At 45.9% G+C, this 71832-nt stretch overlaps 3 protein-coding genes across 4 annotated transcripts; 2 read left to right on the forward strand and 1 right to left on the reverse strand.

Moving 5' to 3' along the window:
* The first annotated feature begins 9247 nt into the window (after positions 1-9247).
* LOC127313453 (protein argonaute PNH1) lies at positions 9248-24802 on the forward strand. Of its 2 annotated transcripts, none has more exons than XM_051343954.2 (23): positions 9248-9414; positions 18678-19176; positions 19279-19490; positions 19589-19735; positions 19835-19968; positions 20061-20170; positions 20347-20453; positions 20735-20873; positions 20992-21108; positions 21439-21546; positions 21635-21706; positions 21801-21923; positions 22028-22187; positions 22275-22396; positions 22481-22618; positions 22707-22849; positions 22934-22996; positions 23163-23226; positions 23303-23438; positions 23701-23774; positions 24112-24206; positions 24304-24335; positions 24456-24802. In XM_051343954.2, the coding sequence occupies exons 2-23, from the start codon at positions 18742-18744 to the stop codon at positions 24623-24625; spliced, it is 2901 nt and encodes a 966-aa protein (XP_051199914.1). In that variant the 5' UTR covers positions 9248-9414; positions 18678-18741; the 3' UTR covers positions 24626-24802. The 2 variants fall into 2 exon arrangements, with proteins under 2 accessions (XP_051199914.1, XP_051199915.1); XM_051343955.2 differs by lacking the exon at positions 9248-9414 and adding an exon at positions 18076-18417.
* A 2730-nt stretch (positions 24803-27532) lies between these two features.
* On the reverse strand, positions 27533-29179 carry LOC127313454 (pentatricopeptide repeat-containing protein At1g31430-like). The gene has a single exon (XM_051343956.2). It carries the CDS (start codon positions 29177-29179, stop codon positions 27593-27595), a length of 1587 nt encoding a protein of 528 aa, XP_051199916.1. The 3' UTR covers positions 27533-27592.
* A 150-nt stretch (positions 29180-29329) lies between these two features.
* LOC127313455 (uncharacterized) lies at positions 29330-31008 on the forward strand. Its single transcript, XM_051343957.1, has 4 exons — positions 29330-29563; positions 29634-29953; positions 30077-30287; positions 30370-31008. The coding sequence occupies exons 1-4, from the start codon at positions 29330-29332 to the stop codon at positions 30889-30891; spliced, it is 1287 nt and encodes a 428-aa protein (XP_051199917.1). The 3' UTR covers positions 30892-31008.
* Positions 31009-71832: the final 40824 nt, after the last annotated feature.

Here is a 71832-nt window from a genome sequence, read left to right on the forward strand (position 1 = left end):
AAGTTCTTTCTTTATAGCCATTAAGATGGGCTCGGTAGTTTTAATAATCCATTCGCGGGAAATAGTATTTGAAGCAAAAGAGAGCTTCAAGAGGCAAATTCAAAACAAATTTAAGTCTAACATGCTTCCTATGAAGAGGAATCTTGTACACAAATGAATTCATGAAGAACAAAGTGACAAGCATAAGAGGATAAAACACGAGTAACTTCAAGATTCTCAACATAAAGAGGGGAAACTTAATATTATTAAGATGCATATAACCATATTTCCCTCTCTCATAATAACTTTCAGTAGCATCATTGATGAAATCCACAATATACCCATCACTTAAAACATTCTTATCATGGTTCATATGCATAGAAGTATCATTAATTTTGGCATAAGAAGAGTTATTCTCATTATTAGTAATTGGAGCAAGATTATTATCAAGAATTTGAACATGGTAAACAAGTTGCATATTAAAAGAATTGTTTTTGGTAATCCAATCATGACTATGACAAGTTTCATAAGGATAATTATAACCTATATCATAGCATTCTTTATAATAATCATCAAAGATCGGAGGCACAAAGTGTCATCATAAGAAATAGAATAGTTATCTTTCACGGTCGGTTTATCTATAACCATACCATCATTGTTATTAGAAGGAGATGTATCAAACACATAATGATCAGTAGCAAAAGGATTTTCAAACACCTCTTCCCCAAGCTTACAGCTTTCTATATTATTATGGGAGGAAGCATGGATAGCACTGACACTATGGCAATTATTATCATCATTTTCAGAATTAGTTTCCCAGAGATTTGCAATATCAAAAGTAGTGTGTTCATTCAAATCATGATTGCTAATGTATGTAAAGGGCATAGGAAGATCATCGTATTCAGATTCATTATCACAATAATCATTAGGAGCAACATACTTACGGTTACCTAGCGTTATCTCATTCACGCGGGGATACGCCGTTACCTCTTTCTTTTTATTCTCCTTCTTCTTCTTCTTCTTCGTTCCCTTCTTCTTCTTCTTCTTCTCTTCCTTCTCCTCGTTCCCTTCTTTAGGAGGAAGAGGCTTGAAGGGTGGCTCGTCCGCATAACCTGATTTACTTTCAGAAACAATAGAAGAAACTTGGGAGGATCCCTCCTTTTCATTAATTAGTTGAAAACACACAGCGGTCCTATCATATTTTGGCAAGGTGTCATCTTCTAAAATATTTTGTATGTAAGTATTTGTATGGCTATTATCAATGCAATAAGAAAAACACCCATGCAGGACATCATCAATATCAAGATCACTCATATGTAACAAAGAGATTTTTCTCGACAGTTCTTCACACCCCAAAAATAAAGTAAGTTCATCATGCTGATTAGGAGTAATTTCATCATCACAATACAAATTTGCAGCACTCATTGGGTTCAAATTATCATTGGAGGAGCATTGAAAATTAAAATGACCCACTTCATGGCAAACTTCACAAATAAAAGGATAGAGGGCACAAACTTTTTACCAAGATCATCTAGAGCCCTAAACCACTTTCTAGTTTTTTCATTAATATGATGGATGCAATATTCATCTTTGACTTGATTAATTCCGCAAGGCCTATGCATTCCACAAAAATTAACATGCTTATAAGAAATAGCATTTTTAGGAGTTTGAGCATGCTTATTGCAATAATTAACAACAATTTCATTCTTCATGCAAGCCTCTTTAAAAGGTTCATGATACTTATCAAAATTATTTTTAGGCAATTCAAAATGAGAAGCAAAGGCTTTATAAAGATTTGCAGCAACTTGAGAGTCAAGACCATAAGTAGCACTCATATTTCGAAATTTATCGGTATCCATAAAAGCTTCAATGCATTCATAATCATAATTTATACCCGACTCTTTACCTTTGTCGTTCTCCCATCCTTCAGCGTTGTCCTCAATCCGATCAAGAAGATCCCACCTAGCTTCAACCTCTTTGCTTGTGAAAGATCCTTCCGAACACGCGTCCAGATAGTCCTTGTGTTGTCCTGAAAGCCTCGCATAAAAATTATTAACAATAACATTACGGGAGCTCATGAATGGGACATTTGAGCATTAGTGACTTCAATCTCCCCCACGCTTGAGAAATACTCTCTCCATCACGAGGATAAAAGTTATAAATATAATTCCTATCAATATGCACTTCATGAGGAGGATAAAATTTAGAATAAAAGAGAGATGCAATTTCCTCCCAACCAAGAGAATGTCTATTCTCCAACAATTTATACCAATGTGCCGCTTTACCGTACAAATAAACGGAGAATAGCTTCTTCTTCACTTCATCCATAGAGATACCTGCACACTTGAATAACCCGCATAATTCGTGCAAAAACAAGAAATGATCTCTAGGATGGACAGTTCCATCCCCTTTATAGTGGTTGTCCATAACACGTTCAATAATTTTCATAGGTATTTTATACTGAATACTTTCAGCAGGTGGATTCAAAATATCGAAGCATCATTAGAGTTATCGCATATGGGAGATAAAGCATTATCGCAACAAATTTTCTCCCCTAAAGATGGGAAGCTAAAAAGATCACAAAAACTAGCTTCCCCAAGCTTAGACTTCTCCATAGCATTAGCGGTAATTGCATTCATACTAATAACATCACTACTAGCATGCAAATAAGGTTCCATAGGTTTTTTAATTTTTGCATCAAACAATTCTAAATCAGGAAAAAGACTAAAAAGCTCACCAATTTTTTTGTTGTTTTCCATTATGCCTAACTAGTGTAAACAAGAAAAAAAAAGATGCAATTTCATTATATAAAGGAACTAGCTACGAGTACTTACAATGGCGGAAAATAGCTTGGTAGCCGAGGTCCGGAGTGTGAGTACCTTTACCTTTCTTCCCCGCAACGGCGCCGAGAAAAGTGCTTGATGTCTACGTTCCCCCTCCTTTCTGTAGATGTGTTGGGCCTCCAAGAGCGAGAGGTTTGTAGAACAGCAGCAAGTTTTCCCTTAAGTGGATCACCCAAGGTTTATCGAACTCGGGGAGGAAGAGGTCAAAGATATCCCTCTCATGCAACCCCGCAACCACAAAGCAAGAAGTCTCTTGTGTCCCCAACACACCTAATAGGTGCACTAGTTCGAGCGAAGAGATAGTGAAATACGGGTGGTATGAATATATATGAGCAGAGCAACGGTGCCGAGAAAATAGCTTCTTTGGCGTGTAGTTGATGGTGGTAGTATTGCAGCAGAGTAACGCAGTAAAACAAGAAACAAGCAGTAGTAACGCAACAGTATTTAGGAACAAGGCCTAGGGATTACACTTTCACTAGTGGACACTCTCAACATTGATCACATAATGTAATAGATAAATGCATACTCTACACTTTTGTTGGATGATGAACACATTGCGTAGGATTACACGAACCCTCAATGCCGGAGTTAACAAGCTCCACAATAATGCTCATATTTAAGTAACCTTATAGTGTAAGATAGATCAACAGACTAAACCAAGTACTAACATAGCATGCACACTGTCACCTTCATGCATATGTAGGAGGAATAGATCACATCAATATTATCATAGCAATAGTTAACTTCGCAATCTACAAGAGATCATGATCATAGCATAAACCAAGTACTAACACGGTGCACACACTGTCACCTTTACACACGTGCAGGAGGAATAGAACTACTTTAATAACTTTGCTAGAGTAGCACATAGATAAATTGTGATACAAACTCATATGAATCTCAATCATGTAAAGCAGCTCATGAGATTATTGTATTGAGGTACATGGGAGAGAGATGAACCACATAGCTACAGCGGAGCCCTCAGCCCTCGGAGGTGGATTACTCCTCCTCATCATGGAAGCAACGATGGCGGTGAAGATGGCGGTGAAGACGGCGGTGGAGATGGCTCCGGGGGCAATTCCCGTCCGGCAGGTGCCGAACAGAGAGTTCTGTCCCCCCGAATTGGAGTTTCGCGACGGTGGCGGCGCCCCTGGAGTCTTTCTGGAGTTTCGTCAATTGGTACTGCGTTTTTAGGTCGAAAGGGCTTTTATAGGCGAAGAGGCGGCGCAGGGGGGCACCTGGGGGCGCCACACCCTAGGCCGGCGCGGCCCGGCGCAGGGGGGCACCTGGGGGCGCCACACCCTAGGCCGGCGCGGCCGAGGCCTGGCGCGCGCCGCCGTGTGGTGTGGTGGCCCCCGGCCCCTCTCCGACTCTTCTTCGGTGTTACGGACGCTTCGGGAAAAATAGGAGGTTTGGCGTTGATTTCGTCCAGTTGCGAGAATCTGGCCCGAACAGCCTTTCTGGAACCAAAAACAGCAGAAAACAGGAACTGGCACTGTGGCATCTTGTTAATAGGTTAGTTCCGGAAAATGCATGAAAATGATATAAAGTGTGAACAAAACATGTTGGTATTGTCATAAAACAAGCATGGAACATCGGAAATTATAGATACGTTGGAGACGTATCAATGACGGTGACGATGGCGACGATTTCCCCCCTCCGGGAAGGAATCTCCCCAGCAGATTTCTACCTGCTGGAAAGCTTTTCTCTCTCTGTTGTTTTCCGCCCCGTCGAGGCGGCGGTATATTGATACGTCTCAAACGTATCTATAATTTTTGATGCTCCATGCTTGTTTTACACCAATTTATATATGTTTTGTCATACTTCGTTGCACTTTTATAGATTATCCGGCACTAATCTATTAACAAGATGACATAGCGCCAGTTCCCTGTTTTCTCATGTTTTATATTTCAGACTTGGACGAAAAAAAATCCAAAGATCTTATTTTTTCCGTAATGAAGACAAAGTCCAGAGGAGAGACGAAGGGGGGGGGCACAGGGTGGCCAGACCATGCCTAGGGAAGGCCTGGCCCTGACCCGCGCCTAGGGGTGGTGTGGGGCCACCTGGCTTCCACCGACCTCGGCCTTTCGCCTACAAATACCTCCTGACGCGTGAACCCTAAATCAACCAGCCTCTGCCCACGAAAAGCTGCGTAGCTCCGCCGCAGTCGAAGAAAAGATCCAGGGGACAGAAGTCTCTGTTCCGGCACATTGCCGGGAAGGGGAATTGCCCCCGAAGCCATCTCCATCGACTTCACCGCCATCTTCATCGTCATTGCTGACTCCCATGATGAGGAGTGAGTATTTCATCCCTGGACTATGGGTCTATAGCAGTAGCTAGATGGTTGTGTTCTCCAATTTCTACCTCATGTTTAGATCTTGTGAGCTGCCCTACATGATCAAGATCATCTTTATGTAATGCTACATGTTGTGTTGGTTAGGATCCGATGTATATTGTATACTATGTTGAGGTCAATTATATATTCATCTCATATGTTATTTGTGATCTTGCATGTTGTCTGTTGCTAGTAGATACTCTGGCCAAGTAGATGATTGTGACTCCAAGAGGGGGTATTTATGCTCGATAGTAGGTTCATGCCTCTAGTTTTCTGGAAGAGTGACAATAACTTCTAAGATTGTAGATGTGTTGTTGCTACTAGGGAGAAAACAACAATGTTTTATCTGAGGGTAATTCTATTATTTACTTTGCACACATTGCTTAATGCGATAATTTGTTGCTTGCAACTTAATACTGGAAGGGGTTTGAACGATAACCGGAAGGTGGATTATTAGTCATTGACGCAGTTGGATTACGTTCTATGTATTATGTTGTAATGCTCAACGATTCTCATAGTAATCATCTTGTCATGTATGGTGGATATTCTTTCAATTGCTCAGCTGTAATTTGTTTACCCAACATATTATTTATCTTTATGGAGAGACACCTCTAGTGAACTGTGGACCCCGGTCCTTTCCTTTACACTGATAAATTCAACCACTGCAATCTTGTTATGTTTACTTACTGCAAAGCTATGTTCTCTTTTTAATTGCTGCAAACATCTCTTTCCACTCGATACGTCTAATCCTTTGTGTTCAACAAACTGGTGAGATTGACAACCTCACTTTAAGTTGGGGCAAAGTACTTTGGTTGTGTTGTGTGCAGCACGTTATTGCTGACGCCGATAGTGCACCCTGCCACTAGTAAGGTAGCAACACCTTCAGAAGTGACGCCTTTCTCCTACTGGTCGATTAAACCTTGGTTTCTTATTAAGGGAAACTTGCTGCTGTGCTCATCACACCTTCTTCTTGGGGTTTCTTACTGAGGGAAAACTTGCTGATGTGAGCCTTCTCTCAGTCTTAGGATTCTCGGGGGATGAAATACGCGAAGGGATGATGTTAGAGGTGGGCCAGGGCCACCACACCATGCCTAGGCGTGGCCAGGGTTGGCCCGCGCCTAGGGGTGGTGTGGGCCTTCCTGGCCCACCTCAGGCTCCCCTTTTGGCTTCCTCCGACAGCTGGCAAAATAGGAACTTCTGGGTATTTTCCGGGAATTGCTGATCTTCAGAAATATGGTATCTTGACGGATCTTTTTCCTGCAGAATTCCGACTCCAGCATTTAATTCTCCAATAATCATCAAACATGCAAAAATAGATGAAATAATATAAGTAACATCTCTAAATATGAAATATATCAGTGAATAACAGTAAATTATGATATAAAATAGTGATGCAATTTAGACGTATCAATGATCGCCAGAGATAGGGAGCCTGAACGATTAAAGTTTTGTCTTTAAATAGGTCAAAAAAAAAAGATGCACGCTTCCATAGCATGGGTAGTTCAAAATTCTTCATCACCTCTAAATCACCACGTGTACATTCTAGTTCGTGTGTACCCTCTAAATTTGCATGTTTGACAATGATACCCGGTTTAATTAGTATATGTAATAGAAAGGCTCAATTTGTAAGAAGAATACCTAGATATGCCCATTTTGTTATTTTTCTATCCTACAACCGGGTACACACGGCTGAGAGTGAATTGATGCTATTTCCGACGAGACCCTCACTTGTGAGGGACTAATTTGCTGATGTGTGTTGTGCCCCACATGTCAGGCCAATCAAAAATTCAAAATATCATAAGAAAAAAAAAAAACATGTCTCCTTCTTTGATCATGGAGAGCTGCCGCCTCGCCCCATCCTCGCCACCGCTGTAATTCTTCTGAAGTTGCTTATTTTATTTTTGAAACGGGGGCAAAGATGTTTTGCCCCATTCAATTAATTAAGAAGAAATTTTATATGAAGAATTCATGAGGGTCCAAAATTACAAAAGCCTACTTTGTCGACATTATTTCGCTCAACCTTTTTTGCATCCACGGTCACCCAAAGTCTAGCCTCCTTCTTGATGTTGGAGAGTAGCACGAAAGGCGGGACGTGCTTCTTGCGGAATACACGAGTATTCTCTCATTCCAAACCTCTCAAGAGACAAGGAGGGTGATAGACGCCACCGCCTTGCGGTTGTTAGTGGAACCGGACGGCATCTTTAACCACAATTTCTTGAGCGAGATGAACAATATTGTTGGAGGTGAATACTGGACACTCTCTTCTTATTTAATACATGAGGCAAAACTTTTGGATCCGTTTTAAAAAAAGTTCAGCTAGGTTTCTCCCTAGCTGAACTCGTTTATTACATTTAAGAATGGACGCGGGATCAGAAATTAGCTTAATTCCCGGTCAACCTGGTTTCATGTGTAATTCACGTGCAACTGGGGCAAAAGGATATGCAATTGCACATGCATGGCGCAGTTGCACATCCATGTATAATTCTCATATGCAATTGCGTTTAAGAATATCATTTGTTTCTCTTTGGGTGCTCGTTTGAATATGCAAGATTCTACAGAGTGTACTTCACTGTATATATCCTTGAAACTGTATCACTGTAGGTCGAAGCCAAGCCAAATTCCTCAGCCGAAGCTAGCAGCAGCTACCAGTGGTCCAGTTCGTGCCCTACACCCGTAACAGTTTCCTGAGCCTCTTTACCATGAGCCGCCGCTCGCCCGCGCGCGGTCCACTGGAAGGCTATTGCTCCGGTGTCCCCCCCTCTAAACTTTGTTCTATTTAGACGGTTAGAATCTGCTGATACTCCTTCGTGGGTTGACTTAACATGTGTATATGGTTCATGGGCAAACATGTACGGGATGAGATGGGATAAAATATGTTTAATTAACGATTAATAGAAAAATATAAATATGCCATTAACACACCGGTTAATATGTAATTAACGGGTCGTTTTCCCTTTGTGGTGGAGGCCGGACCTAGCGGGCGGCCGCCTACCCGTGCCTAGCAAGGTCACTACCCGCACATACTTAGCGAGGCCGTTTCTTCGACTGGATGTGGCGCAGACGTAGCAAGCTCATTGCTCGCCACGCCATGGAGGCCGCCGCCGCAGAGCTAGGGAGCCACGTTGAAAATCAAGCCCGCCGCTTACCGCGCCCTGGAGGCCGCCGGTGTCGAGCTGGGGAGCCACGCGGAAAAGCAAGCCCACCGCTCGCCGTGACATGGTGGCCGCCGCTGAGCTGGGGAGCCACACATACGACGGTGGCAGGTGTCGGAGTCGCGTCGACGGCCATGGATTCTCAGGCGGCTAGTGTGATTAGTCATGAAATTCACGGATCATATGGTCCAGCCTTTCTCAGAAATATTCGGCTTTTGGGATGGGATCATCCATATTTTCTGGTCACGAACCAAACGCACGTTTACCACCTGAACGTCGTTCGCCAAGGGGGGACACCGGAGCACAGCCCCCACTGGAACAAGAGAAAACACAGAGGCTCGGTGACCGCGCCCGGCCACGTAAACACATGCACAAAGCAAAGCTAGCTCGAACTTTCTTTCTCTCATCAAAGAAAGGAACCAAAGAAGAAAAAAAAGCGACCTCAAAACTGAAAATGGATTTTCCGCTTCTCTTATCGGGCCGCGGCGAGTCGCTTTCTCTCGCTCCGTTGCTTTCCCCTCCGTCTCGCTTGGTCCGATCGACCAACCTTCCTACGACCACACCTCTCGCAGGAAACGATCGAATGAGAACCCAACACCCAGTTCGTCCGCGCGTCAAACAAAAAATCCCAAGTGTGACGTCTTTCCCGAGTTTTCCTTCCACTTAAAGCCACGAGATTAAAAAAAAAGCCGTACGCACACCAAAGGCATCGCCTTAAAGACGAGAGCTAGGGAAAAGAAAAGAGAGGAGAGGCAGCCGGTTAATTACGGGAGTAAAAAAGAAGTGTGCGTAAAAAGACGGCCGCTTTGCGCGTGTGCTCGGGCAGTGGCAATGGACGGAGCTTTAGCTTTGGGTATACTGCATGCATATGGCCCCTGTCTAGCTTAGCTTTGCTTTCGACTTTTCCCGGCTTTATATAAGCTTATCATCCTCTTCCGGCGCCATGCCACTTTGGATGGGATCTTGCTTATCCTCTGCTTAGCCAGTGCTACTTCCATTGCCGCCGAAGAAGCTTCAAGCTTGGATACAGCTGAGAGGAGGTGGTGCACTACGTAGAGCTGTTTGGAGTTTGAGCGCGCTTCCCTCTTCACTCAACAGGCATCAGGTACGCTTCTAGCTTGTATTTTTGCTGTTCCTACCCATTAACAGATAGTAGTATTCAGATTTTTCGTCACTTATTATGCGCATCCCATAAGTTTTCTTCAAGTTAGAATATGGTTACTCCGTCTCTTGGTTACCTTTTGATCCCACTTTGAAGTCCACATTTGCATCCAGAAAGAAATAGTACCCCTTCTTTCGAGATTCCTGTGAAACGCATGGTGGCTGTGACTTGTGAGCAATGCCAGCGAGAGAGTTCTTGGACTAGCCAGCTAGGATAGTGTAGTACTGGCACTGTGCATGGGTACATGCCCTGCTGCTGCATGCACATTCCGAATCTATGCGCGCACATTTCGCTGTAGATTCGCCTGAATTTTCCTATAGAATTTTCTCTCGAGAGTCCCCTCGAGTTTTCTTTCCTTTTGATGCGTTTTTGCCGTCTTGAGTCGTCGGCGCTTTTGAGGAGAGCGCGCGCGCGGCCGCATGCACAGCGAGTGAGGGGAAACCGGCTTTTCGGCCGCCCCCAAATCAAAGCTGCGTACGTAGCCATGGCGCGAAGCCAAGCAAAATCCTCTCTCTCCCCCTCATCCGCGTCTCTCTCTCTCTCTCTGCACTGTGGAGATCCCAGGTCACACATCACGGCCATGTACGCGCGCACGTCTCTTCTGCTTGTTCCCTCTCGCTCTGCCGCTGCCGGCCGGCCGGCCGGCCATTCAATGCATGCGGACGAACCAAGTAGCTCTTCTTCAAACTCCGGCAGAGCAACTCATGATTGCCTCGCTTGTTGCCTTCCGACTCGTCGTCTTCTCTCGACTCCCCTTCTTGCTTCCGCCATAGGGTAGAGGGTACCCTAAACCGGTTCCGAGTCCTTTCCCTTCCATGAAAGCAGCATAGTACCACTAGAGAGCTCGTAATCCACTTGTCCTGCTGCCATGGCGCAGCATGCATCCACGACAATAATTCCTGAACCCTGGCACCATGTTAACATGTGGCTACTGACTACTGAGTGGGTGCATGCCCTACGCTAGACTTGCGGGGTGAAATGCGCTACGAGCAGTAACAAATTGAAAACCACAGTAAACAAACTGAGTACGTAAGCAAGAACAGCATCTCTACTACTGAAAAAAGGCAAATGCCACTGAAGAAAACAAATGTACTCCAGTTCAAAAGCAAGTTCGTCTTCTTTTTTCCTAGCTTTCCTCCAACACAGATGTTTAAAAAACAACCAAGCTTTCATGGGTCCGCGCGTGGCAAAAGCCTCTTTGCGCATAGCTCGCGTTTCCTCCCTCTTTTCTTTTGCTTTTCACCCATCGACGCGCGAGAGTAGCTAGCTAGCATGGAGGCGAGCTGCAGTAGAGTGACTCAGCGAGGGGGAGTGAGTGACCCTATCCTACTGCCACCGGCGTCTGCTGCCTGCCTGGCCTGCACGTCACCCGTCGGCCCATCCATCCGTCCATCATGGAGGCCGGCCGGGCCATCATCTAGCTATGTGCATATTGGCATATTGCGTCCCGTCACCGGCGTGAATCTCTCGATCCGATCGATCACGGTGAGTGACAGACGCGCCTAGCTCCATCGCTCGCCGGCCGCGGCCGCGGTGGCGCCCCGCCGGGCGACCGACGTGACGGCAAGATTTTACGTGCACGAGCGCGCGCGCGCCGTTATGGGTTTCGCCCTTTGCCTGTACGGCCGCGGCAGACCCCACAGCGCGCGTGCGTCAGCCACCGTGCACGGTAACATGCGCATGCCGGCTGGTGCGCTGCAACACGTTACTTTTAGGCGTGCCCGTTTGGTGTACTACGTTTTACCCGAAACGGTGCGTTGCACGTATGTAAAGGTATTCGTAACTCTAGGCAGCAAACATAGAATGCATACAGAACCGTCGGGTTTGCATATTGATCGGTGTCAGACGATGGCATTTTTTTTTTTGCTACGGAGTGACGTTGAAAACCAAGATTTTTAAGCTACGAGTTAATTAATCGAAAAATGTTTCACAAATTACAGAAAATATTTACATAGTAAAAAAGGTTCATGTTTTATAAATTGGGTGGTTGACATCGGTTGACAAAGGATTCATCGAGATCTCAATCGCTCGAGAATTGGCCAAATTTTCACATTTTTCCACTTACACGATTCGGATGTTCTGGTGAACCATCTTGACTCCACGAGCACGCAAGGACTGACGAGATCTCACAAATCTTGACTCCCTCGGTCTAGAAAAAATATGTTGCAGATAAGTCCGAGTAAGATGTATCTACATACGATTTAGTGTATAGTTACATCAATATTTGAACAAACCTAACACATTCTATTGATGTATAGATACATCCGAATTTGAACTAGTAAAAAGTCTAAATTTGAACTACTGTAGTAAAAAGCCCTTGTGCTAGGGTATTGAGCCGAAATCTCCTCGTGTAAACGTAATTTAATCAAAGTACATGAAAAATGAGTATGCTTTACTTAGAGCATGTCTAGCAGGCCCCCTATTTTTCTGCCCCGTAAAACGCGAGTATTTCGTCCTGTATAAAAAATGCTCATAGCTAGATCATTCCGTCTAGCAGACCCCGTATTTCACCCCGTATATTTGAAAATTTTAAAATCCCGGAAAATTTGTTCAAAGTTCATAGTTCATATATAGTTGATCATACATACGGATCAACATACATACATTCAGAATTGCGCGATCCTAAATGGATCGCGACTTCTAGTCGGAGAGGTCGATGATGTAGGCGTTCGCCTTCGCCTCCCACGCCTCCATTTCCTTCACGGCGGCGATGGCCGCCGCCTTCTCTTCTTCCTCCGCCGCCTTCTTCTCGGCATCGTCCTTGAGGGCCGCGGCCAGCGCCTGCAAGAAGAGGGGGTCTTCCCCCTCCTTCGCCTCCTCCGCCTGCTCGCCGGCTGGCGGCGCGAATCCGCCGCTGGTGCTCGCCGCGCACGCCGTCTTTGACCGGCGGTTCCACTCCCAGTCCGCGCGCCACTTCTCGAAGGCGGGGCCGCTCATCGGCTTGAGCGGCGGATCCGCCTTGTACCAGCGGCCGCCCGACATGAACTTGCGGAGCGACGTCGGCATGTGCAGGGAGCCGTCGTACCTGCACGCCGCGCGCCGGCTCCCGGCGGCGGACAGCTTGCACTGCCACCGCCACACGTCCTCGAGGTTGTCCGGCGAGCGGGATCGCTTCGATCCGCTCGCGGGCGACGCATAAATGGAGCGGCCAGAAGACATGGCCTGCGGCGCGGAAAATGCGAAGGCGCGCACGGCAGAATTGCTCGCCGGAGCTAAGCGGGGAGGCGGCGGCGCACAACGGAGCTAGGGTTGCGAGTGAGGGTCGCACCTTCGCCCGGTATAAGTAGGAGGCGGCGGTGCGGATTTCCTGGGCCCCGTATTTCGTCGAAACGGGGCGGCCCGAATACGGGGCCTGCTAGACGGCCCAAACCGCGCATGGCCCGTATCCCGCTGGAATTTTACGGGGTGGGCGGGTTTTAAGGGACCTGTTAGACATGCTCTTACTATATTGGGTAGGTTCGTCTGCATGATTGTGCTTTTAACGTCGAGATGAGGAAGATTAGAAAAGAAATGCGAGTATAGGAAACCAGCAACTAAAATCTAAAGAAACCAAGATGGACATACAACAGAATAAAAAAAAAACATGTGAATGTAGACACGTTGTACTCACTTTAGTTTTTTAGATATATATTTTGTCGACATTTTTTTTTTGACGTGTTTGTTGACATATTTTGATGCTGAGAGCATTGTAAACCTTATGTCGAGCTTCACGGCATTGTAGATCGAATTTTGCATCGACGCTAGGAGATTCTTCACATGATCAGCTGCAATAGTGGAGTAGGTTTTTTTTTTAGTTTGCGCCATGCGTGCGTGGTAGTATCGGTCGCGGATGAAAGGTACCCTTGCTCCACAAAGGAGGGGCAGAAAGATGAAGCAGGACCATTCTCCCGTTCTTCCCCACTCCACGCTCGCGCGCGCGTGGCTCCCTTCTCCGGCGTTCCCGATCGATCGGGACCAGTGTGCGGTGCAGCTAGCTCGCTCCCCAGCGCTCGCGTGCCCGCTGCACTGGTCCGTCGCGTTACGCCCGTACCGAGCGTGCGCGCGTGAACGGGGCACGCCGACTCCGCCTTTCGTCCCCGCTGGGAACGCACCAAGCCGAGCGCATCATGGTAGGGCTGTCTCGTTCGACTTGCTTGCCGCTCGACGCCTGGCATTGGCATCGCAGTCTTGCACGTTGCGTCGCTGTCCGGCTAAAAGACGGGATCGGAGGAGAATAGATCGGGACGCACCGGGCGCGCGATCTGTCTCTGTACACTGGACGCCACACACGGCCCCGGCTTCTCCCTTCCTCGCGTGCGCTCTGCTCCCGATCGAGCTCGTACGTGTCTATTTTCGTGATATCGCTGCTTCCTTCCTGTTACGTACACAGCGCGCGCCCTGCTGCTTCACGTGCTGTTTTTTCCACCGAAAAACCATCTTTCTCCCGGCTGGTCTCTCGGATCGGAAAAGAAAACCAAACATGCATGCATGCATGCATGCGCGCGAGGCTGCTCGGTGCCTGCCAAGGGTCCTTTTCTGGCTTCAACGGCGCCATCATTGCCCTCCGTCACCTTACCCGGCGTGCTGCCTGCACCGTCATCGACGGATCCATATCACCTTCCCTCCTGTTGGTCAACTTCTCTTCCGAGTTCCATCGTCGTCTGATCGTCTCCCAGACACACCGATTGAGTTCCGTCCCTCGATTTCTTTTGCACGTTTCGGTCACGCGGCCACGCCGTGCCCTAGCTAGCGCCGGCGATTCTCTCCGCTGTTGCCGGGGCGAAGCATGCATGGTCCTACGTACGGTACATCGCAACCCCACCCCACGACGCACAATCTGGCAACGCACCATGCGCATCATGGGCGCCTGCGTCCGGCTTGCACCACCACCACCTGCTCAACCTCGCCCATCCCCTCCCTCCCTCCCTCCATAGGACGCCCACAAACAGCTTTATTGACCGGAGCAGACGGTGGTGCAGTACGTACCAGCGAAACGCGCAGGCCTGCCTGTCAAATTTGGGCATCAACACGAACGCAATCTCAGAGTTGGCAAACTTGATTACGATTTAGGGGATGGGGTATGACAAGCTGATGATGGTGTATGATCTAACCGCATCTTCAGCAGACCAACCTTAACGGATCATGCTTGTCTGTTTCGGTCCCCGCGAGCATAACAAAAACAACAACAACAAAAGTCCCAACGGCACCATTCAAACGTACACCAACCTATTCGCCATCTACATTTGGGTTTGAAATGCAGTCGCACGGACGCGCATGTCCGTGCCTACTCCTACTCGTTGTCCACCCCGGACTGGCCGAAGGGGCCAGTCTCGTCAAGGTGCGCCTCCGCCTCCGTCACGCCGACTATTGATCCTCTCCTCCTCTTCCTTCCAGCACTGCAACGCCACCGCCATTGCGGTGTCCCAGCTCACTCTGTCCCTCACTGTCGCCGCATCACGTCGACGTCCGGTTCTCAACATGCCTAACGGGCCACCGCCCCACCTCGCATGCCTAACGGGCCACCGCCTGCAATGACCCACGCAGCGCGTCGCATCTAGCGGCCAAGGCCACCGCCATGATGTCCGCCCTCACGTCCACCATACCTACCGCTCGCCAGACATGAGGCAGACGGTGGAAAAATGTGTAACGGTATGCAATCTCAAACGATGCGAGCATAGCCTGCCGCTCGTCACCAACATGTCTTCAAAGTCTTCGTCGTCCTTCCCCGCCTTGGCCACGAGTTGTTGTGCCATAGCAATTGCCGCATGTGCCCATGTCATCATCATCTGAGTCTCCGCCATCGTCACCTCCTTGACCTTCAGCGCTCATCCCCTCCTGGTACGGCCCAAACTCCGTCACTAATTCCTTTTCCGTCGCATACGCAATGATCTCCCCAGCTCGAACGCCTCCCTCAAGGTATCGCCGACACACCGATGCCTTCCTGGAAGAACTCGCGCACCATCTCGACGATCCTGGCCCAGCTGGCGTTGTTGCAGCGAGGCATGGCTGCTAGATACGGTTTGCTTGTCCACCAAGCAGCGTCGTCCTTCTTGAAGCCACGGCGAGGGTGATAAACGAGCCGCTGGCGAGAGAAGCCCAACCCCAAACTGAACAGAAAAGAAAGGGTTTAGGGTTAGGGTTGGCCTCATTTCATGTGCGGGGGTCGACATAAAGGCATCTCTAGCGGCCGCACAGTTAAAAAATGGGTATTCACCCCACCCAACAAACCGACGAATAATGACAACCCAGTACGCAGACGTGGCGCGGTGTGCGCACCATCCACCGGACGAGACCATCCAGCTTGCCATCCCCCGGAGCGAGCTTGACCAGCTCGCCTAGTGGGATGGTCTTATTGTCCAGCTTCGCGAATCTGCGCTGGTGACTCCAGAGCGCGAGGCACGCGGCCCGTTTGCTGCTCCTCCTGTGGCGTGGGATTCGTGGCCTGAGCTAGCGCCATTGGATCTCCTTCCTCCTCTTTCTTCATCGCCAGTGCTGGGTTGGCCATGGAAGATGCCGGTAACGACTACACGCGCAACATAGATTTTTCTATGTTTTTCCTATATTTTTAGTTTTTCTTACTTTTACCTAACGCCAAGTAATGTATCTCTATCAACTATAATCAATGGATTTTTTTAAAAAGAAATGTGTCCGGACGTTGAGGACACCGGACGGACAATGGCCACAAAGAGCCCAATTCAGCGTTCTTGGCCTGATCGTTTTTGGTGTCCGAAATACGTCGATGGGTAAAAAGAACAAAACGAGATTGGTTGGTGTCCGTAGATGCCCTTAATTGTAACCGATCCTCCCGTACGAACACTGAATAGAATCACGCCGTACGTGTGTCTCCGCCGGCCCGCAGATCCTTGGTGCAGGCGGCCCCGCCCCGTCGTAGATGCCATGATGGCTCCTTTTTTTGGTTTGCAAAGCGTGTAGTGGAGGAGGACCCAGACCGCACCACCAACGCCATGCCGCGGCAGCAGCCGGCACGGGCAGGCGGCCACGCAGCGCGCACCAGCTGCTGCATGCCATGCCAATGCCATGCGCGCGCAGGCAGGGCAGGCCGAACAGCGCGCGGCAGGCTGTTGCGGTGGGTGGGCGTGCAGTGCGGTGCGCAGGCGGGCTGTGCGAGCTGCTTGGCACTCGGCCGGCCCCGCTGCCGCGTGCTGCCGTCGCAGCCGCTGGCCCGTTCCTGTGTAGTGTATGTAGGCCGCTGCGCCTCCGCCTGCGGCGCGGCCGCCTCTGATCGCGCCGCGCGGACGCTCCGTTTTGTCTCCCTCGGCCGCCACCACAGGAACATCGCCTCGCCTCTCGCCTCTCGCCGCCCGCGCACCGAGGCGACGCGCCGGAGCCGCCGTCGCGGGCTCGTATTCTACTGCTCGCCATGTCTTCCTGTTTTGTTCTCGCTCCGCGCGTGGTCCGTGTCCGTGCGCAGTGTTTGGGGCGGCGTGTCAAAGACGGACGAATGAATACAGAATGCGTTTGGGCCATCCATGAGGAGGGGTGAGGCAGGAAGGGGGTTCTATTCTGGAATAGTGGAGCGCCCCTCCTTCCCTGTCGGCCGGCATGGCATGGCACGCTGCCAAAGCTGTACTACTACGCGCGCGCGCGCGCGCGGCCACCGAGGCCGGCTCCCTCCGTCGTAGCTAGCGCTGCTTTGCTTGTTCAGGCCGGGCCAGAAGGTTTACGGGACCACGCCTGCAAACAAGGAGTATGTTTGTACAGGAGGAATGTATGCTTCTTTGGATAGCGCTATTACAAAAACTGAGTAGACTTTTATAGGATTTCGGTCTTGCAAGATGCAAAACAGAGCGTTGTAAAATATAGTACAACTGCAGAAATTGTCATTTGGATGGTGGAACACACCTCCATCCATCCCATGCGAATGAGCTTGAAAAAAAAACAAAAAAAAAACAGGGTAAGAACTCTCTTGATTCATACAATTTGTATACGAATTATGTAGGATTAGGATTTTACTGAAAAAACAAAATGATTACGGAGATTTGTCTAATATGAATGTATCTATGCAATAAATAGTGTCTACATACATCTAAATTTAGACATAAATGTGAAATCCTTTTATACACAGATGTAGTTGTTTCATTCATAGGACATATCCTACATTATTTTTTTTATATAAATCTTCTAGTGCAAATCATATAGGAAAAAATTATTAGGTCATATCTCAAGAAAAATTACTTTACTACAACCAAACACACTTCATCTTCCCACATAATTAAAGCAAGTGGGTGTGACATCTACATGCTATATTGTTCCTATCCCTATAGTTTTACTGTTCTATGAAAATCAAACGAGCCCACTTGTTAACAAATAACTTATAGAATGATGACAGTTAACAAAACGAGAAAAATTAATCATAGATAGATTACTATAAATTTATGTTGCAATCTTTCAAAATCCAAATATTTCGTAAAAGTTGTTTCAACAAAAACGACACCTACAGTCCACTTGTTTTTTCTAGAATGCACGCCACTATACTATCATTAAGCACACATGCTCTTTTCCAAAGATTAAAGAAAACAACCTACCTCCTCTATCCAATTCTATAAGAAACATTCTACTACTTGGTGTCAATAATAGTACCACGCACTACGGGCCAGGCGCACGAACATGCGATACACTTTTCAATAGAAATCCCCATCCTTGCCCCCTTCGATAACACCATCCATCCATCAGAATTCAGAAGCTCGGCTCCCCACTACTCCACCATTCCATTCCATTCACCACGCGCGCGCCCCGATTAATACACCAGCCCATACCCGACTTCCCTTGCGTAGTTCCTACCGTTGCAGCCCCCGTTTCTACGACGCCTGCCACCTTTGGTAAAAAAATTCCGGCAGGAGGCTAGGACGGATTAATTGGAGCCACCGCCGGCCGGCCAGCCGTGCGCCGCCGCAGCGAATGTATTTATCGCCACCACGCCCTGCGGCTTCGTCCTCCCAGCAACAGGTCAAACCTGCTGCTGCATCAGTGCCGTGCCGGTTCTAATGCCTTTCTGTCCCAACCCTCATTAACTCCGGCGAGATCCTACCCCGCCTGCCAGGGAGGGACGCCATTGTTTTTACTTGGCTCTCCTCGTTTTTACTTCCTGCTTGGCTTCTTCCCCTTCGCCACCTTGCTTGCTTCTTGCTTGCTTGCTGCTGATCACGCAGAGAGAGAGATAGGCTGTGCTGTGCTGTGGTGGTAACATTATAAGGCGCGCCGTGCAGGGAGAGGGGCCGGCTCCTGCCAGCGACCGCCTTGTCGGGTAACGAACTGCTCCCGCTCGCTCACATGCTGGAGGTCCTGGAGATGGCGCCGCCCCCGCCGCCGCCGCGCCAGCCGGCGGCGGCGTCCCGGGGACGCGGGAAGGGACACGCGGGCCAGCCGCGGAAGCAGCCGCTGCAGGCCAGTGTCGCGCAGCCCAAGGCGGAGCCGGCTGCCGCGGCGGCGGTCCCGCCGCCGGAGGCAGCCAAGAAGTGCGGCGGCAGGCGGCGCGGCGGGCGCGGGCGCGCCACCAGGCCGGTGGACCCGCGGCCGGCGCCGGGGCCTGCGGCGGTGGCGCCTGCGACGGCGACGACGCGCGCCGTCGTCATTGGGCCGCCCGTGTCCAGCAAGGGGCTGGCGTTCTGCCGGCGGCCCGGGTTCGGGACGGTGGGCGCGCGCTGCGTCGTCAAGGCCAACCACTTCCTCGCCCAGGTTCCCGACAAGGACCTCACCCAGTACGACGTAAGCGCTCCTCCTTCTCGCCGTCGTTCCGCTCGCAATCGAGAAGAAATAAATGTCTGACCTTTCGTTGTGCTCTGCGGCGGCGACTCGGCGCGCGCGCAGGTGAAGATCACGCCGGAGGTGAGCTCCCGGTACGTGAACCGGGCCATCGTCGCGGAGCTGGTGCGCCTCTACCGGGACTCCGACCTCGGGGCGCGCCTCCCGGCCTACGACGGCCGCAGCAGCCTCTACACCGCGGGCGCGCTCCCGTTCGACGCGCGCGAGTTCGTGGTGCGCCTCGCCGACGAGGACACCGGCACCGGCGTGCCCCCACGGTACGCGCCCACCCACCACCCAGCATTCCCCATCCGTCGAGCGGCTTTCAAGCTCATTCTCTCACTGTCGTCTGCCTCGTCGACGTACGCTCCTGCAGCGAGAGGGAGTACAGGGTCGCCATCAAGTTCGCCGCGCGCGCCGACCTGCACCACCTCCGCGAGTTCATCGCCGGCCGGCAGGCCACCGCTCCGCAGGAGGCCGTCCAGGTGCTCGACATCGTCCTCCGGGAGCTCGCCAACCAGAGGTAATCCATCCATCGGCACCTTACTGCTGCATTAAATTGAAATATGGATTGCACGCATTGCCCGTTCTTCCTGCTAAACTTGAACTGATTGTGTACCAGGTACGTGCCGATAGGGCGGTCCTTCTACTCGCCGGACATCAGGAAGCCGCAGCGGCTCGGCGACGGCCTGCAGTCGTGGTGCGGGTTCTACCAGAGCATCCGGCCGACGCAGATGGGCCTCTCGCTTAACATCGGTGAGACGAGATGCTTGATTCCCGGCTGCCCATGCATGTGGTTTCCTGCCCTTGTACTGTGCTTGATGCTTACATGATGGTGTTGATGCCAGATATGTCCTCCACCGCGTTCATCGAGGCGCTGCCGGTGATCGAGTTCGTGGCCCAGATATTAGGGAAGGATGTCATGTCAAGGCCACTGTCGGATGCAAACAGAATTAAGGTAAATTGTGCTGTGGATGGGGAACAAGGAATCTGGCATAGTGCTGCAGTGTGGCATGTCCCAGCTGCTATTTGCTTGTTATTGATTATTGGCTGTTAACTTGTTTATCGCCTACTGATTGCCATGCTTTTCCTAACGAAGGATTGTTTTGCCTGTAATTTGGTAATGTCAAGCAGATCAAGAAAGCGTTGCGGGGTGTGAAAGTTGAAGTTACTCACCGGGAAAATGTAAGGCGGAAGTACCGCATTACCGGGGTGACAGCACAACCAACTCATGAACTTATGTAAGTTTAAATAAATTGCACTTCATTTACCTTGCTCCTATAGTCCTCTGTGCCATCATTTGGCAAATTCCTACGGTAACCTTTTGAGCAAACACAAAGGTCTACTAAGTTCAAGCACTCCACTGATTCATAATCTAAGCAAAATAGACCTCCCAATGCAATACTGTTTACTTTTATATCGATTTAATCAAACCAGTAACTGGAGTGAGCCAACGATCCTACGTTACAAGACATGCGAAACAGTGTGGAATTGCAGTTGATTTCCCTTTTTTTTTTGACAGTTTCCCAATTGATGATCAAATGAATATGAAGTCTGTCGTAGAGTATTTCAAGGAAATGTACGGGTTCACCATTCAGCAGTCACATCTTCCATGCCTTATGGTGGGAAACCAAAAGAAAGCAAACTATCTACCAATGGAGGTAAGCACATCGAAATTTTCTCTTAGCTGGTCATTTTGCATGTTGTGATGTTATATTTGCTGGTAAAAGTTCTTACTGTGTGTATCATTGTTAAATACATTGTGGTTTCTTTTACCAGGCCTGCAAGATTGTAGAGGGTCAGAGATACACAAAGAGGTTGAATGAAAAACAGATCACATCACTACTAAAGGTTACATGCCAAAGGCCTAGAGAAAAGGAGATGGATATTCTACAGGTCCAGAATTTTCTTCTTACCATAGGACTAAATAGATAAATTTACATGCTTGATAGGGCTAGCTGTGCTAGGTTTCTGTTCCAAGGAATCTGACGGTTTTCGTTGAACAAATCTGTGCATTGCATGACATGCATGCAACATGCTCACTAATTGTCCTATCTTCAAGCCTTTGTTTTTATTTGAAGCTTTGTTTTTATTTGCATGTGGTCCAAACATTCCATGCATCTTCAGTAGAGAGGCCCAATTTACCTGCTACTAGGGTTGTCCTTCATGGCAGAATCTTGTTGGTCGATGCTGTTGGCTCAATCGACTAAATGAATTTGTTTTCAGACAGTTCATCAAAACGGATATGACCAAGATCCTTACGCGAAGGAATTTGGGATTAACATCAGTGAGAAGCTAACATCTGTTGAAGCGCGTGTCCTTCCCGCACCTTGGGTAAGATTATGATTGTGTAGTGTTGTTTTATGTCTGTTGTTAGCTCATTGCAGGTTATAATGTGGACATGGAAATTTGTGAATTTCAGCTGAAATATAATGATGCTGGAAAGGAAAAAGAGTGTCTGCCGCAGGTTGGTCAATGGAACATGGTTAACAAGGTTAGACTCTATTTTGCTGCGGTTTGCATGCCTCATGCCCCTTTCATGATGTTAGACATTTAGTTTACCAATAAAATGAACTCAACTTTTGCAGAAAGTAATAAATGGAGGCAAAGTAAGTCACTGGGCATGTATAAACTTCTCAAGGAGTGTTCAAGAAACCACTGCGCGCGGATTCTGCCAAGAGTTGGCACAGATGTGTCAAATTTCAGGCATGGTAGGATGCCTCTCAACTGTGACGCACCTTTTTTGCACCTCAGCGAGGCCTTTGTAAAATTTTCATGCGTAACGTATTTATTAGTTTGTTCTCTGCTATTCCAGGAATTCAACAGTGAACCTGTGCTACCAATATATTCAGCTAGACCAGATCAAGTAGCGAAGGCGCTAAAGCATGTGTATAATGTAGCACTACACAAACTCAAGGGTAAAGAACTTGAGCTTGTTTTGGCTATTCTCCCTGACAACAATGGTGCTTTATATGGTAAGTTCCAATCATGCTGATTACCCTGTGTGTTTTGTCTGCTTCTAAATCTTCTTATATCATTTTCTACCGACTCTATTTCTGCAGGTGACATCAAACGTATCTGTGAAACCGATTTGGGGTTGATAACACAATGTTGCTTAACGAAGCATGTTTTTAAGATCAGCAAGCAGTACTTGGCAAATGTCTCGCTTAAAATTAATGTTAAGGTATTATAGCCTTACCTACCCGCAAAAAATATTACAATCGTCTAATTTATTACATATTGGACTTAATTGTATGATTTGATTCAGATGGGAGGAAGAAACACTGTGCTTGTGGATGCGCTAAGTTGGAGGATTCCATTGGTCAGTGACATACCAACTATCATTTTTGGTGCAGATGTTACACATCCTGAAACCGGGGAGGACTCTAGTCCATCCATTGCTGCAGTAAGTCTTCTGAGCATTCCTATGCTTATTCTACATCTTTATCAGATTATATATGCTCTTTGGCCCTTTTCTAATTTGCTGCTTGCAGGTCGTCGCTTCTCAAGACTGGCCAGAAGTCACAAAATATGCCGGATTGGTATGTGCGCAGGCACATCGGCAAGAGCTTATTCAGGACCTTTACAAGACATGGCATGATCCTCAGAGAGGCACTGTAACAGGAGGCATGGTCAGGTATTTATCTTGGAACTCTTTGAAACAGTTAATAAAATGATGTTTTCTAAATGACACAATTGATGTGTTTATTTTCCTATGCAGGGAACTCTTAATATCCTTCAGGAAGGCCACTGGACAGAAACCTCAGAGAATAATTTTCTACCGGTATGTGTGCAAAACTTGAAGGACAATAGTTCAATCATTTTAATGCCATGTGAATCTTCCTTCAATTACGATGATGGTTATGTTAGGTATCAACTTCAGCGTCCAAAAAAGGCCGCCGTGAAGGGTTTTTTTTATGTCGTTGTACTGACGAATATCTTACTTCCAGGGATGGGGTTAGTGAAGGTCAATTCTACCAAGTTCTCCTATATGAGTTAGATGCTATCCGTAAGGTAGGGCCCCCTTATATTTGTTCTGTAGATCTTATATCCACTTCAGATCTTCTATCTAACACATGCTTTCTTCTAGGCTTGTGCATCCCTAGAACCAAATTACCAACCTCCAGTAACATTTGTGGTGGTTCAAAAGCGTCACCATACAAGACTGTTTGCAAACAATCACAAAGACAGAAGCAGCATGGACAAAAGTGGAAATATTTTGCCTGGTAATCTACTCATGGCCTCTAAATGTTTAAGTTATGGGTTGTATTGCACATAATAGTTCAACTAAAAAACAGTGATTTTTTGCTACAATTATTTTTCTACACTACACATTCATAACTACATTTGCTTGAACTATAGAAACACAACTTGGTTGAGCTAATTGTTTCTTCAGGAAGTCTTGGTGGGCTCATTGTAGGATACTGTATATACTATGTTATCCCCTTGTTTCTGTAATTGCTCACTAATTACCTGACAAAAAAACAGGAACGGTTGTTGATTCAAAGATATGCCATCCAACGGAGTTTGATTTCTACCTCTGTAGTCATGCCGGAATCCAGGTAAGAATATCGTGCTGGTCCTTGTTGAAGGCTGACATATACTGAATTTGTCGTTGCTATGGATGGTCCCATCTCTTGTGGTCAAGTATTTGAGTAGACTCCATATTCTCTTTTCAACAAACCTAGCAGAGGATACATGCTAAACGAATGAACAAACTGATGGCATGCTCAAAATTTCCATATCATGTGACTGTACAAACAGATAAAAATTTGCCACTTCTTTTCGTAAAGGCTGTACTCTGTACCTGTAAAGTGTTGTACTAGAAGTGTGGGAATATTATCCCAGATTCTCCACCCTGTTGCGATTCCTGAAATGACTGATGTGTGAGTTCGCCAGGGAACAAGTAGGCCTGCTCACTACCATGTGCTCTGGGATGAGAACAATTTCTCAGCAGACGAGATGCAGACGTTGACAAACAACCTTTGCTACACGTACGACATCACTGTTTTTCTGGTTATGTTTGTCTTTTGCTCTTCCCGCTTGATTTTCTAAGAATAGTCTGATCTGATGTTTATGCTGATTTTGCAGTTACGCACGGTGCACGCGCTCTGTTTCTGTCGGTACGTTTTTCTGCACGAACTGAAATGTTCCCCAGCTTCTTATTTATAAGTATTTGTAAGTTCTCATACCTGTCTCACAAATCTGAACCCACGACGTCTTTGTCTTTGCTGCCCCAACAGTGCCACCTGCATACTATGCACATCTTGCTGCGTTTCGGGCACGGTTCTATCTGGAGCCGGAGCTGTCCGAGAACCACACGTCGAAGAGCTCCAGCGGGACAAATGGAACCTCCGTGAAGCCCTTGCCTGCCGTGAAAGAGAAGGTGAAGAGAGTGATGTTCTACTGCTGACAAGCGAAATAGTTTTAACTTGCCTAACATTGTACTGTAGAATTTAGTAGTAGAGGCTAGGTTAGCTTTCTCCCGGAAAGGAAGAGAAGAGCATTTCTGCATTTGGACCCTGAACAATATCTTGACTACCTCTGTAAAGTACTCTGAAAGCATGTATAATAGCTCTTGCTTGGGTCAGATGGCATCCAGTCTGCAAGAAGGTGCACTAATATGGTGTTGAAGTCTGATTTAGATCTTCAAGGATAGTTACTGAGCTGTCACGTTTATATCCACCACCCCACCAGCACAACTGGCTTCAACCTTATGATTGGTGCATTCGAAATATTTGTTTTGATGCATACCTAGGATAACAAAAAGAATCATAAAGCATAAGCAAAGAATACAGATGTAAGGGAGCTACTACAGCAGTATACTGCTACACTGCTTGAGTTACAAACGGAGTAGAACAAGGACATATCTAGCGATACCAGCATTAGGTGACTGTGCTACCATCGTTGAAAAAGAAGAGCATCATGAAGAAACCGCCAAAGAGTTTCATTTAATAGCATCCTGCATATATCAGTCTGGAAAATAAGATGCATATAAAATTATAAATACAAACGGAAACAATGAACATCAGCTAGTTGTGCCTTATATTTTTCAGTTATTCCAGATTTCCACTTCAGCAATTATGGGTCGAATTTATATGTAAAATTATATGACACGGTAGAATGATCCTTTTTGTATCAATAATAGTTTTAGAAAGAAAAGTTTATTTGTTCGCTGGAAGCTCGATGTGTCCTAAAGTTCAATACCACAAGACCTAATAGGGCTTTTTGTTGCCGTAATAAGATTTATCTGGAACTGCAATATCTCCGTACAAAATAAGAGTATACAGTACTGGCAGATTACCGCAGTGAAAAAAAAAAAGTTTATATAGCGTGGTTCTGGTTTTCTTCCACCATACATGCAGGAGAACCTATCACGAACAGTATGAAATGAACACTGCAGTTGAAAATGCAAATATTCGCAAAACAAAAAATGCAAACGTAGCTAGAGCCTAGAGAGCTGCTATACTCTCACCAGCTGCGAGTCTCAAATTTTACCTAGTACCAGTAAATTAAACGCTGTTCTAGCTAAATTTACCAAACCCAAACAAGTGGGTAAATCAATGTTTTGTAAACTGTAGCTGAACTTACAAGAGATACTTTTAAGATGATGTGAGGCAGCAGCCTCATGTTATCTCCTGAACAACCATCTAACAATAATAACTTGCACTACAATCAAAGTGAAGTTCTAGTTGGTGGCCAGTTCGAGCAGAAATTCATCAAGTATTGAATGTATAATTAGTTGATAAAACAACCAGCATCATAAAGTTTTACAATAAGATTACAAACGGCCATGTCAGAATTCAGTCCCAGAATTAGCCTATTAGTTACATTCGTCTGAGACAGACATAGGTGAAAGGTACTACTGGCTTGGTGACTAACCTTCATTTCTTCGTTTGAGCAAATGTATGTCATATCGTTGCAGGAACAGTTAGAGAAAAGTCCTGCTGAATATGTTCTGATCATGTACCAATATAGACTATATCAAAGAAAATTAGTAACCTCAAAAATCAATAGGAAGAATTCAGCTGCAGTACATATAAACGTGAAATATGGACCATACATGTGATCACTTCCTGCCACGGAACACCTGAAACTAAGTGATCCTTACTCACTGAGGATCATATTAACTAACTCCAGAAGACTGAACACTTGAATATCTGTATGTTCCGGCAATTTTAGTTCAGGGATCTCTAGGAAGTAAATTTTAAGCACCTTTTTGTACCAAACTCCACAAATAAATTATTATAATGTTTTGTTGAATGGATTTGATCAACTCAGAGGAATGGATCTGTCAGAAAAAAGCCTTAGACCAAATATAGCCAGAAAAAACTATGTTGTCACCAGCTGCCTAGTACCAGACCACCAGAAAACTAAACTCTTTTTTAGCTAAATTTACCAAACCCAAACAGTGGCTTAAATCGATAATCTGTGACATGTACATGAACTTACAAGAGATATTTCGAAGACTATGTGAGGCAGCCAACTTAGGTTATCCCCTGAAGAACTTTCTGACAATAATAATAGTATGACATTACGGTTAAGGTAAAGTTCTGTGTCTTGGTCAGTTAAAGTTGAAAATCATCGGCTATGCAAGCCAAGCATTGGATGCCTAACAAGTTTACAAAACGACCAACATCCTGCAGTATTATCATCTCTCTTAATCTTGTAATTTCTTCTCCACTATTGCAAAGAATATAGCAAATCTCCTGCTGTTATCTAAAAAAATCAGTATCATCATAAGATTAGAAACGGTCACTTAAGAATGTGATCCACTGCTACCAATGTCAAGGTGTATACTAGCCTATTAGGTACATTCACCTGCAACAGAAAAAGACGAATGACTAATGGTTTTATGACTAACCTTCATTTATTTGTTTGGATAAGTGTGCATTTCCTAGCAGGAGTTAAATAAACAGCTATTCTAAAATTCTTGCTGAAAATGTTCTGCATCACGTATCAACGTAGACTGCTTCAAATAAATATTAACGACAAACAGAAAAGGATTCAGTGGCTCGTCAAACAAAACGAAGAGGAAAAAACCACTTCTAGTAAGTAAAACTGTGGGCCATACCTGTGAATAGTTCTTCCAACGGAACCTGAAACTAAGTGGTCTTCATTCATCCAGAATAAAATTAACTAACTGAGGACTGCATACTTAAATATCTGCATTCTCTATGGAGTAAAAATCAGGTAAATATTGTACACTTGTTTAAATTCCTACTGAATTGAGTCACCGCAACTAAATTGATCATGATATTTAAATTAATATTTGATCGAGACTGATGGATTTTCAGAAAAATACTCAGACCAATATGGATGTGTTAACCAATCAAATGGTGAAGCATTCGATGTCTAAGTGCCAACTGGCATGGCATACTCAGTATCCCTTCACCTCAATCAAGCTGCACCCTGCAGTCTTTTTGACAGTAGGATGTGCCATCTCCCTCCTTACTCTTACTACATCCTCCCATCGACTTGCGGTTGCATACACATTAGACATGAGCAAATTCACATCAGGAATTTGGTAACCTTGCTCTCCTATTCGTTTGGTCAGTCTTTCGCTCATCTCGACATTGCCTTGAGCCTTGCACGCAGTGAGGAGTGCACCAAACAGTGGCATAGCGTCCTTGTCGATTGGTATATCCCTGATCAACTTCTCAGCTTCGTCAAGTAGACCAGCACGACCTAGAAGATTGACGAGGCAACTGTAATGTTCAACTCTGGGCTGTATCCGGTAAACCTCCTTCATACTACGAAACTGTTTCCGCCCTTCATCAACCAAGCCACCATGGCAACATGCACTCAGTACCCCGATGAAGGTAACGCTGTCAGGCCTAGCTTTGCTTCTCTCCATGTCCCCAAACAACTCCAGAGCTCTACCTGCCTGACCATTTGTGGCCAGACCGCAGATAATGGCAGTCCATGCCGTGGTGTCTCTGCCTTGCATTCGTTGAAAAACCTCCACCGACTTCTCTGCATGCCCACACTTGGCATACATTTCAACCAACGCCGTACCAAGAACCGCATCAATCTTCATCTTCCTAGCTTCAGCCAACTGGTGTATCCATTCACCTTGATCAAGCGCGCCAAGGTTGGCGCAGCAAGTCAGGAGAGTGACAACCGTGAACCTGTCTGGCTCAACTCTTTGCATCTGCATGTCCCGAAACAACGACAATGCCTCCTCAAAACATCCATGCTGCACACAGGCGTTGATCATCGCAGTCCACATAATCAAATCCTTCTCTGGACACTGGTAGAAGAGTACTCTCGCCTTGTCCAGCTGCCCGGATAAGGCATATCCCGACACAAGTATAGTCCAAGAAATGATGTTCCTCGACGGCATCTGTTCGAACAAATTCACCGCCTCTTCCAAGCAGCCATTCTTCATGTACATGTCCAGCAGCGCATTTGCAACTGGTAGGCTGAACCCGATGACCCCATCCATGTAGGCGTGAATCCTCCTTCCTAAGCTCAGTTCCCCAGCTCTGGAGCACGCGGTCAAAGCAGTCACCAACGTCACCTTGTCAGGCGTGAGACCGCTTCTTTCGAATTCCTCAGCCAGGGAAATCGCCGCGGTGTACCGGCCACACCTGACGTAGCACCTGATCATCATGTTCCACACCACCAGTGGCCTCTGCGGCATTTCGTCGAACAGTTTTCGAGTGAGGTCCGCGCGGCCCAGCGTCGTGTACATGTCCATCAGCGAGCTGGCCGTGTAGGCGTCCCACCGGAATCCGGTCTTCATGGACACCGCGTGCGCCTTGCGCCCCTCGACCGGTAGCTTGAGCGCGCCGACGGCCCTGAGCACGAACGGGTAGGTGAAGCTGTCGGCCACGAGGCCGCGCCCGCGCAGGTCGTGGTACACCGCCATGACGCGGTCGAAGCTGCCGCGCTGAGCGAGGGTCCTGATCAGCAGGTTGCACTCGCGCAGCGGCATGCCGCCGTGGTGGCACGCCGCCGCCATCCTGGGCCGCAGTGTGTGTGGCGGCGACGCGGAACGCGTGGAGGCAAAGATGGAATCTTTTTAGGTGCCGTGTACAGAACTACAGATAGCAGTAGGTGATGATAAGAATCTCGTCGGGTCGAAGAGTTGGGAGAGGAGAAGACTTGTGAGATGGCCGAGAGGGTGGCCGTCGTGGTGGGAGGGAGCGTGGCGGGCCTGGCCTGCGCGCACGCGGCGGCGGGGGCGGGGTGGAAGGCGGTGGTGCTGGAGAAGGCGGCGGGGCCGGCGGCCGGAGGCGGCACGGGCGCCGGGCTGGGACTGGATGCGCAGTCTATGGAGACCCTCGCTCGCTGGATCCCCGGGTGGGGTCTCGACGCGGCCACGCTGCCGCTCGCCGTCGACCTGGTAAGCCCCTCGATTCGACTCCCGACTCGGCCCCCTTCCTTGCCTTATGCGCATGGGGTTGCTGCCGCAGAACAGAGCAACGGACAGCGAGACGAAGGAGGCGCGGACGCTGACGAGGGACGAGGGCTTCAACTTCCGAGCGGCGCACTGGGGCGAGCTGCACCGGCGGCTTCACGCGGCTCTGCCGCCCGCGGTGACCGTGCTCTGGGGCCACCAGTTCCTTTCGTTCGAAGTGCCTGACGGCGACGATGATGACAAACGTGGGGTCGTCGCGACGGCTCGCGTGCTCGCAACTGGCGAAATCGTGGAGGTCGCCGGGGATTTGCTGGTCGCGGCAGATGGCAGCACGTCGTCGATTCGCCGGCGATTCCTCCCTGACCTCAAACTGAGGTGAGTCACAAGCCTGCCGACACTCTTCTGATCTGTTATCAATTGAGGAGGCAGGCAGCAAACAATCTCTGTATCTCACATCTGAACGCGTTGCATACTCGGTTTAATCCGATCAATGTGCAGGTACTCCGGGTACTGCGCATGGCGAGGCGTGTTCGATTTCACCGGAAAGGAGAGCTCCGACATCATCACCGGCATCCGGAGAGAGTACCCGGAGCTCGGCAGCTGCCTCTACTTCGACCTGGCCGACAAGACGCACGCCGTGCTCTACGAGCTGCCCGGGAACAGGCTCAACTGGCTCTGGTACATCAACGGTCCAGAGCCAGAGCTCACGGTAATGGCGAATTGGCCATCCCGCCGATCCCCTGCCAAGCGCTTCTTCTGACGGATGGGTTGTGGTTGTGGCTGATTAACAGGGGAGCTCGGTGACGATGAAGGTGAGCGAGGCCACGCTGGCGGGGATGCAGGACGAGGCCGACCGCGTCTGGTCGCCGGAGCTGGCGCGCCTGGTCCGGGAGACGGCGGAGCCGTTCGTGAACGTGATCTACGACGCGGACCCGCTGCCGCGGCTGTCGTGGGCGGGCGGCCGCGTGGCGCTCGTCGGCGACGCGGCGCACCCGACCACGCCGCACGGGCTGCGCAGCACCAACATGTCCGTCCACGACGCCCGCGTGCTCGGGGAGTGCCTCGGGAGGTGGGGGGACACGGCGGCGCCGCCGCGCGTGCTGGCCGAGTACGAGGCGGCGCGGCTGCCGGTCGTGGCGGCGCAGGTGCTGCACGCCCGTAGGCTCGGGCGGCTCAAGCAGGGCCTGCCGGTGGAGGACGGCGAGGATGGGGGATTCGACGTGAGGGCGGCGACGGAGGAGGAGGCTCTGCAGCTCCGGCAGAGAGGCATGCCGTATTTTTGTGGCGCGCCAACCGTAGCTGATGGTAGCTAGTGTCACCTCCGATCTGTCAGTAAATACCAGTATAGTGTTTCAACTATTACTGCATTACACATTGTTTTCAAATAAATATTTCTTTGCCAATATTATGAATATCTGGTCAGATTTCAACTGAATTCAAATAATATCTCCGGGCATTTGACTGAAAGGAAAATCGAATCACTGAAATTCGATAAAATCAAGTGATTCCGGCTATGGCAACATATTTCTGAAACCAAAATTCAATACCGTAAGTTCATCTGCGTCAGGTGAATGTTGTTGTGTGATGGTGTTGTGGTGGCTTTGTAGTTGGAGTTTGGACATGTAACATTTTGTCAGAATTTTGTATTATTTTTCCGTTGTTTGATCTAGCTAGCTACTCACATAATGACAAGTTTCAGCTAGTGCCAAGATATGAATGGCAAGTTGCGAGGGCATTGTCAAGGTTAATTTCTAGATAAAAAAGGAAATGGTTTCGTTTTTCTGTGAATAGGGCTTTGTATTACTCAGCACTAAGTATTACAATCTCTATGGAGTGTGCTCGACAAACCCTCGGGACCCGAGGCGAGCCACACAGTAGTACAATCGTTTGTTCTAGCATAGTTTGCCAAATAATGACTACTAATATATTGGCATCTTTTAACATTAGTAATACAAACATGACGGACTTTCATCAACGCTTTAATATCCTCAATCACCGTAGTGTAGACAAAATGATCTACCTTCGAGTTCCCAACAGCTTGACAATTTCCAAGCAACCAGTCTTGATTATTAGGCGTTTGTTGCAATATTGTAGGCCTAAAGATAGGCCTTCCTTTAGTGCAAATAATTCAGATTCCAAGGCATCCCTGCAGAAAAGAAGCTGATGGCAAGACGACAGTATTATGTCTCCTCTCTTGGATCCCGGATGATCATGCAGCACCAGCATCACCTGCTGCTCCAAATGATCCATCTATATTCAGCTTGCAAATTTTTAGCGCACATCCTTTTTACCAGAAGGTAGAGTTTTATTCATAAGGCATAGTTTACATGTGCCAAAAGATCAAATATGTAAAGGCCTTGTGATTCATCGAAATGAAGCACATAACACAAACATGAATTAAACGGTAGATATCATTTTCAAGTTTGGATATTTTTTGAATTTTACTGTTTTTATAAATGTTCAATCTATCATCATCGGGATTGTAATAAGAATAACTCATTCATAACCAAACGTGAACATAAAGGGCTTTATTCATAAGAAGGACAATTGACTTGTCTTTGGCTCATATAAATATTTGTCTTGCGAGATGCAAGGTATGCTAATAAGGCTCACACTCATAATGATTACAAATATTTATTCAGTTCCATTTAAGTAAGCCAAATGATAGATGTGGAGGGAGAGTGTCATTGGCCATCAACCATCTTGCTTGTCATTAACATGCATTGTCACCTCATCTCCCCCAAAACAACTCCCAAGCAATTGGTTCTATTTTCATTAAAACTGACCAAGTATCAAATAATTTGTGAACCGCGACAAGCGTTTGTAAGAAAACATTTATAACGTGTACATCATTTATACCTCCTATGTTGATAGACTTCCCCTACTATTGGTTCTACTTTTAGAGTTCTCAACTCAGCCTGGAATTCATGAGAGGTGAACGATTTCTCTCTGACATGATCTTTGTAGCTGGGGGAGCAAACGCAACACCCCCATCTATCGCAAATCGGTATGTCATCCAGCTGTGCAAATCATAGGCGTCCATGAATTCATGCATGTTCGCCAAGTGAATCTCTAAGCAAGTGTTCTCTTCCAACTTAGTTGAAAGAAACTCGTCCAACCACTCATACTTCATTCTTCTGACTAGCGATATAAGCAACGCCTTAAGTTCATCAACTACATCAAATGCGTTGGTGTTCCAAAAGCACACTCGCAACTCAGAATCCAATGAGTAAAGCATGGCGCATGGATAAGTCACGACGAGTAAGATAATCACCATCATCATCCTCACTCGCGGAGTTCTTGAGTTCATCTCCTAGTGGCTGTCGTATCACCTAGAGCATGTCAATTCTAATGAGGATTTCCCTCATGCGTGGGTACCAATTTATGAAGTTAGACCCATCGATTTTAAGTTTCTCATTACGCACAAAGGAACCATAATTGATGTAAACATTGGGGTATGAAAAGTTCTACAAAGATATTTGCAAAGACATTAAGATTTAGTTCATAATATTATGAGTTCAAGTCATAATCAAATTATTAAAGAACTTCACCAAAACTATCATCCCTAAGAATGTCTTAGTGATTACATAACCCATTCACTATACCTCCCTGATCATCATGGCCATTGGTATAGATGCAAGGTAGAGACCAAAGTGTCGATCACATCATCCATGTGACTCATGCTTGATCGTTCGATCACCCGTCACTAGTAGAAAAAAGCTTGCCAGTCGCATGCCATTTTGGTTACCAGTCGCGTGTCCTGGCACACCACTAGTACCTCGCTAGGGGTAAGTCTTACTAGTCGCGTGTGAACCCGACACGTGACTAGTATGGAAGTACTAGTCGCGTGCGGGCTTGGCACACTGCCACTAAAGTATTAGTCGCATGCGCCGGTCAGATCCGCTACTAGTATGATTTTTTCGCAATTTAATTAAATGTTGGGACCATCACCCAACTATCGCCATCGCTGGAGGTGGTGCTCGTCTTTGGGGAGAAGGAGGAGAAGTGGAAAAGGAGGAGATGAGAATGTGGAGAAGTGGAAGAGGAGGAGAGAAGAAGGTGGAGAAGTGGAAGAGTAGGAGGGGAGAAGGTCGAGAAGAGGAAGAGGAGGGGATAAGGTGGAGAAGGGGTAGAGGGAAAAGTTTGAAACTAGAGAGAGGGATTTTTTTGAAATTTTTTAGATTTGAATTTTTTTGCGCCGAAATCTAAAACCTGAAAAAAAAATTGTTTTTCTTTTCGATTATTATGAACTATTGATATTTAATAATAAGTACCCTTTATTATTTTATTATAGGGAACCATGTCCTACAATAAGACTATCATAGAAGATAACAAACTTGAATGCAACCATAAAGAAAATCTTTAACCATAGCCATGAATATGTCACTACTCAAATCTAGACATAGAGATACAATAGATCATGTGAAAACGATAGATTGCACTCAACATCATGTTTGCCAAGATATTACAATGAGGAGATAGAGAGGGTGAAGGTGGTATTATTTTAGATGTTGATGAAGATCACACTAGAGGGGATGGAGCAACTTGAAGGCGATTCCGGCAGTGGTTCCCCCTCCGATCTCCGTCGCTAACGGACTGCAGACTCTCCATTTATGTGTTTTCAATCTCCTCCTTCGTACGTCATGTGAAAAGACCACCAGAGGATATATATAGAGGGTTTTAGATCAAAACACGTCAATACACGAAAGATTGAGGCCAACCAAACAACCGAGAGTGGGGGGGAGGGGGGAGGGAGATCCCCTCCATGGCGTGTGTCGTTGCCTATTCGACGGTACCCCGGAGGAGGGATCCTCACGAGGGGGAGAAGAAGTAGGGGCCATAGGGTGGAGTGCACACGGGACGGTGGTACGCGATTTACCCAGCTTCGGAACACCTGCACGAGGACAGGGCCTACTGCTGCTTGTCTGGAATTATCTGGGCGCTTTCGCGTTGTTACAATGAGTTGTGGTTGTGCCTCTAGGGCTCCCGGGATCCGGCTTATAAAGGCGCACGGATCTAGGGTTTACATGGAGAGTCCTAGCCGGATTACAGATTGCCTAACTACGGTACAATGACTTGCCGTGTACGTCAAGGATCCGCCTCCCATATACGTCGTACTGGATCCGGGTTCCTCATGGGCCTCCACGGATCCGGGTTCCTCCAAAGGTCGGTGCGGATCCGGCTAACTGATCCTGGGCCGGACTTCATCCTTCATGATCAACAACAACTGGGCCGCAGAGTTCTCCGAGTTTCACCTGCAGTTTCCGCCTTGCTAGCACCTTACGGTCTCCGGCATTGTTGGTAACGCGGAGAAATTTGAAGAACTCCAACTTCACATTTTTTTCTTTCCCAACATTTAGTCGGAAAATTCCCCCATCCTGCGGGACTTCATCCATCGACAGCACACAGCATGTCTCCGGGTTACTCCCCTGCAACAGACAAGTTTCCGAGTATCTTTGCGCTGCAACCCGGAACCTTAAAAGGTTCAAACGGTTCCGCCAATTCTAGCGCCATTTTCGCGCGATTTGAGCGGTAACTTATCCTTAGCCATTTTTTACCGTTTAGGGTTTCGACACGTGTCGCGCATCCAACGGCGTGACGCTTGCGTTCCGACCACAGGATGCGGAGCACGAATCTCCTCCCACGGCCTATAAATATCCACCGTTAACCCCTAAACCTCTCATTCACCCCCCTTTCTACCTCTCTGCAAAGCGCCGCCCTTGAGCTCCTCCTCCGCCGTGCCGGAGTCTGCCAGAAAACCCACCGGAGTCTCACCGGAGTTGTTGCGCCACCGCACAGTTCATCGTGTTCTTAACGTCAGCGAGCCACCGCGCAAAATCCTCGCCGCCGGCGACTCCGACCACCGCGGAATCCATTAAGGTGAGTTCTCGAGCTTCAGTCTTTTGCCGCAGTTAGAAGGGATGATCCTTTAGGAAGATGATGTGGATCCGACTAAGTTACATTTTCCGCCACTGCTTTTCTCATCAGATGGCTTCTGCGACTCCGCCTCCAACCTCCGAGCCCATCATGGCAACTCCTATCTCCTCCGCCCCCCCACCCTTTGCCCCGGTCCATCTGGATCCCATCAAGGACTCCGGTAAGGACACCGAAGGAACCTCTGCTAACCCGGAGAAAGCCTCCGGGGAGGAACAGGCAGAACAGAAGGCGGAAGAGATTGCTGCCAAGAAATCCAAGGCTCGTCAGCGAGACTCCGAAGCCAAAGGAAAATGGTGGCCCTGCACCACCACTGAGACGGAACTGAAGAACTTGGAAGCAGAAGGATTTCTGCTTCCCGGAAGCTGGCGAACAGTTCCGGGTTCCCAAGCTCCAGCCCCTCAGGATGGCGAGATGGTCGTAACCAAGGCGCTGGTGGAGCGAGGTTTTTCTTTTCCGCCATCGGATTTCTTCTCGGAAATCCTAAAGGCGTACGGGCTCCAGCCCCACAACATATCGCCAAACAGCGTCCTAGCGATCAGCAACCACGTCACTCTCTGCGAGGGCCACCTCCGGGTAACTCCCGAACTTCCTCTTTTCCAATACTATTTCTCCGTCAAGAAGGAGAAGATCCGCCAAACCTCTGAGTTGGCGACTTGCGGATCCATCACCTTCATGCTCCGCCCCGGCCGCGTCTACCCCCATACGGACCGCCACGAATCCGCGCGGTACTGGTCAGGAGGCTTCTTCTACCTGAAGGACGTCTCCGACCCGGCGAGCGACAGAAAACTTCCATTATTCAAGAACAGCCCCGCCAGCGAAACTCCGGCATGGACGCAGTGCCCTCACCTCTCCGAGTCGCCTCAGCTGACCCGCGCCGTTAGGCGGATCTGCAAGCTCACGGAGGAGGGTCTGTCGGGGAAGGACCTTACCATGTCTTGGTTCACCAAGCGGATCCAGCCACTTCAGCATCGGGACCGCTTGATGTTCCACTACACGGGGCGCGACGATCCAATGCGCGCCACAAAAGATAATCTCTCCGCCGACGCCATCGATAAGAGGACCCGGCTCCTCATCAAGATTCCGCGTGAGCTTCACGTTCACGTGTGTAACAAAGAGATCCACACCAACGGTTCCGGGACCGCGGTACGTTATCCTGACGTGCCTGTCAATTCCTTCATGCCTTTTATTTTGTCTAAGTCTTGGTTTGGTAACAAAGCTCGAAGCCCTCGAGGAAGGCGAGCTCGGAACTCTCCTCCGGGCCCCGCAGACCGGTAATACCGACCCGGAAGCCGCGTCTGAGGCGGAAGCTCCCGAAGCTCCGCGTCTTCCCAAGAGGAAGAGGGCTGCTCCCTCCAGCCCTGCAGCCAAACGTGCCCGCGAAGCACCTAGCATCGCGGCCACCCGTAAGCTGGAGGCGTAGAAGAAACGTCTCAAGATGATTGATACCAGCAACCGCGCTCAACCCAACATCCATCAATTCTTCATACCAACTGGGTAAGCATTTGGTTTCCGTAACAAGATCTTGTTGCTGCTGTGAGTTAACATATACTAACTTGTTTATGCTCCTTATCCTTTTATTGCAGCAAGAGCTCCGGAAGCCAAGCCCCCAAGATCACCAAGAAGAGGGTCAAGCCGTCTCCAGCTTCTATTCCAGTTACCCAAGAGGTGGAGGTTCCGCCCAAGGCCTCATCCGCCGCCAAGTTGGATCCCAAGGATGTCATCAACGTTGATGAACTTCCGGAGGATCCAACTATCGAATCTGATAAGGGCGATTCCGGCAAGGGCGCCTCCTCATCTGCACCTCCGCCTGAGCAGCCCACGGCTACCTACACTGCAGTTCCGACTGACCTAGTCGATCGGAAACTCCGCTTGAGCGGCGCCACCGGAACGCCCCAGACTCATCCTCACTTCTTCCCAGTTCTGCAAAAGGTCCCCCTTTCACAACGCCACACGGAAATTTCCGCTATGATGGAGCAGGTGTGGGGGCCTGCGAACACGGAGGAGCGGGAACTGACTGAGCTAGAGGGTGGCATCAAAGCTTTTTTCGCCAAGCACAAGCATGTGCGTCAGGTAACACCAGCCCCCAGGCATTGGTTTATGCATTTCCGAGTAACATGTATGAGCCAATGTCTTAAACTGTAGATTGTAGCGGAAAATCAAAATTTTCACATGCTAAACACTTTAACTTCCGTCCAGCCCCCACAAGTTTGAATTTCCGTGTAATCCTTAAAACTGCTCTCACAGAACACGCGGAAGCTGCACGAAGATTTGCGCACCCATGTGCTGGAGCAGAGACAAGAAATTGAACTGCTTCAAACCAGGGACGCGGATAATCAGAAGGCCATTGCGCTGCTGGAGACCCGTATCAAGGGTTTTGAAGGTAGTAACTCCGACTAAGCCCCCAGTATTGTCAATGTAACTATATTAACCTTGTTGTTGAAATTCCGAGTTCCAGATGAAATTGCCAAACGGCCCTCAATCGACTCTCTTTCCGCCAAAATCGAAGTTCTTGAGGCGGAGAATGAATCTCTCAAGAAATTCCTAAAGGAATCCTCCGAGGAGGAGACCAAGAAGAAAAAAGAACTCTTGAAGAAGCATGCCCAAGAACTGTCGGATCTCGCTGAGAAGCTCAAAAAGAGTCAGCAGAGAATCCAGACCTTGGCCGCCAAAAACAAGAGCTACGAGGCTGTGGTGACCCAGCATACCACTGCATGGTGTAGTATGCAAGTCTGATATAACACCAATGAAACACCGTTCCACTAGTATTATATCGCTCAGAGTGGTACAACAGAAACATATGCGGGTCCAAGGCATGTCTATAGAATTACAACTCCGACTCTGTTACAGAAGATCTGCACAGCCTCCTATTTTACACTGAGGTAAAACTGCAAATAAACTCCAGAAGAACGACTCGTAGTCTAATCCTATCACGAACTCTATTTGTAGAGTAATTAACTAGCTATAGAGGCTAAGAATAGATTCTAGCTAAATAGGAACTAGGTTTAGGAAGCTAGTTCCTTTCTATTGCTAATCTAGGTTTTCTCCTTGTTGAATGTGGTATCTGACTCTCCTGACATGGTCCTGTCTCTTGAAGTAGCTATTGACTCCTCGGCCTTCGAGTTGCACTGTAGATCCTCCTCCGATGACTCCAGATCTAAGCAGGGGATTTAAGAGTGGGATGAATACGAGCGTGCTCAACAAGTTCATTATAGGAAAGAGGTGTTTAATGCACTAGCTACGGCATTAGACCAGAAAGTCTAATACCAATGCAGGTTTTCATAATCATTTCTTCAAAAGGTTGCTTTTATTCAGAAGAACTATGTCCGTCAGCCTTCACCGGTTTACTAGAACTTCATGGAGTTCCTTTCCTAGCTGTCATAGCCCAAAACCCGGAACAGGGAGTGCCTGGTCACGATTCGTTACACTCTGCAGAGGTGTGTTGCTTTACCCATAAGAGATCTTAACCTTGGTGCCAACCGAGCCGCGAGCTCGTCCACACTTCCTTTGGTGTGAGGCCCGGTATAAGGTCCTAGCCAATCATGTTCCTCCGCTACCTCGAACACCCACCCTTTGTTGCATACCCCGACCCTAGGTCCTCGTCGGTCCCATTATTCCCACTCACGGGTGGACCCCGACCATGACAACAGTTTGGGATCGAACCAAACTCCTTCGCCAGTAGCTGCAACCCATCATAGACCGCAATAACCGTGGGGACTTAAGGCTTCCCCAGCCCACCGCTTGCTCCTCGGGCGACAAGTGTCTACGGTCTCTACCGTGGGGACTTAAGGCTTCCCCAGCCCACCGCTTGCCCCCTTGGAATACAAGTGTCTACGGTAAAGCGCGTCCGTTGATGAACGAGAGGTGGAAACACTTTTGACTACTCCGTCCCACTCCAGATCTTATGGTTAACACGGGTATTACGGCACAAGAATCACTGGACGATATTTGTTGTTTAATCCTAGATGGATATAAGCCCGTGCAATGGAACCTCCACCATATCAACACATACCATGGTTCCATTGCCCACCACATAGTCATATTCATAGTTATGAAAATAGTACTTTTGATTTTTATGCAAGAGTGATAAGTATAGTACTTTGCAAGTAATTTGGTAAAAATACTCAAATGACATGAGCAAGCGATGAACTTGCCTTTCTTGACTGCAAGATTATGCAGGCAAGGTCTTCGATACGCAATAACTCCAAATTCTGAAATATCATCATCGTCCGGTAAGGACAATGTTTAAAAGATTTGCAAGGATGCAATAATGCATAAGTATGAGATGCAATCTCTCTAAGCGTGACCTAACCCCGATGATTTAGGATTAGTGAGTTGTAATGATTAGTTCATGGTGTGTTGCACTTTTAGATGGTTCACAAACAAGGTTCTTATTTAGGTTTGTGTTGTTTTAGAATCATAAGCAAGTGGTAAAATGCATAGTAACAATCATACACATCAAGGAATAGTGGTTGTATAATAAGTAAAGAGCAGTTGTCAATTTTAAGTCCTATAGTGCATGTTGATGACTATTTATTGTATAATTCAAAAGAATAACTTTTGAAGAACATGTTCTTTAATAAAGAACAAGTATGATAATTAGGTTTGTGGGTTCTGTGGTTATCTATGGTTCTAATTGGTTTCTGGAGTAAGAATAAGATGGATCACAATAATGTTGGATTCATCGACACCTAGGTTTTGTAAGGTTGAGTTAAGCCTAGACATCCTAAGCAACTATTTATACAAGGTTGCTATCAAGATTGATTCATCTTGTTGGTGATAGCTAGCTAGGGTTTATAGGTCCTTATAAGCAGGATTGATGATGATTCCTTATTTTCCTCAAAAGAATAACTTTTGAAGAACATACTTCTTAAGTAATAAGAAGTATCTCAATTAGGTTGAGATTGTTTAGGTTTGCTATTGGATCCTTAAGTAAAGAATGGTTGGTTCTTAAGTGGAATGGTTCCTAAGTATCTCACACTAGTAGGGTTTAGTGGATTATGGTATGTAATGCTCAGGATTTGGCATAGTTGCTCCTGAGGTTCATCACATTGGTGTGATGCTAATCATGGATAACTAAGTTTGGTGTTTCCGAAGATAGGAACTAGGTTTTAGGTTTAGAAGAAATTTAGGGTTTACATGTAATAATGGAGCTAGGGTTCCTAATGATATTAGGGTTTTAGTGTTCACATGAAATTATGAAACCATAATGTTATTTATAATGGAACTAGGGTTTCAAAATTACTATTTAGTTCTTAGATTAATAACTTGTTTGCAAAGTTGAAGTTATTAGTAACTCTGAAATAAAAATAATATTGGATTTATCATTTATTATTTTTACAGATTTTAATAATTAAGGGGATTGTTAATCAGGGTTTAAATCTTTTTAATAAGGATTTAACACATTAAATAAATAAAGAGAATTAGTTTTAATGTTTTCTTTATTTAGTTACTGGTTTTCTTTAATTTGGAGAATTTTTCCTAATTATTGAATTTTAATTCAATTAAGAATAAAAGAAAAGGCTTAATTATTAAATAATAAATAATTAAATTTTTATTAAAAATAAAAATTTCATATTATATTTTTATTGGATAGATCTTATTTTTAGGATCATTTTGATATCTCATTTGTATTATTCTGAGTTGTAATGGATTTTATGAATTCATGTAAAGTTGCAGCAATTTATAGAATTTGAATTAAAATTGAAACTACTAAACGTACCCAGGCTACTGCTACCCGCAGGCACAGACAGGTGGGGGCAGTGCCACGTTGGCTGCCACGTGGTGCCGAGGTGGCAACCATGTGCATCACCGGCGGTCAGTGGTGGTCGCCGCCGGCGATTCCGCGTTCCCGCGGGGACGTGTGCGTGCGCGCTGGAAAGAGGACGTCGAGGCGAACCTCGTGGCGGTGGCGCCGCTCCAGTTTGGTCACCGAAGCATGCTCGCCGGCGAGGCCAAGCGGCGGCGCTCGCAGTTGGACGGCGCTACGGCGATGCAGGGGATTAGGGAGAGGGCTATGAAGCTCTAGAGGTTCAGTGGCTCACCAGGAGCACGATGAGCTTGGTGGCGAGGCGAACGGAGGTCTGGTTCGCCGGAATTAATGGATGCCGGCGTCGCAGAAGATGAGGTCATCGGCGACGATTCTGAGCGCGGCGACTCGATTCCTCTTGCAGGATGAACAAGTCGAGGATGGCGGTCCCGATGGTGGTCACGGCGAGGCTCGGGGTGGTCTCTGTTGACGGCGACGGCCGGAGTCCGTGAGGCTAGGGTTTCGACATGGGGAGAAATTGAGCAGAGAGGGGAGGAACTCGGTTCAGTGTTCGTCGCTGGGCTTTATACGGCGTTGGATAGTGCCTTGTCACGCCTTCGGACGAGGAGGGCTCGACAGCGACGATGGAAAGTCGAGCACGCCGTCGTGCTGTCCTCCTCGTGCACAGAAGAGGATGAGGACGACCCTCTCCAGGATATTTAGAACGAAGGGGTATTTTGGGCCAAGCTGGGTTGTGCTGGGCTAGTGCTTGTTGGGCTGCTGGTGGGCTGTAGTGCTGGGCTGCTAAGCCAGGTGAGGTCCAGGTGAGTTTTTCTTCTCTCTTTTCTTTTTCTGTTTTTATTTTCTGTTTTCTATTTTCTATTTTGAATTCAATTTTGAATGCTTTTCTATTTTGAAGATGTTGTATATGTTAATTCCATTTGGATGTTGTGTAATGACTATTACACCCATATTCCATTTGAAACAAGTATTTTATATTGCATTATATTACATACTTGTGTTTTATTCAAAATAGCAAATAAGCATGAATTTATATCCTCATTTTATTTTTATGTTTTTCTTGTAGATCAATCTGTTTGAAGTATTAGAGTTGAGGAATTCTACTCCAAATCATTTAAGGATCATTATGAAGTCTTGGTTTCTTATTTGAGAGTGTTGCTCACTTGCATATTATTTTATGTGATCACCTATTCATTAAAGTTTTGTAAACTCTCTTATAACTCCCTTTCAAGGTTAACACTCTTATTATCTTTGAAAATGTCTAAAGTAGATAGTGTCCCCATAATGGCTTGGTCTTGGTTACAAAGGTAAGTGGTTGATCACCACACATGGTTTAATTAAAGGGTTTAAATTAGGTTTATCTTGTGCTCCATAATTAAGTATAGGTTTTAACTAGAGTGCAATTCTGGGGTTCTAATTATGTTTACCTAATGGCAATTGGTTTGAATCTCATTTATGGCCTGGGTTTATCTTATGATTACCATAGTGATGTAGGGTTGAGATACAATTCTAGCTTATAGAATTGGGATGACATCATATTGCATTTGCTAGGTTTTAATCCCCCCTAACCAAAGTAACAAGGTTTCTTGCTTAATTATTTCTATTCTCCTTGAATTACTAAGGACTTGAGAGTTGAGTCTATCTTATTCCAATAGATTTCTATTATATCCTTAATCTATTGTTAAAGTAACTAAAGTTGTTATAGTTCTTTTTATAGTTAACTTTGGTCATATGAATGGATGGTTTCTCACCATGTTAAGTATGGAGTTTTACTCTAGGGTTTTCTTATGTTTCTTAGGTGAAGAATAAGTGGAATGTAGCTATGGTAGAATTCTACTTATGATCACCAAGTGGTTCACAAGTTAAGGTTGGGATATAAGCCTAGGGTTGCCTACTAGTTACCTCCCTATGATTCCATGTGGTGAATGATATCTACTTATCTAATTAGGGTTTAACTTATCCTCACATACCTCAAGAGCATGATCATGGATTAGGCATAATCAACTTGTTCTTAATCTCTCCACCTCAGGTTTGAAAGTATAGAGATGGTAAACCTAGAGGGGGGGGGGGTGAATAGGTTTCTACAGATTTTAATTCTTTCTTTGCAATATTAGGCTTTGCGGAATATAAAGGTGAGCCTAATGCAAACTAGGTGAGGCAACCTATATGAGGATACAACTAACTCAAGCACGAAGGCTCTCACAGGCAGTTAAATCACAAGTAAGGAGTTCGGTTTAGAGATAACCGATAGCACGCGGAGACGAGGATGTATTCCCGTGTTCCCTTGCTTTGCAACAAGGTACGTCACGTTTGGAGGAGTGGAGGTCCCACGAAGGATTCCCCGCGCCACGAAGGCTCACCCTATTCTCCGGAGCCTATCCCACGAAGGAATAGCTCACTCACTTGTGGTAGACTTTGAGGTAGCCTCCAAACCTTCACAATCTTGCCCGGAGCAAATCCACAGCCCGGATGCTTCCGGACTCCTCTTGCCCACCTAGGGTTTCCAAGGAACCCTAGGAAGCAAGCTTCTCAATGAATACAAGGGGGAATGAGATTTGGCTTGGTAGAACGGTAGATCGGGTCCTCCTCTAACGATTCCCCGGAGGGATTTGAGTTTGGGTGGAGGAGGAGGGAGATCTGAGGCTTTTGGTGTTTCTAGCAATGGAGTAAGAGAGAGAGAGCTCAAGAACAGCTTGTAGTGTAGTGCCTAACTGTTCAGAGGTAGGAGAAGGCCTATTTATAGTGTTCTTCGAAATACGGCCGTTGGTCACTTGCCACATCAGCAGATTCGTCGAGAAACCCGGTCGACTGGATTTGGCGCCGGACAGGCCGGTCCACAGCCCGGTCAGACCGGGCCACGTATCGGGCCGGCCGGTTTCCAACCGGAGCTGGGACCGGTCTTGACCGGGCAAAGGCGTACTGAGGTTACCGGATGGCGCCCGGATGGCACAGCGCAAAGTTCGGTTGCAGACCGGGCCGCTCGGTCTGGTGCCCGTCGACCGGGCCATGGACCGGAGCAGCCGGTCCAAAACCGGGCTGGCGACCGGACGCCGACCGGAGGGCTTGCCCTCTTTACTGGAACCTGCCCGGATGGCACCGGTTCTGGGTCCGGTTGGTGACCGGGCTGTCCGGTGCTAGGGCCGGTTCGACCGGATCTGTGACCGGCCAGGCTCTGAAAAACTTGCTGATTTTTCGTCGAATTGGGGGGGTCTCCCGTTGCCTTTTTGTTCCATTGCTACACCATCATACCTCTTTGGCTAATACCTGAAAGTCATCTTGTAGACATGTATTAGTCCAAATACTCTAGCACGGTGTCATGGATACCAAAATAATGGATAAGGGTAAAATACCCTTACAATCTCCCCCTTTTTGGTATACGATGACAAACCGAGCTAGAGTTACATATAGATATTATGATAAGCTCTAAACCTTGATTCCATATAAGATATTACGACAGCTCCCCCATAATGTGTGCACTTGGAGAATTTGCGTTTGAATGCAAAGTGCACCATTTGTGGAATATGAGAAGCTCCCCCAATATCTTTAGGAAACAAGCATGGTATGGACAAGTATATCAAGATATATAAGCATAAAGCATGATTATCCATAAAGCATGATTATCCTAACATAGAGTAGCACACATAATAGTCGTCCATACATATCCATACATGAATTATTCAAAGTAGCAAATGGTTCTTAAGAAATCAAAGCAAATACGCACAAGCCATATAAAATCCAAATAAAGCAACTCCCATGGCTTGTGACAATCAAAGAACCCCGTAATTCTAGACTCTACTCTCTTCTCCCCCTTTGGCATCGGAACACCAAAAAGGTGAAGAAAAGAGGAGAGATGCTAGCGTCCCATCAATAGAACTCGTGCCCCACGGATGGAGAGCTGCCATCACCATCCTCATCGTCATCCTCTTCATCATCATCCTCGCCATTGTCATCCTCATCACCTTCATCCTCTTCATCATCAGCATCAGCAGGAGGTGCACGAGCAGATCTAGGAGGAGGACCACCAAAGTACAGGGAAGGATCAAAGTTCTGGAACATCTCATCAGAAAGAAGAGGCATCTCCCAGTTTGGTGCGTGGACAGGCTCCAACTCAGGGCCAGGAGGAGGGACAGGTACATTCCTAGTAGCCATGAACTCATTTTGGCGCCTCCTTGTCTCTTGGTTCAAAGAAAGACTTTGATGTGCAACATCATTGGTATTTTTGCACATCTGCCATAAGCTAGAGAAGAACCGTGAGACACCATGCTGTGGGCGCCTAGAGGAGCTGGAGCTAGCATGGTCATGGCGTTCCTTGGACCGGCGCTCAGAAGGCATCAGTTCAGGAACATCCGGTCTATCACCTTGGGCAGGTACCTTGAAAGCTTCCATCCTGACCCGCTCACCTTGAGTACTGAGAGGTGCGGGCACAACCTTGTTGATGAGCAGCTGAACGTACTGGGCAAGATTAGGAGTCAACCGCTCGCGAACACAGCGCCGTAACTCACAGTAGATGAGATCACAGCCATCAATAAGTTTTCGGTGCTCAGGGTGACAGTAGTACATCAAGTTCAGATGATATGCACGGCATTCACTTGTATCGCCGGACTTGCTGATGAGAGTCTCACATAATAGCTTGGCAAGTATAAGGTAGGAGTAGTACATGCCAGAGATGGTGGGAGGTCCAGGTGTGGGTTCCGGAGGATAGCAACAGGCAATGTCCCCTCTGTTGAACTTCTGCTGAGAATATATCTTGAAACCAGAAGCACTCCCTCCACCAAACCCCAAAGCTTCACAGAAATCAAGATAGTTGCAAGTGTATTTCTGTTTGCCAGTCATCCAAGTCATAGTCCGAGCTGCATCATCATGGAAAAAGACTGTGCAGTGAAACTGTCTCACCAAGGTTGGACAATAGCACCCATCAGTAGGTGTCAAGCACATAAGATCATACAACCCCATCCGCCTCAAGGTCGCAACCACAAAGCGAAACTTGGTGGCTTCATACATTCCAATGACATCCTTGATGGCCTTGGGCATAACAATGGTGCCTTTCTTCATGTGCTCGTGGGAGTCATAGTAGTCATCCCACATGACTTGCTGTGTCTTGGTCCAGAAAAACTGATCTCCCCCTGTGTAAGTGGGTTCCTCAAAGCGATAGGGTTGGACTCTCTCGAGTCTTCTCCATGCACCAATATGTACATCACCAACATGGAACTCGCGCACCTCATCACCATCCTGTGCTGCATGTTTATCTTTCCTCTTACTGGCAGATGTCTTGGTTCGGCCCCTAGATGAGCTGCCACCAGTGGGCTGAGATGCACGACCACTAGTACGGCGTGGTGGGTGTCCTGCATGCCTCCCTCTCTTGGCAGTGGTGTCACGGTCCTCACCGCTCCAGTCTCCTGTGAATAAGCAATATAGGGCGAGGAGAGCAATGAGGTAAGTGTACATGTCATCAGCATATATGAGGAAGCCAAAAGCATAGCCTATATTCAAGTGTTTCGACGAGATCATGCGAAAAAGCTGGGCGAGCCGGCGCAGGGGCCGGTCCGACCGGACGACAGACCGGACGAGCCGGTTGGCCATCCGGTTGACCGGGCGGTGCGCCGGACCAGCCGGTTGAGAGGCCTGGTCGACCGGGTCAGAACCGGGTCGTGCTGAGTTGTGATGTTTGCCCAGAAATTCGACACAAAATCATGCAAAAACTCACAAACTTGAACATAGATTATACCAGGAGAGTGAACAATGTGCATAGGAGGGGTGTGACACTCTAGGTGGCATGAGGACTTACTAACCCTAACCCTAACTTTTCTCAATTTTCCTCAACATGTGGCAATGGGAGAGGGAAATCAAGAAGGAGAGGGAATAGAAGGGAAATTTACCCGATGACATTGTCCTTGTTGCCCAAGTGAGCAAGAAGAACACGTGAAGAAGGCTTGAGGGCCAAATCCCCAAGATCTCCCAAAATAGCTTGAGAGGGACCAAATCCTTTGGTGAAGAGGCTTGAGAGATCCCGATCTATGGTTGTGTGAAGTTTGGGGAGAAACTAGTGGTGGGAAGTGCCTAGGGCGTGGTGGAGATGGTGGAGGCGGCGGCCATGGAGGTTTGAGAGGTGGGGGATAATGAGGAAGAAGATCCCCAAGGGGTATCCTCTCCCAAGACATAACAGCCCGCACGGCCGGCTGGCGCTCCGGTCGATCCGGGCCGACGCCGGACGACCCGGCGCAAAGGCCGGTCCGACCGGGCCAGTGACCGGCCGGAGTCAATTTGCCCAAAAATGTGTCATTTTGCCTCGTTTTGCCCCTATTTTTTTTGTGTAAATGTGTGTGAGTGCTCAGATGATGACATGTACATATAGATAGATAGATGATGATGAGATGAGCATAGACATGGGGTTGGAAACACAAAGTTCTCTAGGCATACCCATTGGAATGAAATCCAAACAAAATATAAATAGCGACAATGGGTATGATTCGAAGTATATTTATATCAAGAATCATAAGTCATTTTGAAATGATTTTTGCAATAAGATCATTTGGCCTTATATAGTCAAATCAATTTGTAATGAAGGCTCAATGAGGGGCGGGGGATTACTCCCCCTATGTGAAAGCGCAAATGTCATGTGACCGCGAAGAGACATGCTTGGGTCCATATAATGACATTGGGTCTATTTATGTTGCACGCATAGGTATGCATCATACCAAGACATGGTAAGATGTCTATCCCCATATGTGCTATACCTCTAAGCTAGATAGCAAGATAAATGCAAGAATATAGTGCAAGAAGTTAATCAATCCAAGTTTTTAGGATCAAGAATACCAAGTTCTCCTCTCAAGTTAACAAAGCGGGCTTCATCCAAAGGCTTAGTGAAAATATCCGCCAATTGGTAGGTTGTTCCCACATGAGTGAGATCAATATCCTTATTGGCAACATGATCACGTAGGAAGTGATGGCGAATGTCAATATGTTTGGTGCGACAATGTTGAACCGGGTTATTGGCGATCTTAATTGCACTTTCATTGTCACAAAGAAGAGGCACCGTACCAAGAGACACACCATAGTCTTTCAAGGTTTCCTTCATCCATAACAATTGAGTGCAACAAGATGCCGCGGATATGTATTCGGCTTCGGCGGTGGATAAAGCGGTGGAGTTTTGTTTCTTGGATGACCAACTCACCAATGACCGGCCAATAAATTGGCAAGCCCCGGAGGTAGACTTCCGGTCAACCTTATCACCGGCCCAATCGGAATCCGAATAGCCAATGAGTTCAAAGGTTGACCACTTTGGATACCAAAGCCCGAGAGTAGGAGTGAGAACAAGGTATCTTAGAATCCGTTTGACCGCCATTAAATGGCTCTCCTTGGGAGCGGATTGAAAACGAGCACACATCCCTACACTTAGCATGATATCCGGCCTAGAGGCACAAAGGTAGAGCAAGGATCCTATCATGGAGCGGTATACCTTTATGTCCACATCCTTCTCACCATCACATGAACCAAGTTGCCCCTTTACGGGCATGGGTGTCTTCATTGGGCTTGCATTGGTCATGTTGAATTTCTTGAGCATGTCCTTCACATACTTTTCTTGAGAGATGAAGGTGCCTTTTGCAAGTTGCCTCACTTGGAAGCCTAGGAAGAACTTCAACTCTCCCATCATGGACATCTCAAATTTCCTAGTCATCAATAGCTCAAAAGCTTTGTTATGATTGGGGTTAGTTCCACCAAAGATAATATCATCAACATATATTTGACATATAAAGAGGCCACCCCCTTTAACCCGCTTGGTGAAAAGGGTGGAATCGACCGTACCCATGCAAAACCCATCATGTAGTAAGAAATCCCTAAGGAACTCATACCAAGCACGTGGAGCTTGCTTGAGACCGTAGAGTGCCTTATGGAGTAAATACACGTGGTTGGGTCGGCATGGGTCTTCGAAACCCGGGGGTTGAGCCACATATGCGGTTTCTTTTAGGGGACCATTCAAAAATGCACTTTTCACATCCATTTGATATAATTTGAAATTGTGGAAAGATGCAAATGCAAGCAAAAGACGAATAGCTTCAAGACGGGCTACCGGCGCAAAGGTATCCTCAAAATCCATACCTTCTATTTGGGCAAACCCTTGCGCCACTAACCTTGCTTTGTTTCGTATAACAATGCCATTCTCATCTTGCTTGTTCTTAAATACCCATTTGGTCCCAATGACATTGATGCGATGATCCTTGGGTCTCTCAACTAGGGACCATACTTCATTACGAGTGAAACACTCCAATTCTTCTTGCATGGCAATTACCCAATCCGGATCGACCAAGGCTTCATGTACCTTAAGTGGTTCAAAACTAGACACAAAAGCATGATGTTGACAATAAGTGATAAGTAATGCATGGTGTCTACGAGTTACCACTCCTCTTGAGATGCTACCAAGGACTTGATCCACTTTCATGTCACTTGCCCTTGTAGCGGCCTTGATCTTCCGAACGGTTCCTTCATGATCAATGAATTCATCTCTTGCTAGTACTTGATCATGAGGGACCACTTGAGCTTGATCATGAGTTGAGGATGTTTCTTGATCGTCATCATGATCTTGCTCCATGGAATGAGGATCTTCTTCTTGTTCTTCGGATTGAGACTCATCTTGAGTAGAGGATGGTTCTTGAGTTGCACTTGATGGTTCGGCTTGAGTTGAGCTAGGCTCCACTTGTTGCGTGCTTGAAACATCTACTCCATCATCTTGATCATCATTATGAACCTCCATGGGCCGGATGTGTCCAATGCCCATATGCTTGATGGCACTAGATGGATCATCATCATTACCTGCAACACATGGAACAACTTGCTCCACTTGGGAGCCATTATCCTCCAAGAACACCACGTCACAAGATACTTCAATAGTCCCGGAGGACCGGTTGTAGTATCTATAGGCGTGAGAGTTCTCCGCATATCCAACAAATATACCCTCTATGGTTCTAGTTTCAAATTTACCGAGCTTTCCTTTGTTGTTCTTAACAAGGCATTTGCATCCAAAGACACGAATATACATGACATTAGGCTTGTTACCGGTAAGGAGCTCGTATGGGGTTTTGTTGTGGAGGGGACGGAGGAAGAGCCGGTTGGAGTAGTGGACGGCCGTAGAGATGGCTTCTCCCCAAAAGTTGTGGGGTGAGTTGAATTCACTCAACATGGTTCTTGCCATCTCAATGATAGTCCGGTTCTTCCTTTCAACAACACCGTTTTGTTGAGGAGTGTATGGCGCCGAAAACTCATGCTTGATGCCCTCATCATCAACAAACTCTTGCATAGTGTAGTTCTTGAACTCGGTGCCATTGTCAGTCCTAATTGCCTTGATCTCGGATTCATACATACGTTGAGCTTTCTTGGCGAAGGTGATGAACTCTCTATGGGTCTCGTCCTTAGACTTAAGGAGAAAGACCCAAGAGTATCTTGAGTAATCATCAACAATGACAAGTCCATACTTGCTCCCACCAAGAGTATCATAATGTGATGGCCCAAAGAGGTCCAAATGAAGGAGCTCCAAAGGCCTAGATGTGGTAACAATACTCTTGATGGGATGCTTCTTCTTGAGTTACTTTCCGGCTACACATGCACTACAAACACGATCTTTCTCAAAAGAAACTCCGGTTAGTCCCACAATATGCTCACCCTTTAGGAGTTGTTTAAGATTCCTCATGTTAACATGACCAAGGCGGCGATGCCACAACCATCCTTCGTCATGCTTGGCCGCCATTAGACATGTGGAGAAGGAGGGGCTCTCTTTCGAGAGGTCAACCACGTAAAAGTTGTTCTCCACATATCCAACAAGGACCAATTTGAGATTGTCACTCCTAAAGACTTGCACATAATATTTAGTGAAATATGAATTGTAACCAGCATCGGCAAGATGATATATAGAAAGTAAGTTATAGCCAAGGTGTTCAACAAGCATAACCGTCTCAAGGCACAAGTCCTTAGAGATTGCTACCTTGTCATACCCAAGTACCTTTCCCTTTGAGTTGTCACCAAAGGTAATGCTTGACTTCTTGTTGATATCTTCAATGAATTGATCAAGCGCACCTTTTCCTCCGGTCATATGATTGGTGCATCCACTATCAAACACCCATTTTGGACCACCGGAGGAATACCCCTACAAAATCAAGTAGAGGATTTAGGAACCCATCGATTAATGGGTTCCTTTGCAATGGCAACAATATCTTTTGGTACCCAAATTGAGTACTCTCTATAAGCATAGCCATTAGGAGGGCCAACATAGTTAGCATAGACATCACCATAATAATCAACAAATAATGCATAGTGATCGTTTGGCCCCGTGCGGTCACCACTAGTGGCTTTGCCCTTTGAGGCTTTGCCATTGTTAGTGACCTTCTTGTTCTTATCTTGAGCGGGTTTCTCCTTCTTGTAGTTGTTCTTCTTGTGGGACTTGGGAACATATCCAAGTCCATACTTTTGATTGTTTGACCTTTGCTTACTCAAGAGGTCATCCAATCCCATCTTGTTCTTGGCGGTGGTGAACTTTGCAAGTTCCTTTGTTAGCCTAACATTTTCCTCAAGAATAGATGCTTGCTCACAAGAAGATTCATTAGGATGATAGTCAAGACCATATTTGGTCACCAAGGACTCAAGATATGCATTGGTCTCAACATGCAAAGAAAGTTCCTCTTGTAAACGAATATGTTCCTCAACAAGTTTAGCATGTTCACTAGTAAAGGAAATGGAGGAACAAGCAAGCTTTTCAACATCAATGGGATCCTTCATTGATCCAAGAGCCCTTTTGTAGGATTCTTGAAGTAGATCATGGTTCTCTCCAAGTTTCTTGAGCTCATCCTTGACAAGCTTGTTAGCTCTTTCAAGGTGGTCAAGATCCCTAGTGAGAGAAGCATGAGCAACTTCAAGTTCCTCCTTTGAGGCATTGAGCTCTTGGGTCAATAATTGAGCCCTATCAATAGTTTCTAGGTCCTTAACTTTATCAAGTTCATAAGTTTCAATTTGTTGCTTAAGGCCTTGAGATATGCACCTTTCGGTTTTTAGCTCTTGTCTTAGGAGATTGAATCTCCGTTCCTTCTCATTCAATTGATATTCTAATTCCTCAATGGACTCATCCTTTTCTTTGAGTGAGTCCATCAAGAAATCAAACTTGACAAGAGCTTCACCACGAAGGGTGCATCTAACATCATAGAGTTCCTTACACTACAAGAAAAGTTGCCATGGCCGACGAAGTTGAAGTCGCGCCGTGGTTGCTGGTGTACCATGGCCGACGATTTTTGGTCCCTCCGTGGTGCATGTCAAAACTTTTTTTTTCTCGTTTTTGAGGCCACCTAGCCCGACGAAAGCGGCCAAAACGTCGCGTATGGTGGCCCGGGACGTGGTGCATCTCGAAATCTCGGGTTCGCCGGCCGAGTCAACGCAAATCCGCACCGCCGAGGGATGTAGGGCCCAGATGGCAGCCTCTCTGGCATTGTTTTTTTTCTAGATCGCGCCATCTCGTTCAACGTTCTCCGATCGAGCCGTTTACGATGCAGGATCATGGGTCCCGCATGTCATCCTCTATGAACCAAAATTCTTTCTATTCTTGGATTTTTTTTTACCCCCTGATTTCTGGCTACTTCCTTTTTCTTTTGATCCCTTGCCGCCTTGGAAACGTTGAGACCGCTGCTGCTAAATGGGACCCGCATGTCATCCTCTATGTGCAATCAACTTTCTTTTCTTGGAGTTTTTTTTGGCACCTCAAATTTGGTCACTTGCCTTTTCTTTCGATCCCCCGCTCGCCTCTCAAACGGTGATACCGCTGCTGCTAACTGGGACCCGCATGTCATCCTCTATGTACTATAAAACTTTCTTTTCTTGAATTATTTTTGGCACCTCATATTTGGTCACTTACCTTTTTCTTTCGATCCCCTGCCGCCTCTCAAACGGTGATACCGCTGCTGCTAACTGGGACCCGCATGTCATCCTCTATGTACTATAAAACTTTCTTTTCTTGAATTATTTTTGGCACCTCATATTTGGTCACTTACCTTTTTCTTTCGATCACCTGCCGCCTCTCAAACGGTGATACCGCTGCAGCTAACTGGGACCCGCATGTCATCCTCTATGTACTATAAAACTTTCTTTTCTTGAATTATTTTTGGCACCTCATATTTGGTCACTTACCTTTTTCTTTCGATCCCCTGCCGCCTCTCAAACGGTGATACCGCTGCTGCTAAATGGGACCCGATTGTCGTCCTCTATGTACTATAAAACTTTCTTTTCTTGAATTATTTTTGGCTCCTCATATTTTTTCACTTGCCTTTTTCTTTCGATCCCCTGCCGCCTCTCAAACGGTGATACCGCTGCTGCTAAATGGGACCCGCATGTCATCCTCTATGTACTGTAAAACTTTATTTTCTTGAACTATTTTTGGCTCCTGATATTTTTTCACTTGCCTTTTTCTTTCGATCTCATGCCACGTTTGAAACGTTGAGGAACCTGCAGGCTCATGGGACCCGCATGTCATCCTCTATGTACTATAAAAGTTCATTTTCTTGGGTTTTTTTCACCCTCTGATTTTTGGCAATTTCTTTTTTCTTTTGATCCCCTGCCGCCTCTCAAACGGTGATACCGCTGCTGCTAAATGGGACCCGCATGTCATCCTCTATGTACTATAAAACTTTCTTTTCTTGGATTATTTTTAGCACCTCATATTCGTTCACTTGCCTTTTTCTTTCGATCCCCTGCCGCCTCTCAAACAGTGAGACCGCTGCAGCTAAATGGGACCCGCATGTCATCATCTATGAGCAATCAACTTTCTTTTCTTGGAGTTTTTTTTGGCACCTCATATTTGGGCACTTGCCTTTTTCTTTCGATCTCATGCCACGTTTGAACCGATGAGGCACCGGCAGGCTCATGGTACCCGCATGTCATCCTCACTCGACTATAAAAGTTGATTTTCTTGGTATTTTTCCCCCTCTGATTTTGGGCAATTTCTTTTTTCTTTTGAACCCCTGCCGCCTCTCAAACGGTGATACCGCTGCTGCTAAATGGGACCCACATGTCATCCTCTATGTACAATAAAGTTTCTTTTCTTGGATTATCTTTTGCTCCTGATATTTTGTCACTTGCCTTTTTCTTTCGATCTCATGCCGCCTTTGAAACGTTGAGTAAGTCAGCCGGCTCATGGGTCCCGCATGTCATCCTCTACGAACAATAAAAGTTTCCTTTCTTGGAGTTATTTTTGACCCCTAATTTCTGGCTATTTGCCTTTTTCTTTTGATCTCCTCGCCCTTTGAAACGATGAGGACGTCGTTATGTGTCGGTCCCACAAGTCATCCTCTATGAACAATAAAAGTTTCCTTTGATGGATTTTTTGAACCCCTAATTAATTTCTGGATATTTCCTTTTTTACTTTGATCCCCTGCCGCCTTGGAATCGTTGAGGAAGCTGCTGCCTCATGGGTCCCGCATGTCATCCTCTCAGAACGGTAAATGTTTCTTTTCTTGGATATTGTTTACCAAATGATTTTTGGCTTATTTTTTCTTTCGATATCCTGCCGCCTTTAAAACGTTGAGGACGCCGCTGGCTCACGGGTCCCACATGTCACCTCTATGAACAATAAACGCCGAGGATGTTGTCGCCTCATGGGTCCCGCATGTCATCCTCTCGTAACGAAAATGTTTCTTTTCTTGGTTTTTTTACCAACAGATTTTTGGTTTATTTTTTCTTTCCATCCCCTGCCGCCTTTAAAACGACGCTGCTGGCTCATGGGTCCCCGATGTCAGCCTTCCCGTACAAGAAACATGTGATATCTTGATTATTTTGCAGACAATAAACAAGCAGTATTGCGCTCCGAGCTATTTCAACGGATAAATTAAATATTTATTTTTACATAAACAAATTTATATGCTGAATCTCCTTGTTTTTGTTTTTGCGAAGCATAGGACTTTCCTGTTTTTTTAGAAAAATCCGAACTATCCTGTTTTGAAGTGGGCTGAAATTGTACGAGTCAAAAGGCCCAGGATAGTTCGAATGCCCAGATGTCCACATGCAGCCCAATTGAAATCGTTTCTTTTTTGGAATTTTTTCACCCCCGATTTCTCAGCTACTTCATTTTTCTTTTGATCCCGTGCCGCCTTGGAATCGTTGAGTAGGCTGCTGCAAAATGGGACCCGCATGTCATCCTCTATGTACAGTAAAATTTCTTTTCTTAGATTATTTTTGGCTCGATATTTGGTCACTTGCCTTTTCTTTCGATCCCGTGCAGCCTCTCAAACGGTGATACCGCCGTCGCTAAATGGGACCCGCATGTCATACTCTATGTACAATCAAGTTTCTTTTCTTGAATTATTTTTGGCTCCCGATATTTGGTCACTTGCCTTTTTCTTTCGATCTCATGCCACGTTTGAAACGTTGAAAAACCTGCCGGCTCATGGGACCCGCATGTCATCCTCTATGTACAATAAAACTTTCTTTTCTTCGATTTTTTTGGCACCTCATATTTGGTCACTTGCCTTTTTCTTTCGATCCCCTGCCGCCTCTCAAACGGTGATACCGCTGCTGCTAAATGGGACCCGCATGTCATACTCTATGTACAATAAAGTTTTCTTTTCTTGGATTATTTTTGGATCCCGATATTTGGTCACTTGCCTTTTTCTTTCGATCTCATGCCACGTTTGAAACGTTGAAAACCCGCTGGCTCATGGGACCCGCATGTCATCCTCTATGTACTATAAAAGTTCATTTTCTTGGTTTTTTTCACCCTCTCGATTTTCGGCTATTTCCTTTTTCTTTTGATCCCCGCCGCCTTTGAAACGTTGAGGACTCTGCTGGCTCATCGATAAAACTTTCCTTTCTTGGAGTTTTTTTACCCCCTAATTTCTCGGCTACTTTCTTTTTCTTTTGATCTCAAGCCGCATTTGAAACGTTGAGACCGCCGTCGCTAAATGGGACCCGCATGTCATCCTTTATGTACAATAAAGTTTTCTTTTCTTGGATTATCTTTGTCTCCCGATATTTTGTCACTTGCCTTTTTCTTTCGATCTCATGCCGCCTTTGAAACGTTGAGTAAGCCATCGGCTCATGGGTCCCGCATGTCATCCTCTACGAACAATAAAAGTTTCCTTTCTTGGAGTTATTTTTGAACCCTAATTTCTGGCTACTTCCTTTTTCTTTTGATCCCGTGCCGCCTCGGAAACGTTGAGACCGTCTCGCTAAATGGGTCCCGCATGTCATCCTCTATGAACAATAAACACTTCCTTTCTTGGAGTTATTTTGTACCCCTAATTTCTCGCTATTTGCCTTTTTCTTTGATCCCCGCCGCCTTTGAAACATTGAAGACTTTGCTGGCTCATGGGTCCCACATGTCGCCTCTATGAACAATAAACACTTCCTTTCTTGGAGTTATTTTGTACCCCTAATTTCGCTATTTGCCTTTTTTCTTTCGATCCCTGGGGCCGCCTTTCTAAACGTAGAGGACGCCGCTGGCTCGTGGGTCCCAGATGTCAGCCTCCATGGACAATAAACCTCTCCTTTGTTGGATTTATTTTTCACCCTCCGATTTTGGCTATTTCCTTTTTCTTTTGATCCACCGCCGCCTTGGAAACATTGAGTAAGCTGCCGACACATGGGGGCCGCATGTCATCCTCTATGTACAATCAACTTGCAAGATATTCTATAGAAATAGCTGGTATTAGATGGACCCATATGTCAACCTCTATGTACAATAAAAGTTTCCTTTCTTGGATTATTTTTAGCTCCTGATATTCGGTCACTTTCCTTTTTCTTTCGATCTCAAGCCGCCTCTGAAACGTTGAGTAAGGTGCTGGCTCATGGGACCCACATGTCATCCTCTATGTACAATAAATTTCCTTTTCTTGTATATTTTTTACCCATGATTTTTGGTCACTTGCCTTGACGCCGCCGGCTCATGGGTCCCACATGTCAAGATCTATGAATAATAAACCTTTCCTTTGTTGGATTTATTGTTTACCCCTAATTTCTGCTATTTGCCTTTTTCTTTGATCCCCACCGGCCTTTGAAAATGTTGAGGAACCCGCCGGCTCATGGGACCCGCATGTCATCCTCTATGTACTATAAAATTTCTTTTCTTGGTTTTTTTTTACCTATGATTTTTGGCTATTTCCTTTTTCTTTTGATCCCTCGCCGCCTTGGAAACGTTGAGTAAGCTGTGACTCATGGGACCCGCATGTCATCCTCTATGTACAATCAACTTTCTTTTTTGGAGTTTTTTACCCCTAATTTCTCGCTACTTTCTTTTTCTTTTGATCTCAAACCGCATTTGAAACGCTGAAACCGCTGCTGCAAAATGGGACCCGCATGTCATCCTCTATGTACAATAAGTTTCATTTCTTGGATTATTTTTGGCTCCTGATATTTGGTCACTTGCCTTTTTCTTCCGATCTCATGCCGCCTTTGAAACGTTGAGTAAGCTGCTGGCTCATGGGTCCCGCATGTCATCCTCTACGAACAATAAAAGTTTCATTTCTTGGAGTTATTTTTGACCCCTAATTTCTCGGCTACTTCCTTTTTTCTTTTGATCCACCGTCGCCTTTGAAACGGTGAGGATTCGCAGACTAATACAAGCTTTTTCTCTCCAAGATCTTGCAAGTTGATAGATTAAATCATGAAATTATTAGGATATGTTTTAAATTTCAAATCCACTTTATGAATTATTAAAAATACCGTTATCCATGTGGGTATGGAGCGAACAAGGATTTTCATATTGGGCATGAGCAGTTTCAAAAATTGGAACCCAATAATTCAAAATAAATAAAAACAACTTTTATGTAGAATCTCCGCGTTTTTTTTCTTTTGCCATTCATAGGATCCGTGTTTCATTAGAAAAGGGCCGAAATTGCATGAGCAGAAAGGCCCATTTGTAGTTATTGGGCTTCGACAGCCGGAGCAAGTAGGCCGATAGCAATTACCATGTAGATACGTTGGCAACCCAAAGTGAAATATTGGGCCCAACAGGAAGGCTGAACAGTACTATTTTCTAATTGGAAGGTGGTACATGGCGTAATCCCGCCAAAAAAGATGGACACGGGTTGCTGAAATTTGCCATCTGCGCCTAATATCGCCGCCGCGGCTCCGCTTCCGCCGCCGCCGCCATGCCTCATCTCGCGTCGAGCTCGCGGTATCTGCCGCGTCTCGGGCACGGGGTACCACGCGGCCCGCGCGCGCGCCCCAAAGGTACGTATTACGCGGAGATACGTGACGGCGGCGAGCGCATCGGCCTCGGCACCTACGAGACCGCGCACGAGGCCGCGCGCGCGTACGACGCCGTGGCGTGGCGGCTCGGGCGCCCGCGATCGTCGATGAATTTCCATGACGTGTGGACGCGCCAGCAGGCCGAGGATCTCGCGCCGCCGCCGTACATCGTTAGACAGGAGGAACAGCACCGCCGCCGCGAGACGGAGCGCCGTTTGCGCATCGCCGAGCGGGACGAGCGCGCGGCGCGCGAGTGGGCGGCCCGCTTCCCCGAGGACGTTGCCGCCGAGAACGAGCACTTCCGCAGACGGAGGGCGGAGAAGGCGACGAGGCGGGCAGCGAAGAAGGAGGACCGCGCACGACGGAGGGCGGAGAAGGCGACGAAGCGGGCCTTCATCGAAGCGCAGCTCGCCGGGCCGACCACCATTGGCGAGGACGACCCCCGTTGGATTGACCTCTTCTCGTCGGATCCGGTGTCGGGCACGACACCGGACTCGTCAGATGTCGAGTTTTAGTTTAGTTTTATCGCACTACTTTGTAAAAATATGAACTACGGAGTATCTATCAAGCTAATTTTATCCTATTTTATGTCTATTTCTAGTCTTTATTTGATCTTTTGTTTTACTGCACTCTATTTTTCATTATATTCTGTTTTTGGCACTGCATTTATAGCGCCTCTGAAAATACGCTGTTTCAGCCCTGCATTTGGCCGCCACGCTTGCGGCTTCCGGTGAAGCTATTGCCGGCTCCATGCGCAAGATCAGCCATTCAGCCCACAGCGCCAAAATATAGAGCCACCGCTGGAGTTGCTGTAATATGTTTGTCGGCCAGGAGCTTACCTAATTAGTTAAAAAAGATGTTCAGCGTGGGATTCGAAAAAAGATCTTCATGTTTTTTTCCTAGCTATCCTAGTTCGGACTTTTTATTGTGTTGGCTAGTGCATGAAGCTTGACACCTGTATTATGTGATCCTGATATGAGGATAAGAACACCTTCAGCTTGCATTGCTAATGGTGTCTACTGCAGCAGTGGCGTACATTCAATGGAGACTGATGCAAGAGAGTTGGTACTGGTGAGCCTGCACTTGACATCATCGTGCCACCTGAAGTAGGTGGTGTATTGGGATTAGACTGATAAGCATAGCACCTTGCAAAGAACAAGATGATGCTAGTGTTGGTTAACGTGATTTTACGCCAAAAGTCATGTATGCTCAACAAAGCCGTACCTAGTTTGGATATTGTGTTGTTACCCTTTTGTGGTTTGGTGTTTGTCCAACAGAGAAAGCTACTCTTTTCCCGTGTAAGTGTTATTATGTGAACAAAAGTTGTGTGTACATATATATCGGTCAGAGAACCAAGATTGCATATTCTTGCCTGGTTATAACACATAAGTCATAATAACAATTAAAGAGAAAAGGAACATTTGCCTTTGCAATGTGATTGTGCCAAGTAGATTAGACAACCAACCACAAACATTACAGGTCAACAGCCAAACGCATGCGAAAGTCCTAAGGTAAGCTCCATAATACATGTTGAAACCAAAAGCCTAGAAACCATAAGAAAGGTAGCTCCACATCACAGTTCCACGACAGCAGCATACTGATCATAAAACATATATCAAGTCAGGACAGCCGCACCATTGGGTAAGCATCCATGGGGTCTGGCTCAAGAGCGAAGACTGTGTGAATGCTGCAAAATGTGGCTCTTGCCTCACCCCACCCATACATCTTATCATGGAACCTTACCAAATCAGCATGAATCATCTTGACATAAACATAGCTCCTCTCTCCATGCTGATGGGATTGAACAATGCGCCGCTTGCAGGTGCTTGACTTGTCAAACAGTATGCAGGAGATGACGAAGCATGTTGGCTGGTCTTTTGTAGTGACAATGGCTTGGAGTAGCTGGTCCTGTGAACCACCCAACTGGATCTTTAGAGCTTGAAGGACAGTCCGTGCTATATAAGCTACCATTGCTGACTTCAGCTCAGGTTCAGGTGAATGACAGCTGACATCTTGTCCTAGAGATGCAGATCCTTCTTGATCAGATTCAGCGGAATCATCACCACTACTTACAGGTGCGTCAGGTTCTACAGAAGGCACATCAGGTACATGCTCCAGTTCATAGGAGTCGGGTGGGACAGCACCGTTTGCTGAAATCTCTACAATACCAGCTCCAGGTAGACCACTAGTCTCTACAGAGGGTAAACCACCAATATCCACTTCAGAGGATTCTCGTGGCACGACACCTTTCGCTAGAGGCTCTACCCTACCAGCTCCAGTCCACCACCACCAAGATTTGTGGGCATAGTCATGACGGGTTCTACCAATACAAAACCTCCTTCGGGTGCAAGGATCATCGCAGCAACTCAAAGATCGCACCAGTTAAATCGGTCTTGACAATAGGTAAACCGTTTTGCTCCAGTTCAGAGAATTCCCGTGGCACGACACCGTTCACTAGAGGCTCTACACTAGCAGCTCCAGCTGCATGATGGCGTGTAACTCACACGTTCGTTGGGAACCCCAAGAGGAAGGTATGATGTGCACAGCAGTAAGTTTTCCCTCAGAAAGAAACCAAGGTTTATCGAACCAGGAGGAGCCAAGAAGCACGTTGAAGGTTGATGGCGGCGGGATGTAGTGCGGCGCAACACCAGGGATTCCGGCGCCAACGTGGAACCTGCACAACACAACCAAAGTACTTTGCCCCAACGAAACAGTGAGGTTGTCAATCTCACCGGCTTGCTGTAACAAAGGATTAACCGTATTGTGTGGAAGATGATTGTTTGCAGAAAACAAAGAGAAACGATTGCAGTAGATTGTATTTCAGTATAGAGAATTGGACCGGGGTCCACAGTTCACTAGAGGTGTCTCTCCCATAAGATAAACAGCATGTTGGGTGAACAAATTACAGTTGGGCAATTGACAAATAGAGAGGGCATGACCATGCACATACATATTATGATGAGTATAGTGAGATTTAATTGGGCATTACGACAAAGTACATAGACCGCCATCCAGCATGCATCTATGCCTAAAAAGTCCACCTTCAGGTTATCATCCGAACCCCTCCAAGATATTAAGTTGCTAACAACAGACAATTGCATTAAGTATTGCGCGTAATGTAATTAGTGACTACATCCTTGAACATAGCACCAATGTTTTATCCCTAGTGGCAACAGCACATCCATAACCTTAGAGGTTCTTGTCACCCCTCCAGATTCACGGAGACATGAACCCACTATCGAGCATAAATACTCCCTCTTGGAGTTACTAGCATCAACTTGGCCAGAGCATCTACTAATAACGGAGAGCATGCAAGATCATAAACAACACATAGACATAACTTTGATAATCAACATAACAAGTATTCTCTATTCATCGGATCCCAACAAACGCAACATATAGAATTACAGATAGATGATCTTGATCATGTTAGGCAGCTCACAAGATCCGACAATGAAGCACAATGGGGAGAAGACAACCATCTAGCTACTGCTATGGACCCATAGTCCAGGGGTAGACTACTCACACATCACTCCGGAGGCGACCATGGCGGCGTAGAGTCCTCCGGGAGATGAATCCCCTCTCCGGCAGGGTGCCGGAGGTGATCTCCTGGATCCCCCGAGATAGGATCGGCGGCGGCGGCGTCTCTGTAAGGTTTTCCGTATCGTGGCTCTCGGTACTGGGGGTTTCGCGACGGAGGCTTTAAGTAGGCGGAAGGGCAGGTCAGGAGGCGGCACGAGGGCCCCACACCACAGGGCCGCGTGGCCAAGGGGGAGGGGGGGCCGCGCCGCCCTAGGGTGTGGCCACCTCGTGGCCCCACTTCATCTCCTCTTCGGACTTCTGGAAGCTTCGTGGCAAAATAGGACCCTGGGCGTTGATTTCGTCCAATTCCGAGAATATTTCGTTACTAGGATTTCTGAAACCAAAAACAGCAGAAACAAAGAATCGGCACTTCGGCATCTTGTTAATAGGTTAGTTCCGTAAAATGCACGAATATGACATTGAGTGTGCCTATAACATGTAGATATCCTCGATAATGAGGCATGGAACATAAGAAATTATCGATACGTCTGGAGACGTATCAGCATCCCCAAGCTTAGTTCTGCTCGTCTCCGAAGCGAGTAAAACGATAACACGTATAATTTCTGGAGTGACATGCCATCATAACCTTGATCATACTATTTGTAAAGCATATGTAGTGAATGCAGCGATCAAAACAATGTATATGACATGAGTAAACAAGTGAATCATATAGCAAAGACTTTTCATGAATAGCACTTCAAGACAAGCATCAATAAGTCTTGCATAAGAGTTAACTCATAAAGCAATAATTCAAAGTAAAGGCATTGAAGCAACACAAAGGAAGATTAAGTTTCAGCGGTTGCTTTCAACTTATAACATGTATATCTCATGGATATTGTCAACATAGAGTAATATAATAGGTGCAATAAGCAAGTATGTAGGAATCAATGCACAGTTCACACAAGTGTTTGCTTCTTGAGGTGGAGAGAAATAGGTGAACTGACTCAACAATGAAAGTAAAAGAATTGTCCTCCATAGAGGAAAAGCATCGATTGCTATATTTGTGCTAGAGCTTTGATTTTGAAAACATGAAACAATTTTGTCAACGGTAGTAATAAAGCATATGTATCATGTAAATTATATCTTACAAGTTGCAAGCCTCATGCATAGTATACTAATAGTGCCCGCACCTTGTCCTAATTAGCTTGGACTACCGGATCATCACAATACACATGTTTTAACCAAGTGTCACAAAGGGGTACCTCTATGCCGCCTGTACAAAGGTCTAAGGAGAAAGCTCGCATTGGATTTCTCGCTATTGATTATTCTCAACTTAGACATCCATACCGGGACAACATAGACAACAGATAATGGACTCCTCTTTTATGCATAAGCATGTAACAACAATTAATAATTTTCTCATTTGAGATTGAGGATATATGTCCAAAACTGAAACTTCCACCATGGATCATGACTTTAGTTAGCGGCCCAATGTTCTTCTCTAACAATATGCATGCTTAACCATAAGGTGGTAGATCTCTCTTACTTCAGACAAGACGAACATGCATAGCAACTCACATGAAATTCAACAAAGAGTAGTTGATGGCGTCCCCAGTGAACATGGTTATCGCACAACAAGCAACTTAATAAGAGATAAAGTGCATAATTACATATTCATTACCACAATAGTTTTTAAGCTATTTGTCCCATGAGCTATATATTGCAAAGTGAATGATGGAATTTTAAAGGTAGCACTCAAGCAATTTACTTTGGAATGGCGGAAAATACCATGTAGTAGGTAGGTATGGTGGACACAAATGGCATAGTGGTTGGCTCAAGTATTTTGGATGCATGAGAAGTATTCCCTCTCGATACAAGGTTTAGGCTAGCAAGGCTTATTTGAAACAAACACAAGGATGAACCGGTGCAGCAAAACTCACATAAAAGACATATTGAAAACATTATAAGACTCTACACCGTCTTCCTTGTTGTTCAAACTCAATACTAGAAATTATCTAGACCTTAGAGAAACCAAATATGCAAACCAAATTTTAGCATGCTCTATGTATTTCTTCATTAATGGGTGCAAAGTATATGATGCAAGAGCTTAAACATGAGCACAACAATTGCCAAGTATCACATTACCCAAGACATTTATAGCAATTACTACATGTATCATTTTCCAATTCCAACCATATAACAATTTAACGAAGAAGAAACTTCGCCATGAATACTATGAGTAGAAACTAAGGACATACTTGTCCATATGCTACAGCGGAGCGTGTCTCTCTCCCATAAAGTGAATGCTAGGATCCATTTTATTCAAACCAAACAAAAAAAACAAAAACAAACCGACGCTCCAAGCAAAGCACATAAGATGTGATGGAATAAAAATATAGTTTCAGGGGAGGAACCTGATAATGTTGTCGATGAAGAAGGGGATGCCCTTGGGCATCCCCAAGCTTAGACGCTTGAGTCTTATTAGAATATGCAGGGGTGAACCACCGGGGCATCCCCAAGCTTAGAGCTTTCACTCTCCTTGATCATGTTGCATCATACTCCTCTCTTGATCCTTGAAAACTTCCTCCACACCAAACTTAGAACAACTCATTAGAGGGTTAGCGACAATAAAAATTAACATGTTCAGAGGTGACACAATCATTCTTAACACTTCTGGACATTGCATAAAGCTACTGGACATTAATGGATCAAAGAAATTCATCCAACATAGCAAAAGAGGCAATGCGAAATAAAAGGCAGAATCTGTCAAAACAGAACAGTTCGTATTGACGAATTTTATCGAGGCACCAGACTTGCTCAAATGAAAATGCTCAAATTGAATGAAAGTTGCGTACATATCTGAGGATCACTCACGTAAAGTGGCATAATTTTCTGAGTTACCTACAGGGAAAACAGCCCAGATTCGTGACAGCAAAGAAATCTGTTTCTGCGCAGTAATCCAAATCTAGTATGAACTTTTCTATCAACGACTTTACTTGGCACAATAAAACACTAAACTAAGATAAGGAGAGGTTGCTACAGTAGTAAACAACTTCCAAGACACAAAATAAAAACAAAGTACTGTAGGTAAAAACCATGGGTTGTCTCCCATAAGCGCTTTTCTTTAACGCCTTTCAGCTAGGCGCAGAAAGTGTGTATCAAGTATTATCGAGAGACGAAGTGTCAACATCATAATTTGTTCTCATAATAGAATCAAAAGGTAACTTCATTCTCTTTCTAGGGAAGTGTTCCATACCTTTCTTGAGAGGAAATTGATATTTTATATTACCTTCCTTCATATCAATGATAGCACCAACAGTTCGAAGAAAAGGTCTTCCCAATATAATGGGACAAGATGCATTGCATTCAATATCCAAGACAACAAAATCAACGGGGACAAGGTTATTGTTAACGGTAATGCGAACATTATCAACTTTCCCCAAAGGTTTGTTTGTAGAATGATCAGCAAGATTAACATCCAAATAACAATTTTTCAGCGGTGGCAAGTCAAGCATATTATAAATTTTCTTAGGCATAACAGAAATACTTGCACCAAGATCATATAAAGCATTACAATCAAAATCTTTAACTTTCATCTTAATGATGGGCTCCCAACCATCCTCTAGCTTTTTAGGAATAGAAGCTTCGCGCTCTAGTTTTCCTTCTCTAGCTTTTATGAGAGCATTTGTAATATGTTGCGTGAAAGCCAAATTTATAGCACTAGCATTAGGACTTTTAGCAAGTTTTTGCAAGAACTTTATAACTTCAGAGATGTGGCAATCATCAAAATTCAAACCATTATAATCTAAAGCAATGGGATCATCATCCCCAATGTTGGAAAAAATTTCAGCAGCTTTATCACAGGCAGTTTCAAAGCTTTAGCAGTTTGCAGTTTCTCGCGCTTTGCATTAGAAGTGGAAACATTGCTAACACCAATTCTTTTATTATTAATAGTAGGAGGTGCAGCAACATGTGTAGCATTAGCATTACAAGTGGTGGTAATAGTCCAAACTTTAGCTACATTCTTCTCTTTAGCTAGTTTTTCATTTTCTTCTCTATCCCACCTAGCACGCAGTTCAGCCATCAATCTTATATTCTCATTAATTCTAACTTGGATGGCATTTGCTGTAGTAGCAATTTTATTATGATGATTTTCATTAGGCATAACTTTCGATTTCAAAAGATCAACATCAGCAGCAAGACTATCGACTTTAGAAGCAAGTATATCAATTTTCCCAAGCTTTTCTTCAACAGATTTGTTAAAAGCAGTTTGTGTACTAATAAATTCTTTAAGCATGGCTTCAAGTCCAGGGGGTGAACTCCTATTATTGTTGTAAGAATTCCCATAAGAATTAGCATAGCCGTTGCCATTATTATAAGGATATGGCCTATAGTTGTTACTAGAATTGTTCCGGTAAGCATTGTTGTTGAAATTATTATTTTTAATGAAGTTTACATCAACATGTTCTTCTTATGCAACCAATGAAGCTAACGGAACATTATTAGGATCAATATTAGTCCTATCATTCACAAGCATAGACATAATAGCATCAATCTTATCACTCAAGGAAGAGGTTTCTTCGACAGAATTTACCTTCTTACCTTGTGGAGCTCTTTCCGTGTGCCATTCAGAGTAGTTGATCATCATATTATCAAGAAGCTTTGTTGCTTCACCAAGAGTGATGGACATAAAGGTACCTCCAGCAGCTGAATCCAATAAATTCCGCGAAGAAAAATTTAGTCCTGCATAGAAGGTTTGGATGATCATCCAAGTAGTCAGTCCATGGGTTGGGCAATTTTTAACCAAAGATTTCATTCTTTCCCATGCTTGTGCAACATGTTCAGTATCTAATTGTTTAAAATTCATTATGCTACTCCTCAAAGATATAATTTTAGCAGGGGGATAATATCTACCAATAAAAGCATCCTTGCATTTAGTCCATGAATCTATACTATTCTTAGGCAGAGATAGCAACCAATCTTTAGCTCTTCCTCTTAATGAGAAAGGGAACAATTTTAATTTTATAATGTCACCATCTACATCCTTATACTTTTGCATTTCACATAATTCAACAAAATTATTAAGATGGGCAGCAAGATCATCGAACTAACACTGAAAATTGCTCTCGCATAACAAGATTCAAGAAAGCAGGTTTAATTTCAAAGAATTCTACCGTAGTAGCAGGTGGAGCAATAGGTGTGCATAAGAAATCATTATTATTTGTGGTTGTGAAGTCACACAACTTAGTATTTTCAGGGTTGGCCATTTTAGCAACAGTAAATAAAGCAAACTAGATAAAGTAAATGCAAGTAACTAATTTTTTTGTGTTTTTGATATAGCAAACAAGATAGCAAATAAAGTAAAACTAGCAACTAATTTTTTTGTATTTTGATTTAGTGCAGCAAACAAAGTAGTAAATAAAACTAAGCAAGACAAAAACAAAGTAAAGAGATTGAGAAGTGGAGACTCCCCTTGCAGCGTGTCTTGATCTCACGGCAACGGCGCGTAAAAGAGCTTGATGGCTTGTAACTCAAACGTTCGTTGGGAACCCCAAGAGGAAGGTATGATGCGCACAGCAGCAAGTTTTCCCTCAGAAAGAAACCAAGGTTTATCGAACCAGGAGGAGCCAAGAAGCACGTTGAAGGTTGATGGCGGCGGGATGTAGTGCGGCGCAACACCAGGGATTCCGGCGCCAACGTGGAACCAGCACAACACAACCAAAGTACTTTGCCCCAACGAAACAGTGAGGTTGTCAATCTCACCGGCTTGCTGTAACAAAGGATTAACCGTATTGTGTGGAAGATGATTGTTTGCAGAAAACAAGAGAACAAGATTGCAAGAGATTGTATTTCAAGATAGAGAATTGGACCGGGGTCCACAGTTCACTAGAGGTGTCTCTCCCATAAGATAAACAAGCATGTTGGGTGAACAAATTACAGTTGGGCAATTGACAAATAGAGAGGGCATGACCATGCACATACATATTATGATGAGTATAGTGAGATTTAATTGGGCATTACGACAAAGTACATAGACCGCCATCCAAAGCATGCATCTATGCCTAAAAAGTCCACCTTCAAAGTTATCATCCGAACCTCCGCATTAAGTTGCTAACAACAGACAAGTGCATTAAGTATTTCGCGGAATGTTATTAGTGACTCCATCCTTGTACAGAGAACCTAGGTTTTATCCGTAGTGGCAACATGACATCCATAACCTTCGAGGTTCTTGTCACTCCTCCAGATTCACTGAGACATGAACCCACTATCGAGCATAAATACTCCCTCTTGGAGTTACTAGCATCAACTTGGCCAGAGCATCTACTAATAACAGAGAGCATGCAAGATCATAAACAACACATAGACATAACTTTGATAATCAACATAACAAGTATTCTCTATTCATCGGATCCCAACAAACGCAACATATAGAATTACAGATAGATGATCTTGATCATGTTAGGCAGCTCACAAGATCCGACAATGAAGCACAATGGGGAGAAGACAACCATCTAGCTACTGCTATGGACCCATAGTCCAGGGGTAGACTACTCACACATCACTCCGGAGGCGACCATGGCGGCGTAGAGTCCTCCGGGAGATGAATCCCCTCTCCGGCAGGGTGCCGGAGGCGATCTCCTGGATCCCCCGAGATGGGATCGGCGGCGGCGGCGTCTCAGTAAGGTTTTCCGTATCGTGGCTCTCGCACCGGGGGTTTCGCGACGGAGGCTTTAAGTAGGTGGAAGGGCAGGTCAGAGGCGGCACGAGGGCCCCACACCACAGGCCGCGTGGCCAAGGGGGCCGCGCCGCCTAGGGTGTGGCCACCTCGTGGCCCCACTGCCGTCTCCTCTTCGGACTTCCGGAAGCTTCGTGGCAAAATAGGACCCCGGGCGTTGATTTCGTCCAATTCCGAGAATATTTCGTTACTAGGATTTCTGAAACCAAAAACAGCAGAAAACAAAGAATCGGCACTTCGGCATCTTGTTAATAGGTTAGTTCCAGAAAATGCACGAATATGACATAAAGTGTGCATAAAACATGTACATAACATCAATAATGTGGCATGGAACATAAGAAATTATCGATACGTCGGAGACGTATCACTGCACCACCAGTTTCTACAGCAGGGGGTAAACCCAATCCACAACCTTCTTCATGTGGCACGATGATGCCAGGTATAGGCTCATCGCACTGTGTCCAGCCGCATCGCCTCCATAGACAAGAAACAAGGTGGCGTCGGAGGTTTAAAAGACTGGGCATGCCATTTCACCTTGTCATCAGACAATATAGAGTTTTCTTCAACTCTATGTTTCTGCAATAATAAGCACATGAACAGAAATTAGACCAGAGCATCTAGCCATCTAACAGGGGCAGCGGCAAAACAAGCGTCGGTCCATATGTTTACCTTGTCATCTGGGATATCAGAACACACAGATTTAGAAGTCATTTCACATAGCATCCGCTTTTTCGTTCCTTCCCCTACGTCCATCTGGAATAAGTAATACTATTGATCACATAAAACTAATTAATCAAATATATGCATATGTTGAGAAGTTTGCACGGCAAATTGTGGATTCTGCTTTTATCACCTACGAATCGTCATTCTATATATTTACCTTGTTATCTGGGATATCAGAAGTCACAGAATGAGAAGTCATCTCACTAAGTATCGGTTTTTTCGCTCTTTCCCCTCCATCCATCTGCAATAAGAAGTACTATTGATCACATAAAGCCAATTCATTGAATATATGCATATGTTGAGAAGTTTGCACAACAAATTGTGGATTCTACTTCCAATCACCAAGTAATCTCGTGAGAAATGCATGATCAAGATATGTTTCTCCCTCTTGATCGACATCTGCATCTCCATTAAGACTAATCATCGTGCGATGGTGCTAGCGCATACACTTCCAATCACCAGACAAGCAAAAAATTGTTGATTCTAGTAATGCTTAATCAGCAGTGGCCATGGAACGACCACAGATCGACCAAGCAAAAAAAAATCAACAGCCTACTGACCACCAGGCAAAACAAACTAGGCCCATACATGGCCTCACAAATCATCATCAAACGTCGATCAAACTAGCAAGTTTGAACATGGATTACTAATTTATTTTCTGATAAAGTGAGTATATTAATATCGAAAGATATTGATTACACTGAGCCTCTGCAACAACGCAATACCTTACTGGTAGTATGGATGCACATGGATTCCTAATACTCCCTCTGTTCGGTTTTAATTAGTCGACGCGAGGGAGAGAAGAAAATGAACTGTCGATGCTTTCAACTAGAGTCAATTAAATACGAACGGAAGAAGTACGTAGTAGTATAGACAAATATCCGGATCTAGTCTAAAAACAAATTGGCATGTAAATCCTAGTAGTCTACTAAACTAGGATCAATACCCTAGATTAGGGTTGCAAGCGGCGTCCGCGAATCGTCCCGCAAAGCAGAAAATTAGAGCAAATAGTGGTTGAGATTAGAGCAGATTTAAAGCACTCGCACTGAAACTAGCTAGCCCGCTACCCACCCCGCTTGACACCCTGCCCTAGATGTGAATCTACACCAAATATTCAAACAAGGATGAGCAACCGCCAATAAAATTTTATCCGCACATCATCATCTCTACCATACACAAGGGTATGGTGATTTCACATACAGCCATTGTTGCCGCGGGACGAGGATGAGTGATGCGCCGCGGAGAAGGTGCCTCACGCCTCTGTCGCCGCCGCCGTCGAAGAGGAAGTCGAAGCCGCGCGATTGTGGTCCGTCGCCGATATGGAGGTGGAGCTACTAGGGAAGAGATGGAGGTGGAGGTGGAGAGGGAGTGATGGTTTGTACTAGTGGCGGCCGGTGAGGTAGTTATAAATACAGCCTCTCTCTCTTTTTTGGCAAGGAATGCAGCTTCTCTTGGAAGGCAACGAGGCAACGCACTCCAGATTTCGTATATTACTATAATAATATGGGCGGAGAAATTTGGACGCATCTGTGTTGTCTTGTCAAATGAATCACCAGGATTTGCTTTTAGTACTCCAGATTTGGGCGACCCAAGGAAGTAGAGATAGTAATGTACACCATCTAGCTGCACGCTATCAAATCAAATAAATGGTCATGCCATTTACTTTTAAGATGGTGCAGCAGTTATTCTGACCAAAGAAACATGCACGTCTGCTGATTATTTCTGATGGGTATACATTTACCGTCCGCTAGCAAAGATTGTTTGGCACATTGTTCTTATGGCTTTCAACATCACACCCCTTAATAATATTATTAATCAATGTTTGGGCAATCAAGTGAGTGTGTTAAGAACAAATGAAAACCCACAACTCCAACCGGACGATATAGAGGGCCATATGAAGGACAAGGAATGATTTTAAATGCCATATGGAGGACCTCCAACCATGTGAAATATGGTTCTCACATGCAGGTGATACCCATGGCTTCGCATTGGATCTGTATATTGTCCTACATACAACAAATATGAAGTACCACGATTTGGTTTTTGGGTGCAACCGGCTAGAGAATGATGCACGGGTTTGTACAGCCAAGTACAATTCACATTAAGATTTTCTGATAGGATGTTGATGTGTATATGTAAGAATCATACACTAGAATGTCTTCTATGTTTAGATGGTTGATCTACGTTTATACTTTCTGTGAACCATGAGGTTAAGACCTTTGTACTGTAATAAAGATTGCTAAATAACAGTATATATGTATGCCTCTAGGGACACTGAAACAACCAAACAACCATGCATGTGCATAGACCGTATTTGATCAAATTAAAAGAAGCACCTCGGTTCATGCAAATAGCATC

Source organism: Lolium perenne, chromosome 7 (assembly GCF_019359855.2).
Source record: "Lolium perenne isolate Kyuss_39 chromosome 7, Kyuss_2.0, whole genome shotgun sequence".
NCBI lineage: Eukaryota > Viridiplantae > Streptophyta > Magnoliopsida > Poales > Poaceae > Lolium > Lolium perenne.

What these genes read in the sequence shown, in the direction of transcription:
- LOC127313453 (XM_051343954.2), top strand. Translation starts at nt 18,742, where the DNA reads ATGCTGGAGGTCCTGGAGATGGCGCCGCCCCCGCCGCCGCCGCGCCAG. An exon ending in GGGCCTCTCGCTTAACATCG is followed by an intron (nt 19,969 to 20,060) that starts GTGAGACGAGAT and finishes TGTTGATGCCAG; the next exon opens with ATATGTCCTCCACCGCGTTC. An exon ending in AGTTAGATGCTATCCGTAAG is followed by an intron (nt 23,227 to 23,302) that starts GTAGGGCCCCCT and finishes GCTTTCTTCTAG; the next exon opens with GCTTGTGCATCCCTAGAACC.
- LOC127313455 (XM_051343957.1), top strand. Translation starts at nt 29,330, where the DNA reads ATGGCCGAGAGGGTGGCCGTCGTGGTGGGAGGGAGCGTGGCGGGCCTG. An exon ending in TGCCGCTCGCCGTCGACCTG is followed by an intron (nt 29,564 to 29,633) that starts GTAAGCCCCTCG and finishes TTGCTGCCGCAG; the next exon opens with AACAGAGCAACGGACAGCGA. An exon ending in CTCCCTGACCTCAAACTGAG is followed by an intron (nt 29,954 to 30,076) that starts GTGAGTCACAAG and finishes ATCAATGTGCAG; the next exon opens with GTACTCCGGGTACTGCGCAT.
- LOC127313454 (XM_051343956.2), bottom strand. Translation starts at nt 29,179, where the DNA reads ATGGCGGCGGCGTGCCACCACGGCGGCATGCCGCTGCGCGAGTGCAAC.